This window comes from Camelus bactrianus, chromosome 1 (genome assembly GCF_048773025.1).
Source record: "Camelus bactrianus isolate YW-2024 breed Bactrian camel chromosome 1, ASM4877302v1, whole genome shotgun sequence".
Taxonomy (NCBI): domain Eukaryota; kingdom Metazoa; phylum Chordata; class Mammalia; order Artiodactyla; family Camelidae; genus Camelus; species Camelus bactrianus.
This window is the reverse complement of record NC_133539.1, coordinates 3,752,906-3,805,015: the sequence shown is the minus strand read 5'-3', so window position 1 is coordinate 3,805,015 and position 52,110 is coordinate 3,752,906. Positions and strand designations below refer to the sequence as shown.

General features: G+C 52.5%; 1 protein-coding gene and 1 long non-coding RNA gene across 5 annotated transcripts; one reads left to right on the top strand and one right to left on the bottom strand.

Annotated features, from left to right (window-relative positions):
• Positions 1 to 2,642: 2,642 nt before the first annotated feature.
• On the bottom strand, positions 2,643 to 33,985 carry TMPRSS2 (transmembrane serine protease 2). 3 transcript variants are annotated; one of them, XM_074351541.1, is made up of 15 exons: positions 33,851 to 33,984; positions 25,915 to 25,993; positions 25,752 to 25,822; positions 23,566 to 23,788; positions 21,123 to 21,209; positions 20,292 to 20,411; positions 14,880 to 15,006; positions 13,574 to 13,684; positions 10,742 to 10,785; positions 9,429 to 9,600; positions 7,922 to 8,097; positions 7,114 to 7,209; positions 5,089 to 5,231; positions 4,143 to 4,295; positions 2,643 to 2,785 (listed from the first exon to the last, which is right to left on the bottom strand). In XM_074351541.1, exons 3-15 carry the CDS (start codon positions 25,764 to 25,766, stop codon positions 2,774 to 2,776), a joined length of 1,479 nt encoding a protein of 492 aa, XP_074207642.1. In that variant the 5' UTR covers positions 25,767 to 25,822; positions 25,915 to 25,993; positions 33,851 to 33,984; the 3' UTR covers positions 2,643 to 2,773. The 3 variants fall into 3 exon arrangements, with proteins under 3 accessions (XP_074207642.1, XP_074207693.1, XP_074207732.1); XM_074351592.1 differs by lacking the exon at positions 25,915 to 25,993 and having other exon boundaries at positions 33,851 to 33,985; XM_074351631.1 differs by lacking the exon at positions 4,143 to 4,295.
• A 332-nt stretch (positions 33,986 to 34,317) lies between these two features.
• On the top strand, positions 34,318 to 39,064 carry LOC105078047 (uncharacterized). 2 transcript variants are annotated; one of them, XR_012501831.1, is made up of 3 exons: positions 34,318 to 34,780; positions 35,456 to 36,710; positions 37,372 to 39,064. It is a non-coding gene; the product is annotated as an uncharacterized LOC105078047 (long non-coding RNA). The 2 variants fall into 2 exon arrangements; XR_012501828.1 differs by having other exon boundaries at positions 34,318 to 35,568; positions 36,571 to 36,710; positions 37,372 to 39,063.
• The last annotated feature ends 13,046 nt before the right edge of the window (positions 39,065 to 52,110 follow it).

The window sequence follows — 52,110 nt, the reverse complement described above, 5'->3', positions numbered from 1 at the left end:
GCTCCGGAGTGACATGCATCATGGAAACTCGGAAGGGCCAGCGCCTTGCCCACGTGGACAATTTTAGGTGAACGGTCGGTCTTCCTTATTCCCGGATCCCTTACTGGTGGATTCACCTACTCGCCACAATTTGCTTGTTACCCCACAGCATTACTAGCAGCGCTTCTGTGGATGCGGGCAGAGGGGAAAGAAACTGGGCTGCCCACTGAGGTGGCACAGGGGGACCTGCCTGTCGCTTCCACTCAGACTGCTCACAGGGACCCTTTCCACAGCCCGTGTAGTGCCGCGTTTTCTTCGCTTTTGCACTCTTCGCTGCCGATTTCCCTGTCAAAGCGGCCCCACGCACAGCGGGAGGAGCTGTCTAGGGGCGAGGGCAGGAAGGCTGGGCCGCGCCCCCTGGGGAAGCCACGTGGTTAGATGAGTGTCCCTCAGGAGTGAGCCCAGGGCTGCCGGCTGTGAGCTCAGTGTCAGTGAACCAACGACACACACCAGCGAGGTGTCTTTAAACGAACACACACTGAACAGGGTTGTATACCGATCGGTGACAAAGACCGGAGGCTGGCAGCCACCTGACCCTGTTTGTCCCTGAGCAGCACGGATTCAGGTTTCACCGACTGAATGCTCGCGAGGACTCTGTACAACGTAATTACCTCAAATAACAGAATCAGCTGCATTTAAGAATATTGCCTGACAAATGTGTGCTTTCTTTACCTTTTCCTCATAGCTTGTCTCATAACTTTAACCCAACTTGACCTAATGAAGACAGTCAGCAGTCATTGTTCTCTGATCACCTGCTGTGTGCTGGGAACTCCTGGATGTGGGGAACTGGGAGAGTAAGAATGGGCTTCTGTCTGAGGCAGGGAACACTCACCCCGTCTCTCTCTCTCACTCGTGTCACACCCTCCAGGGCCGGGGACACTCGCTATTGACGAAGCAGCTAACACACGAGCTCACAGGGGTTTGAGGAAGACAGCTCCTGGGACGAGATGCTGGACTCCAGCTTGGGCAGGCTGGGTCTGAGGACGCGTGGGACACTGGGCAGAGAGCTCGAGAAGAGTTTGGTCTCAGGGTCTGAATCTGGGAGAAGAGGGAGGCACAGGCGATGGCCATTCAGGAGCTGTCCTCAAGTCAGCTCGGACAGGACAGGCCGTGGGAACAGGGGGGACACCCAGAAGACCGGGGTCGCTGGCCCCACCTCGCCTCAACCCCGCCCCCACCACGCAGCAGCTGCCCCATGGTCACGGCCCGGTGAGTACATGCAGGCTGTTTCTGCTCGCCACGAAGATCACTCAAGGCTTGACACTTGTTTGGAAAAAAAAAAGCATAATTTATTTGTACAATCGTCCAGCATTGAATTTTATAGTTTAAAAAAGATACAAAACGGAAGGCAAACACACGTCATATAAATCACAGGAGGCACTAAAGAAGAAACGCGCCCCCACCGCGACGCTCGGGGAGCAGGCCTGCGTGCACCGCCGCTGCGGGGTGGGAGCCTCCTGCGCGTGGGCTGCACAGCCTTCCTTTCCGAGGCTGAGACCCAGCACAGCATCGCTCTTTTGCTCTTGGAAACCAGCGTGCCTGAGAGGAGGCAGGACCTTGGGAGAGTGGCACTCATTGCCCCTGAGTTTTTGAGTCACACCTGGCAACTCAAGGTGGCCCTTTCCCTCCAGGGGAAACCTCAGGGGCCGGAGGAGGCCACAGGAGTCCAACATCCACCTCTCGTCTTTGTCACAAGCATGGGGGCTGCGCCGCAGCACATCGCTTACAACACATTAAATCAGGAGCCACTTCGTAAAAGCAGCTCAAGCCGGCCACAGCTCTCCGGGGCTTCAAAGAGCCCAGTGTAGGGACTCAGAGGATCACGGCGGAGATGCCATGAGCGCTGAGGTAGTAACGTGTGGAAAATTTACAGGAAATAGTGTATCTTTAATCACACATCCCTGATTTCCCTTGATGACCTCAATTTCCAGGTGATTATCAGGCCTTAAGAGGATCAACAGGCACCCCACCCGGCCCCCCGTGAGGACCAGGGGGTGAGGGGGTCACAATCTCCAGGGGGGCTGGGGAGAGGACAGGGAGGAGCAGGGAGTAAGGCTGGTCCCCTGCCCTTGCAGCGCTTAGCGGGTGGGGGGCACATCTGCAATGACATCCCATGTTCCGGGCACTCCGTCCGCACCCTCACCCCTCCAAGGAAGGAGAAAGTTTTCTGTGCCCTGACAAGTGGCTCTCAAGTCATCCCCCATGAAGGGCTCGTCCCTTTATCTTCGGCCACCCTCAGGGGCTGCTGAGAAGGCACAAACACTGATCATCAAAATTCCTTCTGGGGCGACAGGCCCTGGGGGACACCCCAGGGGGCCCTCACTGGCCGCGGTCCCAGAGGGCAGGTGACCCCAGCACCTGGGGCTTTCTCGGTTCCAGCTCACGCTGTCCAGTAGCTGAGAAGTCACCAGCCCCATGTGCCTGCAAGGGTGGCCCCTCAAATGAGGTCAGAAAGGAGGTCCCAGGGGGCAGACCCCACCCCTCTGTTCTGCACTGGTCCTGCGTGTCCCCCATCCGAAAGGACCCCCTTTCGGATGGGCGTCCGGGAGCGGGCCCCTGGGGAAGAGCCACGTGGCCTGCACAGAACTGCGGAGAATGCCATCGACAGAGAAGTTTGCTGTTTAATCAAAATGAAAGGACCTGGGACTCATTTCTACAAAGCCATGATGCACGAGGTGAAGGCCTGCCCCTTCACTCCCTCGGGGAGCGGTGCCAGTGCCCAAGGCCGGACGGGTTAGCTGTTGGCCTGTTCAGAAAAGGAAAACGAAACGATGTCATCTTCTTAAAACAAACGAAGGTAGAAAACTATTTCCCCTTAGATTGACATGAGGCCCTTACACAGCAAATGAACAGATGCAACAAGACAGAGGGATATTTTTTTCCTACAGCGTGAAGGTCAAGGAGTTAGGCTGACCAGTGGAGTGAGACCAGCACGTGCAAAGGCTCGGAGGGAGGAGGGAGAGCGGGGTGTGTGGGAACCAGACCACTCAGCATGGCTGGAACCAGACCATTCAGCAAGGCTGGAACACAGGCCTCTCTCTGGGCAAATCAAGCTTGACCTTGGCCATTGAAAGACATCAAGTGTTTAATTAGCCCCACCTTCTACCCCGCCTTCTCTGCTGCCGCCCAGCCCTCTCACTCCCTGCTCTGAAGGTGCTCAGCCACTGGCAGTGCCTAAACCCATTGTGCTCGTTGCACTCTCATCCTGGAGGGACAGTCACCCCAAGGCCTGGCTCACCTCCGTCCAGGTGTTCGGGGCACCTGCCCCTCCCAGTGCCCCCCCGGGCCCCTCAACTTCCCTCCTCCATGCAGCCCCTGGCGGGACAGGAGGACAGCTGTCTAGTTTCAGCACTCGGCCCTTTGTCGGGTAGGGACTGGCTGGGCCCCATGGTCGCTTGAAAGTGTGAGCACCGATGGTCACATGGGGCAGAGGCAGGCACGGTCTCACTGGGCAGCACCTCTGGTCCTGCCTTTCCTGGCATCGGGGCACCTTTGGAGACTCGAGAGGGGACAAAATAAAACTTTTTCTTCCACTAGAGGCTTAGCCCTCGAGGGGGCTGAAATCTGTAAGCACTGCCAGTCCCGAGGCCCCTGTGATGGACAGGGGTCCGGTCCTCACCCAGGATCTGGGCAGAGGTCAACGACAGGGCTTCACTAAGCATCTCGGGCCAGGCCGGGAGTCAGGGGGGCAGGGTCGCTGGGGACCATCTCCCCTCCTCACCACCTCTCCCTGAACCAGAGAGTTCCAGCTGCTCCTCCACCCCAGCACGCACAGCACAGCCCAGAAAAGGACAGGGAGAGTCACTACCGGCTGATCGGCCTCCCTCTGCTCTCTGCCTGTCAGCAGAAATCTGATTTGATGACATCCAGGTGAGTCAACAAAGCCAGTGGAGCCAGAACTAAGCGTGGTCAGCAGAGCCCCACAAACCCATGACAGTCAGCTCTGGATCCCACAAAGCTGAGCCCCAGACGCGTTCACCCAAACACCAGCGGTGGGTCCTGGAGGGTGAGGGAGGGGACGCCAACTGCAGCCAACCACACTTCCTGGACATCTGGGCTTTGACACAGCGAGTCAGAGAACCCAGTCAGGACGGGAAAGTTACCCGCATTTGTCGATAAATCCAGTCTGTAAACACTGTCATGTTTCCGTACACTCCGGGTCTGTAAGCCTTGGCACAGCCAGACCCCCAGCTTGTGTCCCCAAGCAGCCACCAGACGCTGTTCTTCAGAGTGACCAGAGGACCTCCGCTGTCACCCTGGGGGACATAGCAAGTTACAAGAGCAGAAGTCACACCCCAAGCCTCACATCACAGAGGGCAGGGAGGTAGGGTAGGGGCTCGGCAGGGAGGTGGGGTGGGGCTCAGCAGGGGGGACGGGAGTGCCTGCGGGCTTCAAGCCACCTCCAGTGAGGTGACAGTAATACAGTCCCCCAGGGAGACTGTACCGGGCATTAATTTTTGCCTGCATCAGCTAACAGTTAACAAATAAATGACTGTCCATTTTTTTTTAATTGAAGTGTGGTTGACTCACATTGCTGTGTTAGTTTCAGGTGTACAACGATGTGATTCAGTTATACATGTACATATATATATATTCTTTTTCAGACTCTTTTTCATCATAGGGTATTACCAGGTTTGGAATATAGTTCCCTGTGCTGTACAATAGGTTCTTGTTTATTTTATACATAGTAGTATGTATATGTTAACCCCAAACCCCTAATTTATCCCCCCACCCCTTTTCCCTTCAGTAACCATAGTTTGTTTTCTATGTCTGTGAATCTATTTCTGATTTGTAAACAAGTTCATTTGTATCTTTTTTTTAAATCTTATTTTTAGAGTCAAAATACTTCCATTGCACTGACACTCTGACCCAATAGCGCCTTTCAGAGGAAGCAGTGGCTCGCCTTGTTGGGGATACAAGGCGCCTTGGTATGTCAGCAGCCATCACCTCCCACGGCCGCCACCAGGTCCCAGGTCAGGGAGGGGGCTCTCTCACGGGCTCGCTGGGAGCTAGGCCAGGCCCAAAAGCTAGACACGAACTGGTCATTACCTGGCAGGAGTCGACGCCTCCCTGCAGGTACCCCGCACAGATCATGGCCGATGTGATCAGGTTGTTGTACACATATTTGCTGTTGCATTTCCAGGGCTCAATGAGGTGGACCATGACGGCGTTCAGCACGTCTGAGGTTTTCCCTGAGACAGAGGATGGCATTGGGCTCTCCCAGGAAGCCTGGACTCCCTCCCGGACACGTGGACGGACTACCCTACCCCTCCCCTCTCTCCCTGCTCCTGTGCCGTCTCCTGGGGAACCAGGGCATCTTCCAGCTGCGGGAGCCTGTGTTTAAAGTGGCTTTAGATTCTGTTTCGGGGGGAAGACTGCCTGCCTCTGGGGCTGTGGGGCTCCACCTGTGACCTAGAGTCACCCTCTCATTACCCAGCCACTTGGTTTCCTGAGGTCACTTTTCCTCCTTCGTCACTTTGTCTTCTGTGGAATATTCCCAGGGGCACACAAGGAGCTCCTGTGTTTCCACCTCAAACAAACTGACCTTCCTCGATAGCACCCGACCCTCTGCACCATGACTGTGAAAGTGCCAGACACTCCCCGGTCCTTGCTGCCTCTGCTCCATCTCCCACCTTGCTTCCGCCACTAGGGTGTCTTTAGGTTCTGTGGGCTTAATGTGCCGAAGCTGAACCTCTCACGGAGCCCTCCTCCACCCCAGTCCACACCACCCAGTCCTCCCTGGCTCAGGAACCGGCTCCACCACCCGCGAGGGGCTCAGACCATAAGCTCGTAGCCGCCTTCCCTGACTCCTCACTCTCTCCCTGCTGACGCTCAGTCCATCAGCAGACCTAGTGGCTCTGACCCAAAGGTGCCTCCACACCCAACTCCCTGGTCTGAGCTGCTTTCTTATCTCAGAGGACGCAGCAGTGGTCCCCTCACTGCACCATTCTGTCTACCCTCGCCCCACCCTTTCCGAGACTCCCTACACAGCCATCAGATCATGTCACTCCCCTGCTTAAAACTTCCTGACAGCTCCCTGTCTCACACAGAATAGAAGCCAGTGTCTTCATCACAGCCTACGAGGCCCGACACAATCTGGCCCCAGCCTGCCCCCTCGCCCCTGCTCAATCATGCCCTAGCTGCACTGGCCCTTCTGTTCCTAAGATGTTCTTGTCATGCAGCTCTCAGTTCAAATGTCACCTCTTCCTAGAAGTATTCCCTGACCACCCCTCGCTGTCATAAAGCACCTAGTTTGGTTGTTTCCTTTCTGACCACATCCTGCCCCCAGACATGCACAGAGAAGGTGAAGTTCCCGCAGGCAGAGATTTTGTCTTATTTAGTTCACTGCTGCATTCCCAGCCCGAGGTAGGTGCCCTGCAAAACGTAGTTGATTTTCCCTTTCATCTTGGCTGCTGGGAATCCTTGCTCGCTACTGGAAGGCTCAACGCAGGTGCCCCAAACACTTTTTGGAAGGATGTCAACAGTATATAAAATGCTTTTTTGTACCACTAAGTACTTCCAACGCTTCATAAAAATGATACAGCCAGGATCGCCTCATTTGAAAAACATCTGAGATGAATGAAAGCACATTATAAAAGAAGGGAGCCAGGTCTGCCCGCAGCAGGACGGTCTAGCTCCTCTGTCTCGAGGGGGTCGAGGCAGGAAGACAAAGGCTTTGATGACCTGTAGCCGGACATCGCTGGTCCCGCAAGCCCGTCCTGACCGAGTCTGTGATCACACAGCGTCCATGGCAGGTGGACTTCTGGGGCGGCCCATTAGCAACAAAGGGGTGTGAACACAGGGGGCCGTGTGCCCCTCACGTTACGTGGCCTTTACACTTCGAAAAGCAATTTCTACACATTGTTCCGTTTATCGTAATAGAAACACTGTTAGGTAGGGCAGGTAGCATTGTCCCATCTAGCAGATGGGGACACTGAGGCACAAAGACTGGGTCAGTTGCCCAAAGTCACCCAATCATTTAGCGGTAGAACCAGGATTGAAACCTAGACCTCCCTCTCGGGAGCCCTGTGCTCTGCTCTGTGGGACCTGCTGACCCCGTCCCGTGAGCCTCACCTTTCTCGTAGGTGGCCCCCCACCCGGAAATCCAGCAGGACTGTGTCGCCTCCAGCATCATACCCGGGTTGGGCAGACACACCGGCTTCACTCTGTCTGTCTCAAGAGAGGAAAACACGGTGAGGGGGTCTGGTCTAACTAAAGACCTGGGGCCACGGTCTCCACCTGGGCCTTCGCCATGTGCACGCGTGGGCCCGGGACCGGGACCACCACCATCCTGCCTAAGGAGACGTCCGGATTCCAGTGTGTCCTAGCACGCCCCCTTCCTGTCCCTGCCTGGCCCCCTTCTAAGAGGCCAGACGTCCCCTTCTGGAAATTATGTTTTGGGAGATTGAAGGTCAACAGTCTTTGGATGCAAACAGTTGACACTGGACACGGCAGAGCTGCGTCAACAACAGACTAAATGGACAAGGACGGAGGTGGACGGTCAGCCTGCTGCAGTGAACCTCACAGCAGGGCAGCTACAGCCAGCAGCCAGTCAGAGCTGACTGGCCGGACACTGCCCACCAAATTCGCCTCTTCCAGACGTTCACGTGTGCTGACTTATTCCGTGATCTCATTCTGTGCGGCGGAGGAAGCATGCTGACCACATCCCTCAGTGGCCGCGGGCACATTTTTGGGTAACTTGTCTTCTGCTGAGCCCTCTTCTATCAGCCAAGCCCCTCCCCACCCCCTCCCTGCACACACCCTCACTCAGTGCAAATTCCGTCCTTCCTGCATCACAGCATGCTTTATTTCCAATCAATCTGTCCTTAAGATTTGGTCAAAACTGTTCACACACGCGGGACCACATGCACACAGGTATTACCGTTAAAAGTCAGAGGTGTCTGCAGCTTCATAAGAGCAATGTCATTGTTCTTGGTCTTGGAATCATAATTTGGATGGGAAATCACTTTTGCTATTTGATATCCATTTCCATAGATCATGAGAGATTGACTCAAAATTCCTGCAAAGGCTGTCCAAATCTTGGCATTGCTAAGAGGCCTAGAAGACAAAGATGAACACCCCTCAGCATCTCAGAACCACAAAGGAACCACAAGGATCTTGAAAAGTCATTGGCCAGGGCCAAGTGTCCCCAAGGTGACACAATTTGCCGAAAGCCACCCGACAAGACTGGCCTGGCGGTCTCAGGCCCTTCCCTGTTCCCCTCTCACGCAGCCTCGCCCTCCCACAGCTCCCCCTCACCTCACTAACGAATCCTGCTCATCCTGTGCTCCGGCACCAGCCTGCAAACCTTCGAATTTCCTGAGAACACGTATTCTGGAGCCTAAACGCCTCCCTGGGGTTTGAAGCCCCATTTCTGGCAGGACTGGGACTTATCTTTATAAGCTAGGGCATTTCCTGGCACACAGTAGGTGCTTGATAAATGTGTGCTGATTAATGGACTCTAGGTCTAATAGCCATCCGGGCATTACCTTCACCTAGCTGTTTCTCTTCTAAGAGAATCCCAAATCCTGGAGCCCACGGAATCCAGTGGATGGAAGGAAGGGACACTCTTGGGTAATAAACATCGCTTCCTTCAGCCTTCACAACAGCCCCGGGAGGAGCGGCGCACCTGGCTCACAGGTGCAGACGGTCCAGTCAGATGCCCCGAGTGAGCTGTCCAGGGCTACTCAGGCAGAGAACGGCTGGGCCAGGAGCCACGCTACGCTCACCCTCACTCTGATGAGTAGGGTTTTCTCAAAGTAAGCATGTGACCAAAAAACTCCATGTTTAAGAAAAAAGGAGTGGGGACAGGGACAACATCTTCTACAAAAGCTAAAGCTATAAATGATGGTTACCCTCACCCCTCCCCACACATCTGTCTGGGCAACGCTGTGGCCAAAGGTGTTTAAGGAACCACAGAGAATCTTCCGGCAGGACAGAGTGAGGTCTGAGTGTCCCTGAGCACACTCTCTTCAGAGGAGAACCCAGGGGAGACCAGGCTTCCCAAGAGGGCAGGGGCCTCAAGAAAGGTAGGCTGGAGCTGAGAAGACCACAGGCTGGAAGGAGTTCTGATCACAGCATCACCCCAGCCCCTCAGGGCATCCCTGCTCCGGAGCCCTACTGCGGTGGACATTTGTTGAAGGGATGGGCTTGGCCACGGGCTTCACATCACGACTTATGTAACCCTCCCAGAGACTCCACGAAGTGGGCTCCCTTAGAATCCCCACTTGTTCGGAAACCGGAGCCTGAACAGGTCAAAGACTTCCCTCAAGGCCACAGGGCACAGCGTTGCCTCCGCCCCCGGGCCCCACCTCCGCTCCAGGGCCCCTCCCCTGCCCCCAGGCCCCGCCCCTGCCCGCGGGCCCCGCCCCCTAGGACTGGGAACCTACTGCTCCACGCAGTGGGCGGCAGTCACGATCCACTCGGGGGTGATGATGGAGCCTCCGCAGACGTGGATGCCCTGCACGTGCAGGCTGACCTGCCAGGGCCAGTCCCCCAGGTTGGCGCTCGAGCCGCCCACGATCCGGCTCTGGCGGCTCGTCTTCTCGGAGACCCCGCACTCTGGGGGCGACAAACAGAGCGCAGCGGGCCGGTGAGCAGAAGCAGGGCCAACCCGCCGCTGCACCGGGCGCCCAGACGGCTCCCATCCCAGGGGTTCTGCCTGGCTCGAGGATGACCATTGTCACCTCTTGCTCCTGTTTGTTTGGGGTCTGAGTTTTAGAAAATGTGTCCTGGTCTCTCTCAGGTGGGGGAGAGGAGAGGACGTTCCTCTAGCCCCCAGCCCCACACCCGAGGAAGTGCCACTTTTTTTTTTAATTAAAAGGGATTTATTTGTGATTTCCTATATATATTTAGCTTGTAAATACAAGACTGTAAATGTATTAAGAGAATTTATGTTAAAGTTTTCATCGTGTTTCGCTTCAAGTCAGAAAGCACCACTTCTGCTGGCACTGGGTGCCGCCTTCTCCTGGCGCTAGTGTGATTCGTTAGCGTCCCCCACATACTCAGGTGGAGCAGAGGCATGGGTAACGAAGGCCCTGGGACCTCCTTGAATGCTCAGAGGCCTGAAGATTCCTGAACAAGCTAAGGAGGGCCTTCCTTGCGTGTGCTGCTCCCATGCCACCACAAGGGGACGGCTTGGGCAGGAGGGCAGGGGGCACGGGCAGGGGGTGCCACGCTCTCTGGGTACGTCAAGAAGTTTGAGCCAGCCTGGCTGGGAAATTACTGCTGGGACAACTGGGACATGCGTCCACTGGGGGTACCTGCTCGTTTTACCTCTTCAAACTCAAAAGTTGAGCTTCAGGCCCAAGATTCGTGTGGAAACAGGGTGGGGCCATCCCAGAGAAGGGATCCCAGTGTCCTCCACGCTGATGAAAGTTTGGAAACTAAGTAATCCGAACCCAGGGATGGGGATTCCCACAGGCCCCCAGCTCTGCCTTGGGGACACCACAGAGCGGGACCCGTCGGTGTCTTGAACGTGCCCGTTCTCGTGGGACAGCTGCTTCCTGGACCCGAGGCAGAAGGCACCGAAAGTGCATCAAAATTGAAGAAAGGCGCTCCCTGGGGCAGAGCACTGGGCATATCCCAACCCACGTCCCAGCCTTCTTCTCTCCACGCCCCCCAAAGACACGGGGACACGTTTCTGTAAGTACAGAAGGGTTCCTACTTAGAAGCACAGAAAGGAAAACCAAGGGTCACTTACCTATACAGCGCAAAGAAACCACTCTTTTTGAAGAACAGACATCACTACAAAAGAAGAGGGGACACTGTGGTCACTATAATAAATGAAACACTTGATTCTCAAAATACTTAGAAATAAATATTTTCTTCCAGTGTTCTCACTCCCTGCCTCCCCAGACATAGAAGAGGCCACAAATGAAGAAGGAAAGTGAAGAAGGAAAGTGAATCTACACCCACAGGGGGCAGTAGCAAAGAGCAGATGCCGAGTCAAAGTGCAGGATTCAAATTCAAGCTTTGTGACCTTGGGAAAGCACTCAACCTCCCTGCGCCTCAATTTCCCCATCTCCAGAATGGGCTAAATAGCACCAACTCATAAGGCGGTTGGGAAGGGCAGCACACAACAGAGCAGCTATTATTTGTTTTCTTGGAACTTAAATTCCATCCTTTAATTCTGTATGGAAGACATTTGTAAACTTCTGGGTTCCAATAACTGTTTTACATTTACTGCACAGGAAGTTGACAACCAATCATTTGCCTGGGAGCAAAAAGAAAGAAAAGTTACTCATTTGGGAGACAGACATTCAGAGTTACAGACAAGAAATAACCAATGCGTCTGTCACAGAGTGAGTTTCTCCCCAATATGCTGAAGAGAGAAGCAGCCCTGACAGCCAGGGGGTCACAGCTGGCTGTGTCTCCCGTTGAACATAGACTGCAGAGCATCAACATTGGGCCGGGGGTGGTAGGGGAGGGTAGAGCTCAGTGGTAGAGCTCGTGCTTAGCATTCACGAGGTCCTGGGTTCAATCCCCGGCACCCCCATCAAAAAAAAAAAAAAAAGGAAGAAAACCCCACAAAGCATCAGACCAGAGCACTGTCATGTGATGGAGCAGAACAGAGGCAAGCCCACCGCAATGTCCCCTCTAAGCAGACCGACCGTGATGAACCTGGTCCAAACCACACAGTGACCAACAGCCCCCTCTGCTGGCTGACATGAGTGACCATGCTTCTTTGCCCTTCTCAGCTGTAACCGGGTTTCCACCACCCACCTTCTAAAAAAAAGCATTAAGACACCAACTACAGAATCACCGTCACTTCCTGACAGCTTTCAATCCAGGGCAAAGCTCTGCTTCCTGGAACCTTCCCCAAAATGACCCAACACAAGCCTATGTCCTATAATAAGTTCTTTCCAGCACCGTCCCACTGAGACACCCTTGACTCCAGGACACAGCGTGTCCTGGTGGTCTCTGGCTGAGAGGTTTTGGGATGCCAAGAGAAGACACACTGCCATTAAGAGATGTTTTCTAAGGACCATTCTCCTCCACAAGGAGGCACACTGTCCAGCCACCAGCATCAGGGCACAAAGCAGCCATTTGGAGAAACCCCACCAAGAGCCCGAGACTCAGGTAATAATGAGCAACTTCTGAAAGCCAAGAGGAAGGAAGTCCTCCCACCCCTGCCCCGCACCCAGAACACCAGCTGCCAATGACTTTCTCTTCTTTCCTCCAAACCCTACAGCTACCCGGAGAGTTTCCAAGGCTCTTAACCGAGAGGTGGTAGATTTCCTGCCCCTGCTCAGCCCCGATTCCACGGAACCAGGAGGACAAAGAGACACTCGGCATTTAAAAAGAGCCCGGGCAGCTGTGTTTAGCTTCTTGGGTGGGCAAACCATGGGGCGCTGTTTTGATGGGCACACCTGGCTGTGCCCACCCCTCCTCCTGGGCTCGCCCTGTCCCATTCCGGCAGACGGCCAAGCTCAGGCGCCTCAGGCAGAAGTCAGTCCCCAGACACCTCAGCCTGGGCCGCCAGGAATGCAAACCTGCTTCCAGTCTCCCACTCACAGGGAAGGAGGGGACACATGACCAGTCCGTTCTCCCCTAAATGCAGTGACTGGCACCTGGCCAGCAGGGAGGTGATGGCCTGGCTGGCCACCTGGGGACGAGTGATAAGAGACCTGGGAGGCTTCTGCACAAAGGACACTGTGTATCTTCCACATTAAAGAACATTCAGATATAATACAACATTGTAAACAGAAGAAAAGTCAGAAGAAAAAAAAACCATTCAAATAAATAGTAATGATGCTAAGAAGACCGCAATCATTTTAAACATATGCAACGTAAAACGACTAGTTAAAGCCCAGCCCTCTTCCCCATCCTCCTAACCAGCTAAACCATCCCTCAGGGGACCAGCTTAGGTTCATTCCCACCCACTGGGCACACTGGGAACCGTCCAGCACTGCTAGTCAGCCTCCAGGCACAGGAAACAAAGATACAGGAAGAAGGATGTGTGGGCCGCTGCAGGGACCAGCTGCTCACTTCCAGCAGCCCCCGCACCCACACACACACAGCACCGTCGGACAGCTACGCCTTGAGGCTGAGGACCAACCGCCCCTGCTGCCTGGGGCTCGGGGCATGCCTCGGAAGTAGGATTTCCAGTGTGAAACCAGCAGAGTCCTGGGCAAACCAGGATGAGTAAGTAGGTCGCCTGGGTTGGGACCTCGAGACATTCTTTTGGATTCCTAGACCCACATCCAGACACATAGTAAGGTCCTCCTTTAATGTCTGGAGAGCCAAGAAAATCAGGGAAGAAGAATCTCAATTTTGCAGTGTTACCCAATGCCACAGAGGGCAGACGGCACAAACAAGATGGCAGATACACGTAGCCGCTTCCCAAGAACGAGCCCAGAGCTGCCAGAGCAATGGGTCCTGCGCAGAGTCCAGTATCCTCCCCTTGAGAATCCACGCCAAACCCACAACTGCAGCAGAGAAATCAAACTCCGACAGTGACCCCCCCGATGTCTCCCACTCATTCTACCTGTAAAACTTTTGGAAGGAAACGAGAAACCACCAAATGAAATACCTGTGGTACAGCTTTTTATAGAGATCGATGTTGTTGGCACTGATGTTCAGCTTCATAAAGCTTGTGGCCCCGCTGTCATCCACTACTCCTTGGCTAGAATAAAAACTATTCCTAAAAAAGACAGAAAATCTTGCTTAAAATAATGGTTCTGCTGTAAGCATTTGCAAATCCTACGCAGATCCTACGCTGTGTCATAATCCTTCTCTTGCATGACGTTCAGATTAAGAACACCTCAGCATTTCGAAAAACAAAACCACAAGTTCCAATCAAGTGACACTGCCTGATAACCATCCTTCCAGCTGATGACCCTGAAGTGTCAGGTAACAGTCGTCCAGCAGTCGTGCGTCCGGCCTAATCTGGATGAGGCTGAAGAAGCAGTGAAGGTAAGGGTGTGTGAGGCCTTGTGAATGAGCCAAGGTACACGTGTGAAAATGCTCTGTTACGGAACACAGATTCTGAACCGTGCTGGGGGCTCACTGTCAGCCATGGTGCCCTGTGCTACAGTTTGGGGGGGTGGCATTTTGAAGTATTTCACTAAGAAGCCAGCCTTCTTGTGGAGCGGTAATTCATTTTGAAAACTGGCATACAGGGAATACCCTAGAATTGCACAGAAGTCACACAGGGACACCCCCAAGGAAGAAAAGGAGGCAGTGAAATCACACAGCCTTCCTCTGGGAGGCCAGACGGCTGCCAGGCATCCGCAGGGACGCCCCGGTGAGCCACTAACTGGGACCCCAGGGAGGGGCCCTCCCACCTCCCTCTCCCACCTCCTCTGGTGGCTGCATGAGGAGTGAATTCTCTTATGCATCAGTCTGATGATCAGTTGTCTCTTGTTCAGAAGCCTTCAACGTCTCCTGCACGCATGCAGGGGAGGTCACGTGGGACCTGTTCCTTCTGACCTCCCCCGCAGCCCTCCCTGCTCGCCCTCCAGCCCCAGCCCCCATCAAGGAGACAAATGAAGTCAAGGTCTCAACTCTGCCCAGAGGCTTCTCAGGAAATGAGCCACCCAAGGCCCTCGGCCAGCACCCCGGACCCTGGTGATCACAGCACTAGACAGCCCTGAGTAACCGGGGCGGATGGAGGCCCAGGAGGAGGCAGAGCTGGGAGATGCCGTGGAGGGGGCTGGTGTGGTACACGCTTCCCTGCTGGCTTCCCGGAGCAGCTGTGGGATGGAGACAAGGGTCTGTGGTGTCCGCGGCCTGGCATTGCCAGCGAGGGGCAGAGGGAAGCACTGGTCCTTCTTCTGACGTTTCTATGCCTGTCACCGTCACGGCCCCACCTCTGAGGTGGGGGGCTGCAAACTCACCCGTAGCCCAGGTCCTGGCACATGGCCCTCCCGAAGCTCTCACTCCAGTCTTCCTGACACACGGGGTGCCAGGACTTCCTCTGAGGTGAGTAGACCTGAAGGATGAAGTTGGGTCCGTAGAGGCGCACTGCGGAAGGGAGATGCTCGTGAGCTCCAGACCATGGTCTTGCCACGGGCGAGCCCCTCCCACCCGGGGACACAGAGGCTCGGGAGGGGGCGTGCAGGGCTCCCTCTTCCCGAGGCTCTGACCACACTCATGAGGTGTGCTGAGAATCCAGCCTTTCCCGGCAAAAAAAAGTGCCCTTCACCCAACAACTGAAGACAAGTATTCAGACAAAACAAACATGGTACACAAATGTTCCTGGGCGCGTTATTCACAACAGCCACAGGCGGAAACAGCCCAGATGTCCGTCAACAGGTGTACGCACGAAGGATGGTGCCCACACAATGGAACATGAATTATTCGTCCATGAAAGGGGGTGAGCGCTGACACACACCACATGCAGGAACACGCACGAGACAGGAAGTAGACTCGTGGTTGCTCAGGGCCCAGGGGGACGCAGGAGGTGGGTCAGGGGGCGAGAGCTTGAGATTTCCTTACGAGATGAAGAGAATGTGCTAGAACGATTGTGCTGATGCTGCCAGTTTCTGTGAATAGATAAAAACCACTGGCCTGAGGGGGACAGCTCAGTGGTAGAGAATGTGCTTAGCGTGCACGAGGTCCTGGGTGCTCTCCCCAGTGCCTCTACTTAAAAAAAAAAAAAAACAAAAAACCACTGGACTGAGCCTTTTAAAAGATTGGCTTAAGAAGTTTCTTCTGTAGAGCACAGGGAACTATGTTCAGTATCTTATAATAACCTTTAATGAACAAGAACATGAAAACGAACGTATGTATGCACATGCACGACTGGGACCTTGTGCTGTGTGCCAGAAATTGACACGTTGTAACTGGTGGTACCTCACTTAAATTAATTAAGTAAAAGGTTGGCTTTGTGGCCTGCAAATTATGCGTGTATTATAAAACTGTTTCTTAAGAAAATAAATGAATAAGATGAAGAGGCTTTAAAAAGTGTTTTTTTGTTTGGTTTTATGGATTTTTCATTTGTCTTTGAAAAACACTTTTAGACAATCACTCTGAGCAGCAGGTTGACCCTTCGGCCCAACAGAGAGCTCCCGGGGATGTGCTGAGTCCTTTGGAAAGCTCTGCCTCTAACTTCATTAACATTTTGCCACAACAACCCCAACTCTTTTGTTTAAAGAAATAAAACATTATAAATATAGTTGAAGCCCCCTCCCTGCCCACCCCCCCCCTCCTCCTGCAGAATTCCGAGACTCTTCGTGCTGTGGGGGAAACACCTTGTGTCTTCTTCGCAGAGGGGAGTCCTGCGTTAACACTTGAGGGTTAACCAGCGTGCCCTGCGTTAACATGAACGATCCAGAAGACGGCACTGTGCACAAGACGGCGAGGTGCCGAATGACGTGCTCTGTGTGGCACGACCTCTGGGAAGTCGCAGCGTGAAAACGCCGCTTTGTGGCTGGGGGCGATGCATGTGGGCTTAAGTGTGAGGGGAGGACCGGGCTGCTCCCCGGGCTCACTCTCGCCTCCCCTCGGTGACCCCGACTCCCTGGACGGCCAGCCTGATGTCTGGGCTCACTCCTCCACGGGATGACCGGCCTTGGTGTGATCCTGTCCTAACACTTCCATGATGAGTGGGTCCATACACCACGTGAGTGGTAAACAGGCAGCGTACTATGAGTCAGTGCTAAAAAGAAATGAGCCCTCGAACCATGAAGACACATGGAGGCATTACATGCATGTGTCTAAGTAAAAGAAGCCAATCTGAAAAAGCTACCCTTTGTGTGATGCCAACTCTGTGACTCTGGAAAAGGCAAAAGCATGGAGACGGTAAAACGATCAGTGTTACTCAGGGCTGGGGGCTCGGTGGTGAATGGGCGGGGCTCAGAGGACTTTTAGGGCAGTGGACCTACTCTGTACGATACTGTAATGATGGATGCATGTCTTTATACATCTGTCCAAACCTACTGTCCAAGTTTAAGTACATTAGACATTTGTCCACAATATTAAGAATGAACCTCAATGTAAACTAAGGACTTTTGTCAGTAATAATGTATCAACATGCACCCCAATGTTCACAGCAGCACTATTTTCAATAGGCAAGACATGGAAACAACCTAAGTGTCCATTGACAGATGACTGGATAAAGATGCCGTGGTATATTTATACAATGGAATACTACCCAGCCATAAAAAGGGATGAAATAATGCCATTTGCAGCAACATGGATGGACCTAGAGATCCTCACTCTAAGTGAAGCAAGCCAGAAAGAGAAAGAAAAATACCATATGAAATCACTTATATGTGGAATCTAAAAAATAAGACACATATGAAATTGTTTACAAAACAGAAACAGACCTACAGACATAGAAAACAAGCTTGTTATTGGGGGGGAGGGGGTGGGAAGGGGTAAATTGGGAGTTCAAGATTTGCAGATACTAACTGCTATATATAAAATTAATGAACAACGAATTTCTACTATATAGCACAGGGATCTATAGTCAATAATTTGTAGTAACCTATAATGAAAAAGAATATGAAAACGAACATGTATGTATATGTATGACTGAAACATGATGCTGTGCACAAGAAACTGACACAACATTGTAAACTATACTTCAATTTAAAAAAAAGAAAAAAGGGAGGAGGGTATAGCTCAGTGGTAGAGCACATAGCTCAGTGGTAGAGCACATAGCTCAGTGGTAGAGCACATGCTTAGCATGCACAAGGTCCTGGGTTCAATCCCCAGTACCTCTTCTAAAAATAAATAAACCTAATTACCTCCTCCCCACAAAAAGATAATTAACACATTAATAAAATAAATAAAATATTAAAAAAATAAAAAGAAAAAAAGGATGTATTGATACTGATGTATCACTTACAACGCACAAACCACTCAATGCAAGATGTTAAAAATAGGGACAAGAGAGCTCTGTGCTGTCTGCTCGATTTTCTGTACACATGAAACTGCTCGGTGTTCCATGCAAAGGAACACGGAGAGGGCAGCGGAGGGCAGTGGAGGGAAACGGGAGGCTGGGGTCTGGGCGGAGAATGACTTTGAGGATGTGTGGCCAGTACTGTGGAATCAGCCGGATGGTAACAACCATTGGGAAATGAGCAGATCAAGAATGCAAACACGTATTTACTTCTGGTGCAAAAACTGCACAAACAAGATACTCTTTTAATTGCCCCCAAGGGAAAAACATGACTGGTTAGTGAACAGGCGTGTGTGCGTGCGTGTGAGCACACACGTGTGTGATGGTAAAACAACCCAGCTCTTCATTCTCCTGGAGTCCTTGTCTCCCGTGCGTCCCTTCACTGCTCATGCGGAACACTCTCCTCCTGACACTTCTGATCACCAAACGTGGGCGGCTTTTACCCCGTAACAAGCAATTCTCGGGGACACCAGTGGGTGTCCAACAATTTAACTCAATTCTGACACTCTTTACCTGGTGAGATCATCAGATCCCACAGGTTAAGGCCGATAGGACTGCTCCCCACTTCAGATGCCCGTCCCAAGTCCGGGTTGTCACCTGTGCCCCTGAATGATCAGCTGTAAGTCAGAGGGTCCCACGGCCCCCTCCTCAAGTTTCGATTAACTTGCTAGAGTGACTCACAGGACTCAGGAAAACCGTTCACTTTCTGTTCACCAGATTATTATAAAGGAACATGGGGAAGGACAGAGATGAACTTGCAGAGGAAGAGACGCGTGTGGCGGGCATGTGGGGAGGGGCAGGGGCTTCGCGCCCTCTTTGGGCGCGCCTGTCTCCCCAGGCCTTCACGCGGTCACCAACCCGGAAGCTCCCCACCCTGCACTTCTGGGATTTCGTGGTGGCTCCATCCCGTAGGCGCGGCCAATCATTAACTCCCTTTCCAGCCCTTGTCCCCTCTCGAGAACGGGGGGGCAGGACTGCAAGTTCTAAGCTTCTAACCACGGCTTGTTCTTTGTGGCGACCAGCTCCCATCCAGGAGCCACCCAGTCACCTCGTTAGAACAAAGGACACGCCTGTCACCCAGGGAGTGACAAGGGTTTCAGGAGTCCTGTGTCAGGAAGGGACCAGACGCTGGGACAAACGATGCTCCTGGTGCTCTTGTCACTTAGGAATTCCCAGGGTTCCAGGAGCTCCGGGCCGGGAAGTAGGGGTGGAGACCAGCATGTATTTTCTATTGTCTCATGGTATGTGAGTGCATTTGTGTGTGTGTGTGTGTGTGTTGTGTGTGAGTGTAAGGGAAGTGGGGAGATGAGATTTTTCACTGCACACCCTTAGGGACTTTCTGAATTTTGATCTATTTGAGCACATGGACTCAAAGTATTTAAACAAATACAACTTCAATACTAAGAAGAGAGCGAGAAAGTCTCTCCAAGGAACATTACATGTTTGTCTGGCTGGAGTTTACTGACACACGCGCGTGTGCAGGAAAACCGCCTGACATCTTAACCACATCTGCTCAATCTCAAAAGCTCCCTCCTTTACTTAAGAAAATGATGACAAATATATTATCACCAAAATAAAGGCAAGGCACTCCGCTGACAGTTTAGGGAGTGAGTGAGCCACTGACACGTGCAAACACTCCCGGGGCGGGAGCTGCAGGTTCCTGCAGGTCCCACGAGCACGGCCTTTCTCTGGCACCACCTGCATTAAATGCTAATGGCTCCCAGAGCACACAGCAGACTTCAGGCTCTGGTACGGCCATCGGTGGATATTAGCGCAGCCCTCGGACTAGAGAATCGATTTCCCCTTTGCAGGACTTTACCACCCCTGAAATAATTAATAGAAAATTATAGAAGCAGAAGAGGTGCCCACCTGTGACAACAGATCGCTTTAAGTTCAGCTTGTTTAGAAAACACATAGCGAGGCGTGGGAAGGGTGTGGCTCAGTGGTAGAGCGCGTGCTTAGCATGCATGAGGTCCTCGGTTCAATCCCCAGTGCCTCCATTAAATAATAAACAAACCTAGTTACCGTAAAAAATTTTTTTTTTAAAGAAAAAGGCACAGCGCACTCCCAACTTTATCTTTTAAACAGTTTGCTCGCTTTAGCTGCCAAGAGATGACATCCTGTGGCAGCTGGGTGCACACGCTGGCCTGGCCTTGGGCTGTCTTCTCCCTCCCCGGACCCCGGTTGTGCGATGTCAGGCAGCAGCTCACCCACTCTGAGCCTGTCTCCTCATCTGAAAACCTGGCTTAGATGCACGGCTCAGCCTCCAGATAGGAATGCAGTGATGGAGCGATCACAGTGCTGGACACGGGCCCTGCACCATCACTCCCAGCCTGGGGGCCGCTCCTCCAGTACACACCCAGAGCCCGGAGCCCAGGAGGAGCGGCCCTCTCCCACTCACCACACTGGTTCTCGTCCTCGCCGCCGGGGCAGTGCAGGACGCCGTCGCACCACTGAGAGGGGCTGATGCAGGTCCCCGACGAGCCACACTCCATCTCGGACGCCGAGCACCTGCTCTCCTCTTGCAGAGAAACGGGAGGGAGGTGCCCGTCAGGCTGAGAAACCAAGAAAACCTCCCAGCGCCCACGTGATGAGAGGAAGTCAGCTCCTCCCCTTTGTTTTGAAAGAAGAGGATGAGCCCTCGCCGACTGCATGGACTGCGTATATCAAAGGAACCGGGGCTGGCCGTCAGCAACGCCGAGCCCCTCGGGTCCGTTACTGCCGGGCGGAGGGAAGGACCCCTAGCCTTGAATCTGGACAGCGCGCCCCCGTCCTCTCTGCCACACAGGTGAGTCCTGCAGTCCACAAACGCTGCCCCGGGCTGATGGAGGAGACCTGCACTGGGTTACAGGAGGTGGCCCGGGGAGCCACCGCTGAACACTGAGATACAGGGACCAGGTGTGGCCCCAGGTGGGGCAGCCGTGCTCACGAATGCCAGGTGCCACCTAGTGCCCCAAAGCACAGGGTAAGTGCCACACGCTTCTCCCGTGTGTCCATGCCACACAAAGCACATGGGATCTTGACAAACCACAGATTACAATGAAGCACACAGACCAGACTGGCTGCTTTCAAGGAAGGTTATTCACGCATCACGTAACCAAACAGAAGGCAAGAGGTGGGAAACTTCAAGAGGGACTGTGGATGGTCCCCCAGCCCAGAGAGCAGGGGCGCGGAAGGGCCAGCCCCCCACGACCTGGCCCTCTCCGGCTCAGGGCAGCTCCTCAGCACTTACTGAACTTCCAGAGCAGGACGGCAGCCAGCACTGCTCCCACTAGGATGGCCCCCAGGCCAAGGGTGACGCACAGCACTTTCTTAGTCTCTGGAGGAAAAGAAGTGAGGACACAATTTAGTGGTCGAATTTCTTAGAAATCAGACTCTCAAATTTCATGTTCCTTGCAATCCTGATGGAGTTCCCTTGAATTTGTGTCACTTAAGTAACTTGCAAAATACTGTCAAGGCTCTGACAGGCTACAGGCTTCCCACTCTACATTCTGGAAAAGGCAACACGATGGGGACAGTAAGCCCAGCGGTTGCCAAGGGCTGGGGGGAGGGATGTGCAGGCAGCACACCAAGGACCTCCTGGGCAGGGAAACTGCTCTGTGTGAGACTGTAATCCTGGACACATTATTATACATTCATCAAAACCTAGAGAATATCCAGCAAAAAGAATGTAATCCTAATGTAAAGCTATGGACTTTAGTTAATAACAATGTTTCAATATCAGTTCATCAATTGTAACAAATGTGACACATTTAGGCAAGATGCAAAGGGAAACGTGGGGCGGACAGAAGAGGGTTCATGGGAACTCCCTCCTCAATTGTTCTATAAGCCTAAAACTACTCTAAAGAATAGTCTATTCATTAAAAAAAATACTTCCAAGATCAAACATCACACTTATAAAAGGTATGTGTTTCTATAGAAGTCAATGAAGTGTTTTAAAGTTTAAGTGTGGTCACTAAGCTAGCTTTTAAAGGACAGTTTTTTCATGCAAAGTCATCCATGTAGGCTCATAGTCTTTCCTTATGAAGCAACAGATGAGGGATTTATACATGCCTGTCCCACTCTCTGTCATCACTGCATTTTCCTCCAGAAAAGTTGAAATGTGCTTATTAGGCAAGTGGGACCCTCTTGTGCACCCGGATTGGACAGTCACTGGTCTGAGCACCCCCTTTTGAAAATGCTGACCTCAAGAGGACCCTTGGTTTTTCTGACCACCCTTGGTATTCTTTCTTGGGGAGGCAGATGCCCCTGTCAGGAGATCCTTAACCCTCCTCGGCCTGGCTTGCCTCCAACCTTCATGGTGGACCGAGGCCAGAAGTCCTCAGCTTTGGCAGCACTGGCGTCTTGGCTGGGTCCCTCTTGGTCAGGGGGCATCTTACACACTACGATGTTTAGCAGTGTCAGTGGTACCTACCCAGGAGATGCCAGTATCACTCCCCCAATTTATAACAGCAAATCTGTCTCCAGACATTGCCAAATGTCCCTAGGGGTCAAAATCGCCCCAATTAGGAGTCACTAGTCTCAACCTACCCAGCCACTGCCAGAAGGACATAAGTGCAGAGACGAGCATTTCCTTGATTTGAAAGAAACTGATGGAGGGAAAGAGAGCCACAGAGGAAAGGAGCAGGGGTGATTAAGGAGGAAGGACCCTCAAGGGGTAGAAAATGCAAGGATGGAAGAGAGTAGCAGTGGGGAGAAGGAAGGATGGAAGGGCCACCTGTGAAGCATCGGGGGGCAGAGGCCAGGCTGGAGGCAGAAATACAAGAGTGAAGGCGCTCAGGAAGTGTGGGAGAGGTCTGGGGGGGCCTGGGGCTTCAGAGAGCGCGAGTATGACCCACTGCCGCTATGGTGGCGTGGAAATCCACCTGCCATTCATCTTTAACTGCATGAGCTGTGTGTGTCTGATTGCATATCTCACAAAATAAAAACCCTATCAATGCAAGTGTTCACTGAGTGAGCCCCGGCACTAGCCCTGTGCTAGAACCAGTGTGCTGTGCAGGTCTACCGCTCTGCCAGTCCTGCCTGGGTGGCTCCTGCCATGTAAATGAGCCTGCACTAAAAGAGGGGCGTGGCAACAGGGTCAGAGGGAAAGGAGACAGACGAATGAGATAAGAAAGATGTGGAATTAAGGTGATGGGTGAGGACACGCGACCTCTGATCCCTCAGCCCTCCTCCTCGGCCGCTCAGGTCTGTCCTCAAGATCCTCATAGCCAAGAGAAATGTCGTGGCTGCTTCTGTGCAACAGCCCCACCAGCCACTTCATTCACCGAACACGAAATACTCATTGAGCACGTGTCCAGGGATCAGTACCATGAAGGAAGGTTGGCTCGCTTATTCCTGTGCTGGGGGCTTACCATCTGCTCAAGATGAACTGGCAAAAAGCAGTTCAGGGAAACCTGGCTGGAAAGACCCCCCCTGGGTGGTACTGGCCAAGCTGGCACACGAGCAATAACGGGAGATGAAGGTCTCTGCAGCCGGGCGTCCCCCAGGCCGGAGGCGAGACCGGGGCTGCAGCTTTGATGCAGCGGGGGAGAGGTGAGAGGATCCTGGGACAGACCTGCCCGGTAGGCAGAGGAGAGCCGGCAGCAGAGCCAGGGGGAGCAGAGGGCCCCCCGGGGAAGGCAGACCCAAGGCCCGGGTTCCGTTAGAGGAAATACATGCAGAAGGGGACCTACTTGAGGTGCACACTGTCTCCGACGGGGGTTTGGGCTGCATGCGGATGACGGGTGTCGAAGTGTGCGTCTGAACCCTCGGGGTATACTGGGGCACCGCAGGCGGGTAATACTGAGCCGGATACACCATGTAGGCACTGGAGGCCGCAGAGGGCTTCAGAGGATAGAAGCTTTCGGGTTGGTACCCATGGTTTTCATAGTAAGGTCCGACTCCTGGTGGTGATCCCTGAACAACGAGAAAGATGAACGATGTAAACCCTGATTATCCTAGCAGGCGACTGCACAGCCCGTCGCACTCAGACAAGGCCCTGGAACAGAGCCACAGATTCCCCGGGGGCATCTTCCATTATGCCAAATACTGACCTCACCTAAAATAAACTAACCAGCACGTTTTAAACTAATTGGCAATAGTTTTTGCTTTGTGTTTGTCTACTATTTTTTTAAATTGACATTGAGACTTTGTAACAAACTCAAGAAAAAATGCATAGAAGTCTGAGAGTGAGTCAATGTCCTACGCCCTGAGAATGGGCTGCAAAGTTACGAACTAGCAAGACCAGAATTGTAATGAGAACAGTGATCGCTGACCTTTGAGAGCTTGCTGCTGCGGGGCGTCTGCATTCATGATCTCCTTGAAACCTGACCAGAGCCCCTAGGATGACACCGTGACCCCCTAAGGGGTGATCAATATGCCCATTTTGCAGACAGGAATGTGAGTGACAGAGGTTAAGAAATCTACCTGAACGGTTTACAATTCTGTGTGTGTTGGTGGGGCTGCTAGCAGCTCCACTGCTGTGAGCAACCTTACAGCAGTTGCGACTGTGTGGAGAGTGTGCTCAGCAACTCTGCCCCTGGGAGTGGAATTTCTGGGGTGCAGTGTGTCCATCCAGAAGTGTGGAGGGAGCCAGCCAGCCTCACTCTCAGCTCCATTCTCGACTGGCTTCTGTCTTCTTAGAAAGCCCTCTCCTCCCACTCTGCTTGCTTAAAACTTGCCCTCTCCAGACCTACCCCTCAAGACCCCGCCCCCCAGAGGCCCCTCCGGACCCCAGCAGCCTGTGACCTTGCCCTCCCCAGGTCCCCTGGATTGCCCACTGGCTGGGACACTCTGGGAGGCCACGGTTGCCCCCTGATCTGAGTGTCCCTGTGCAAGACAACTTCTCACCCATTAATTTTGCCCCTTGTCTCTTGTTGACTAAAAGCAATGGAGTGCTTAGAATTTTAAAGGGGCCTCCAGGGAGTGCGGTTATAAACCACTGAGCCAAACAGGAGCTTAATAACTCACCAACGGGCTCCTTCAAAAGTCCAAAGATTACACTCTAAACCAGAGCAGCAACAGAAAAGGAAAATGAAATGTAATCTCTAATCTAAATGATGGTGCCAGAGGCAAAAAACACACCAACAGCCACCACCGCACAGGCGCTGGCCTCTAAGAACACACTGTCCTTCCCGGGAAGGTCGCAGCAAGCCCCGTGCTTTGTCCCTGTGAACGCCTCTGCCCTGGACTTGACATTTTAAAAGGATCCAGTGAAAAGAAATCCCACCAGGTGCAGGGGTGAGGAAATCAAAGATCTGTTTTCCAGACAGAAGATACGGAAAACTTTTGTTATTAACCGCAGATTTCTGTTATTAATGCTTTATTTAATGTGCTCACTCGCAGGTACAAGGTGAGTCGGTGATGTGTGTATGATGGAGAATAAAGGCAGTGCGCTTGTCGCCGAAGTGTGTGTTGCGGGAGGGTCTCAGGGAGGGCTGAGGGGCGGTCAGCGCAGTGTCCGACTCAACCGTGGCCTGTCCCAGCCCACCTGGAAGCAAGGCCACACTGTGGTCTGCTGGCCGGGGGATCCCGCACACTTTCCTCCAGGGGACTCACTCCCTCTGCCTCTCTCTGTCCCCTGCCCCACCCCTGACCCCTGCCCCACCCTCACTCAGAGTGGAAGAGAAGAGGCCCTGGGAGATCACATCACCCACCCCACCCAGCAGCTCCAAGACCCCCATCTGTCCAACTGCCACATGGCTTCCCCTCCCACCCCTTCCTGCTCAGCCCCAACCCCAAGAATGCCTTCAGAGCATCCTTGGAGCACAGGCATTCCCTGCAAGCAGCTCTTAAAATGCTGACCCCCACACATCGCTGGAAGCAACAGAAGGAACAGGGAGCAGAGGAAAGGCCAGGAAGCTAATAATTAAACACTTACTGAGTTTAGAGCCATCCTGACTTTATCAGCAGCATCAGGGGAAGGCAGGTATTTGGAACGTTCAAGGTGACCTAGAAGATGGAAGGGCAAGACTATTACTTCCATGCCGGCGAGTGTGCGGAAGATGAATCAGGAAAGGACTGGACGTCTGGGCGAGGGTTACCTCTCTCCAGAACCACGGCGGCCTCGTGCGGTCACCTTAACCTTCACCTCACCACCTCTTCCTGCCGCAGCTGCTCCGCCTGAAAAAGACGGGGACCCAGTTGCTTGGTCCTTAAGTCAAGAGCCTGCTGCACTGAGCCGGCCTCACCGGGAAGCCCAGACTTCCCCAACGTCACCTCCACCCAAAGGAGCATCCGGGGAAGGCATACACGCACAAGGACTGAGAGGACATTGAGTCTGGCAGCAGGGAGGGGAGGGCAAAGCCCCAGGGTCAACTCCCGGCAGTGCTACGTCCGAGGAGTCATTGGGCAGGTGAGCTCTTGGAAGCTTGGACAGAGGTGGATGTAACATCACACTGGCTTGCCCAGGTGGAGATTTAGCGCGAGGGTGCAGGCAGATGCCTCGCACGCCGGGGCTGTGGCTCGTCCCCACGGAGCATCCTTGGGCCCAGGGAGCAGCCGCCACCCCACCGTGGGGCGGGCGGTGTAGGGCTTAGTCCCAGGTGGAGGGCACGCCTGACTTTTCAGAGAAGCCGTATGGAATCCCCTCGATGTTAATAAACACGTTATGTTAAAAAAAAGTTTTCTTAAAACACATTCACATCCACTGGCTACTCCACTTCCTACCCCAAACCCAGAAAAGAAAGAAATTCAGAACTAAGCATTTTGGTGGTTTCTAAGGTTATCGGTAGTGACAAGAAAGCTCCGGTCACCTCGTTTGCCGACGTCTGTGAACAGCTAACAGCAGTAGCTAGGAAGACCTCGGCATGAGGGGCCTCATAGTAAAGCCCGTCCGACGTCACTCTCCCGTCACGAGCGAGGGACAGCTTTTGTCCTCTGCTCCCGGCTGCCTTGAAATGACCAAGCAGGCTCCAGGAAACGGCCTTTGCCATCACGTGCCCCCAGGGCCGCGTCCCCAGAGAGAAGAAAGCTCTGAGCTTCGAGGCTTCGAGGCCTCAAGGCCGGCCAGATCAGGCGTGAAGGTTCTCCCCGCAAGGTGCCCGGCACACAGCAGGTGCTCAAACAGCCGGGGGCAGCGCGGCAGCCTCGACCTCGGGGACCAGACCCCGGGTCCAGACCCCGCTCAGGCACTGGCTGGCTGCGACCTGGGCAGGTCAGATGGGGCTTCCGAGCCTCGGTGTCCTCCCGTGCAAAGGAGGCTGACACTGGCAGCCGCTCTAGGGTCATCAGGGAAGCAAAACGAGCTGACAGTGAAGTTCTGAGTGCCTGGGACACAATCAGGGCTCCATATGTTTTCGCTAAATAAAAGTGATTGCAAAGCTGGTACATGTTGAAGAGCCCACAGAGGCAGGGTGGGCCTCATTTGGAGCATTTGCAGATTCTAAGATTTGCATCTGGAAAGTGATCCTGAGATGTCGACACAAAATCCGCCAGCTCTGAAAACCCAGTGGAGCCCAAACGCTGCAGAGCCGGTGCCAGCCGGCTCTGCCCCTCTGCCTCCCAAGCAAAGTTATTATTTGACTCATTGCACTTTAAAAAAAAACAAACCAACATCAACTTGCTATAAATAAAAATATTGAGTATGGCTGTTTAATCTTGGGAGACCTTGTTGAACAAGTCACAAGAAAAATGCACCAGCTCATTTATTAACTCTTCAAATAAAGATAAAAAGACCAGTTCGTACTGATAGCTTTGAGATTTTTTTTAAGACTAGAAAAAAGAGTCAACACCTTCTGGGTATGAGGAAAGAAACCTGACCTGTGTACAGGAGGAAGAGATCACAATTTAGAACATACATGACATTTCAGCCTGTAAGTGGACGTGATTATCGCATATTAATAACCTTTCCCACGTCTGCTCTGTAAAAAGAGAGGGTCCTGAGACTTGACAGCAGCGCAATCCTCTAGTCTAAGCAGAAAAGTCCCACCTTCCTCAGATCAGTTTCAAGGGAGACCCGCCCTGGTGGGCACTCTCACCCGCTGCTTTCTCTGCCCTCAGGCGGTAGCTCCCTGTGCCCCTGAGCTATCTCACCAGTTATAGGTTTGGTTGAAGTTTCAGGAAATGAAAATTCGATACCACTGGCTGCTTTCCCAGTTTAAGAGCCCTCTGAAGGGAGGAATGAATCAGTGCTTGAAATCCACGCTTTCTGTTCATTCAAGATCCCTAACAGCGAGAGACCAGGAAGCCAGGAGAGGAAGGGGCACCAGGGGGCCATGGCCATGAATGGCCCAGTATAAGCCCAGGAGCCAGCAATAATCGCAGCACAATCCTATCTCATCCAGCGACCCCACAGCCCATAGAGCCTTTGAACCAGAGCACCAGCCACGCCCAGACCCGCCACCACGGACTTTGGGAGAGAAGGTGAGAGTCGTGCTGCCTCTGATTCCCAGTGGCCAAAGAGGAAAGAAGGGAGAAGCGTCTCCCTTGGGAACTGGATCCGACGGGAGACGCCCCGCTGTCCAAGGAGACCAGGAGAGCACGTTCTGTGCCGCTCATCTTCAAAACCAGCCATTCCAGGCCCACAAAAGGCAGCACGTCTCTTTAACTGGTCCCTGAAAGGGGCAAGACAACCTGGATGGTGAGAGACAACACTGTTTCTCGAATGTTCTGTCCCATCTGTTAAAGGATACAGGTGATTGCCCTTGATTCATGAAAGCCAGTCTTAATGGCGCACCTCTCCTTGAAGTGACAGAGAGAACACGAGCCGAAGCCCCGCCCCCTCCCTGTTCGGGGGGAGGCCCTGCTCCAACGCCGTCCACTCGAGTCACACAACGGAACACGGCTGTCTTGTCCACTCTGGCTTTCCTTCGGGGGAGCTGACTCATGCCTCGAGTCACCTGCCGGCCATCCCTCCTTCCTGCACCCCTTGATGTAATGAAACTATTTCCAAATCAGAGGAGTCTCTTCTTGCGCTATCGCTCCTCTGATCTCAGAACACACTGGAGGCTTATTTTGAAAACTACTAAACCAACACAAATGAGGTCAATCTCATAGACACTGACTCACATCAGGGGTAGGAATTTCCCCTATAATGAAGGCTCCACTGACTTCTCCACACACCGCCATTCATGCACATGCTCCTGAGTTGAGCCCTCCAGGTGCCTTGAGATGCTGGCAGTATGATGAGGTGTGATGGGCTGTAAGCCCCTCCACCGCACTTCCTTGACCTCAGATTCGGTACCCCTTCTTCAAACTCCACAGCAAGCAGGAGCAACAGACACTCCCTACCCAATGAGCAGATGGATGATCAGCAGATCACTGATGCCTTAACCACTGCATAAAATCACATTATACGTAAAGATGCTCTCGACTGTTGGGGATAAAATGCACTGCTAGAGGAAAGCTAACAGACAGTGGTGGGTTTAAGGAAGAGTTCAATATAAACAAGGCTAAGGCGATCAGACAAATGGCATGCGCAGCGACCGGCACAGGGTAGTGGGGCGGGCACGCCAGCTCAGGAGAGGCCCTGCCTGCCTCATCCAGGTCTCTTTTTCTATGAATGCCTCATTGTCCAAACGAGATTGCAAACTTTTTAGGGCAGGAATTGGGTCTGGTCCTTTGTTTTTTTTAAAATCTAGCTTTGTACCATACAAAGAAAGTCTTCCTTTTTTTTTTTTTTTTTAGGTATCCCAAAGGCCAAATGAGTAAGATGAAATTTAAGAGAGAGAGAGCTGGAAAGCCTGCACCTGAAAAAAAAAAAAAAAACACCAAAAAAAAAAACAGCCTCCAAATTGAGGATGTGGGTAACCTCACAGGTCTGGTGCACAAAACTGACTGCATGCTGCCATGACAGGTGGGCTGGAGAGGGGCCCGGTCCCTCCAGGAGGGACAATGTGCAAAGGCCACTGTCTAAGGTTGGAAGAACCTGCCCAGGTCAGTCTGTGAAATAGACGTAACAGATAAGTGTGTGAGTGTCCTAGCACCGACCCCAACACACGGCAGCCCTCAGTAATGAGATACTGATGGCAGCTAAGGGACTGTCATGTGGAAAGCAGACTCTGAATCCAGCATCAAAATGGTCAGCGATATCAGAAAGGCAGGTTTAGCTCAATCCAGGGAAACCAAGTTTCCAACAATGAGAATGTTTCAATATTGACTGGGTTGCTTTGGAAGAAACAGAGTTCCTCAAACCAAGAAAAGTTTGCTCCAGGCCTGGAAGATCGTTTCTCAAGCACATTCTAGAACCAAACTGGGCTTGAGCTGCGAGGCCAGACATGATGTTCCTTTATTCCCTGTGATTTAGAACTTGAAGAATGAACTCCACACGTCCGGGGTTCAGATCCAGTCTCAAATGAGGCCAGGTGTGCGCGCTGCCGGGAAGGCCCTCAGAAAGCAAGGGCCTTAAAGGGATTCTGACGCCGGGCCACGCACCAGCAAGCGATCATTAACACCGGGCCTTAGTTTCATCTGCCAATTCAGAGTCACTAGAAAATATTTTCCTAACAAATGTCCACTGGCTCGCCACAGCCCCTCTTCCCAGTCCTCCTTGACTGAGCTCCCCATCCAGCCTGACCCTGCCTCAGCTTCCAGGCTTCACCTGGTGCCTTCAAACATTTCGTGCTTTCTTATCGCATTTCTGCATCCTCACCCCCTCCTGCACCTCCAACTCCCCACACCAATGCCTGATGGCTTAACTCTGTACACACAAACGAAATGCCTGGAGTTTCCACCTATACAGCAAGTCCTTCCTTCCTTCCTCACCTCTAACAAGAGAAAAAGCATGCTTAAGTCACCTTCCTTCTTCAAATTCCACAGTGTTTACAGTCCAAGGAACTGCCCACACCTCCATCAGAAAATCAGGGTTTGCCATTCTCCCTCGGTGCCTCTTAGGCTGCCCACGACATTTCCACACTCCCAATCCTCTTCGCCTGACCTCTGTCCAGTGGCCGGGGCAAACCAAGTCTCAGGTCATATACCCTTCCTTCCTGACCTCAAGCTCTGCCTCTAGTGTGTCCCCCAGAACTGCCTGCATGATCAGCTGAGCCATTGGCTACTCCCCAGGACTCCACGTGGATCTGGAACCAGGATGGTCAAGGGCACGGGGGCACCAGGAGTCCCCTCCCCTACACCCAGGCCTGCAGCCCTGGGGACTTGCGAGCCAATGCTCCCCAACACCCAGCTAGCAAGGGACTCACTAAGGCCGGCTGGCCCGACTCAGACCTCAGCACTCAGGCATGTGACACCCGTGCGTGCACCCCATCCCCAGAGGCCACTCAACTCATCCTGGGGCAGACCCAACGGCAGGGCCCCTGAAAAGTAAAGGAGGGGCCAGGAAGAGCAGCTGTGGGAAGCAGGACCACCCCAGGAGACCCAGAGCTGTGAAAACAGCAGAGGCGGAAGAGCACCTGGGGCCTGGCGTGCCCCTCCTCCACCCTCCGCACCAGCAGGGCCAGCGTCCACACCTTAAGTAAGCAAAGCTGACCAGGCTCTAAGTTGACCCAGTCGCCTTTCCTCTCTACGTCCATGCCCAAGGCTCAGACTTGACCCCTGGTTCCCAAACCTGGAATTCTCTGGAAGGCTCAGAAAATGAGATTTCCTATTCCATCAGAGGCTGATGCAGGGCCATGACCCCAAATGCTAGCAAAGCCCCTGGGACTCCCACCACAGGTTTAGGTGGAAAAGGCTGAGAGCCACCGCTCTCACTTTTGTACTTCCTGGTTGACCCCCACCCCCGGCTGGGCCCAGAGCAGTGGTCAGCCACTTACAGAATGATGACCATCACTACCCACTTAGCGTTCGTGTCTCTGCGCTTCCTCGCCTAAAGGACATTTTCACCTGCAGCCCCACCACCTGGGAGGTTAGCTCTCTGCACTGCCCCAGTGAAGCATCCCCTGCTCTCCCGCCCAGGTCTCACCGGAAGGGGGCAGATCGGAGCCCAAGGGGGCCCCTGCTCTTGGATGATGGGGAAACCAGCCCTGTCTGGGAACAAGCCCCGACCACATGAGGAGTCCAGGCCTCACTCAGCTTCCCTGGAACCAGATGACCAGCCTTCATCCCCAGTTCTCCCTACAGGCCTCGGGACATAGGGCAAGTTATTTCAGCTCTCTGCCTCAATTTCCACACAACTGAGTTAAATCCATTCTACAGAGCTTGGAATGATGCCTGCCTGGAAGAAAGTGCCGATCCACTGGTATCATGATGGTACCAGTGTGGCCAAAGTGTCTCCTACAAGTAAGGTGACTGAGCCAGGGTGGAGCAGCCCAGGGCACCAAGGGGCCAAGCTCCAAGCACTCCCCTAGGCCCTAGAAATGGCGCCGGGACCTTTCATTCTGACCTCACTGGTCCAGTAAAGGTCGGTGGGGTTGGGGGACACAGGCAGGCGCCACATGATAAAGCTGAGGAAGCTAAGAGTGCCCCTCCAGTGACTCCCTGGGGGCTCCCCCCCACCTGGCCTACCAGACCCCCCTCTCCTGCAGCAGCGCTGGTTCCCCCAGGCTCCTTGTCCTTGGTAAGCACTGCCCACGCGTCCAGTCGCCACCCCTTCTCCGGGAGACGTTGGCGCCAGCCTCACTTCCTGGAGAACCTTCCGCGACCTCCCAGGCTAAGTCAACAACCCTCCTCTCAATTCAGGTTTTCTAAACACCTTGGAACTCTCCTTAGCAGCCTTTGTAATTTTCCATTATTCGGGTGGCTCACTACAGGAGTGCAGGGAATCAGCGCTTCACCTGTGTGCCTCCTTCCTTCCTGAGCCCCGAGGCTACCGCGCCTGTTTGAATGGAGGTTGGGGATTCGAAGCCTGGAGGCCGAGCCCTGGGTGACCCCTGCCCACCAGGCGGACCTCGGGTCGCTATCATTTCCCTCTCAAGCGATCCACTAGGATTCCACCTGACCAGGCTCGCCAGCGCGGCCTGTGCCTCAGAGGCAGTAATCTTGATTCAGAATCACCGTTCTGTGCCCTCCAGCGAGGCGGGCCCTTGGCCGCATGGGCTCAAGGCTCCATGCACGAAAATGCCAGGGCTCCAGCCAATGTCGTTTGCCACCAGCAACCAGGCCCCCTGGGGAGTGGAAGCACGAAATTTGGGGCCATAAGGCAATTCTTCAGCAAGGCCCGTGCAGCCGCGGGCAGGGCGCCCACTGACAGGCTGGTGCGCTCGGCTGCCAGTCCACCATCCCGCGTCCTGCCGGACGGCTTGCGGTGGACCGCAGCGCCCGGGTGCCCGGCCTCGTCCCTGGCAGGAAGTGCGCGCCTTGGGATCAAGACCACCCCTCCAGGCCGGGGAGGCACCCGCAGGTGCCCGCTGCCCAGGTGGCCCAGCTCTGATCATCGCCTCCGGGTCGCGGCAACGGGGCCCGGGCCGTGGGCAGTCCCTCCCCGGGGCCGCTGAGCGGTTCGCACCTCGCCCCGAGTCCCTCGGGCCTGTCCCCGCCGTCCCCGCCGCGCCGCCCGTATCGCTCCCAGCATCTCAGCGAGTTTCCAGTTTCTCCCCACTTCGGGAGGGAACCAAGAAGCAGAAGGAGTTCAGGTAGCACTCCGGGACTGCAGAGATTTTCCCGAAACAAAGAAGCGAATCGACAATTCCCCCTCTAACTCGTCCCCAGGGGAAAAGGCGCATCCCCGATTCCGCAGAAGCAGGTGGAGCTAAGTCGGGTCCCGCCGAGGGGACCCACCCTGAGGGACCCGGAGGCACTCTCTTCTCCGACCAGTTGGCTAAGGACCCGCTGGGCAGCCTGCCCGAGGCAAGCGATGCCAACGTGTCAGCCAGAGGCCACTGACCGACGCGCCAAGGGGTTCCCAGGCGCGCGGAACCCTCCAGGCCCCACGGACGTCTTCTTGCCCGGCTCGGCCCCGCGCGCCGGCTGGTGGGAGGACGCGCCTGCAGGGCCGGAGCTGCTCACACCTGGCTTCACCTGCTGCTACTCCCACCCAGCGCGGGGCGGCGGCTAGGTCGCTCCCTGGCGCCCAGGTTCTCCCTTGCTCCCGGGACCCCCTCCCTGCCCCCAGCCCTGCGCAGGGAACCCACCGCGAGTGCCGCTTACCTGCGGAGCTCCGGGGCGCGGCGCTCCCTGCCCCTCACCCTTCCTCCTCCTCCGCCTCCCCCCGGGTTCGCGTCTTCCTCTGCCCAGCGCCGAGTCCCCGATCCTCCCCGGCTCTCGCTTTAATCCCGGGAGGCGGTGTCCGAGTATACCCAGGGAGACACCCCCAAGCGCCGGTCCCGGGTCACCTCGGGCAGGGGGAGGGGACGGACGGGAACGGCTGTCCCAGGCGGGGCGGATCGGGGCGGGGGAGGGGGCTGCGGGAGGAGGAGTTTCCCCCAGGGAAAGCCCGGGCCGGGACCTTGGCCAGACCCAGAGGGAGTTCCGAGGACGCTTCAGTCCCCGGCAGGCAGTTTTGGGTTGGGGAGGAGGGCATTTCCCGCCGTACTCCTCCCTGGCCGAGCAGGTCGCGGCGCTTCGCGGCCCGAGGAGTCGAGTTTGGATTCAGGAGAGGGATCCTGGGGGCGCTGATCAAGTCTTGTATGGGCCGGCGGGGTCTTGGCTCCGGCATGGCCTCTGTGCCCAAGGCGAGGACCCAGGAGTCTGCGCCCAGGGACCGCTGGCCCGGGCAGTAGAGCCCAAGGACGGAGCCCTTCGCGCCAAGGACCCTCCGCAGTCCGTTGGGGCGGCATCTCTCTGCCCTCAGGTCCCAAGCCCCTCCCCCTCCCTGGGAACAACCCCAAGAGTGGCTGAAGTCTTCCCGCCCACCTAAGAGGAGAAACAGGGGGTGAGGAAAGAGGGTGAGAGAAATCTTAGTTCAGAAGGCATGGCTTTTCCATCATCCTTACGAGGCTCTTTCCAATGCTGTTTGCAATATGTAAATTAAGGCGGATTGCTTTAGAAGAGAAAGGAAGCTGAATTCATTCCAAATCACCTGCTGCATCGGCTCAGCGCTCCTTCCTGAGCAGGTGTCCTGGGAGCTGGACTTACCTAGTAAGTTCTTCGCATCCTTTCCTTTGGCTCCCACCCTTTGATCCACCACAGGGGACATTCCGGCACATGCCCCAGTCCTTCTCATCTCTCATCCTTCACTGGTGTCAAGTTTGTCCAAGCAGAAGACCCTTGAGGACTGTCTCCTGCAGATAGGTCAGGTCAGGGGGTCTTTGGTAGTGACTCATTTATGTTTTGAGTAGCATGTTTGGAGCCCTCCAAATGACACCATTGCTCCACAGAACACCAGTGTCCACCTGTCCACCAGGCTGTATATGTGTCCGCACCTTCATCCCTCTTGTGGCCGTTCTCTCACTATTCACATCCCCTTCTCTTTGCAACTTTCTGGAACTTTTTGGAGGTATACACGTCTCCCAGGAGTAGATCACCGACTTGGGGAGCCAGCTCCATCCCGGTGCTAGCAGCAGGCCTGTGGCCAGTGTCTGGTTCAGCAGCTTAAGCCCATTGCCTACCAGGATTCTTGCTTCAGGGATAAACACACAACCCGCTTTTGGCCAGTGAGACCTGGAAGAGAGGTTTCCTGGCGTGGGGTCGGGGTGGGGAGGATGGTGTATTTTCACTCTTCTATGGGAGCTTCCAGAGACCCTCCTCCTTGTGCTGGGAGAAAGAAGCAGCCAGTCATCTCAGAAATGTTGCTAGCCATCTTCCCATCACCAGGCAGCGAGTACCGGGATAAAGATGGCTCCTCCGTCAAAACCTGTAGCATAGTGATGACAGGGAACCCAGCTCTTGATGACATCATCCAACCACTGACTCAAACCAACTCTGAAGTAAGCCCCCTTTCCCACTTCTTTCATGAATACAAGTGGAAATCAGAATTATTGACCAAGGGGAGTAGCTGTAATACAGTGAAAACAGAACAGTATTATTAGATATTAAAAAAAAAACAACAAGCAACAGAGTTCTTCTCATAGCCATAGGGCAGACTAGACATCCTGAGATACTGTCCACACTAGGAAACAGCCAACAGGACTTGATAGAATATATACTGTTGAAAATCTTTTAAAGTTACAGATGATTTTGCAAGAAAACTTGGCAAATCCTCAGACACAAAAGTGAAGCGGGAGCTCCCGTGTGGGGAAGTCAGGGTGGCTGTGAGATCCTGAAATCATCCAGCCACCTCTGTCTTGCAGAGGGTGAGGGTGAATGACGACGTCACAGTCCTCAGCGGGGCGGGGGGAGGGGGGACTTGTTCTGGCACCACAGCACCAAGTCAGCACCAAAAAGCCCTGCCCTCAAAAAGAAGACGATTTTTTAAGAATGTATCTATCCCACTGATGGGTGATGACCAGTAAACACTTCCATTTCTTAGTCTCAGCTCTCAGTGGAGCAGCACTAACACTCTCCTGAGAATTTATAACTACCACAAGCCCTCTTATGAGAATTTAAGTTTTGCACCTGAATCCCCACTATCTCTGTAGTCAGAGGAACATCAAGTCAAGAGTTTAATCTAAAGTGGTCCCAGACTGGTGATGTCCCAGGCACACGGCAGAAGCAAACTCTTAGACTGTGTAGTGGAATGTAATTCATAACACATGTAAATACTCCACACTGTCCAGATAATATGAATAGATTTTTTGAAAGATATAGATTATCAGATTGTCTAATATTTAAAGACTGAAATATACAATTTATGAGACCCATGTAGAATGGACGTATGTAAAAGGAAGCTGGTTTGGCTAAATTAATAAACTGTCCCACTTGGAAGACCGAATGAAGGAGACTGAGCCTCCCGACTTTATGGCAGAAAGCTGATCGGGGTATTAATGTAGGGAGAAGAGGAAACAGTGAATGGGAAGAGACAGAGAGCCTGGACACAGAGCCATCTCCGTACGGAAGCACGAAATGTTTCAGGGGCATACAGGCCCGCGGAGACGTCTAATGGGAAATCTCATTACCCAGAAGGAAAAAGGTGACGTTAGAATCCTGTATCATGTGAAATACGCAAATCAGTTTGGGTAAATTAAAGATCACATGTGAAAATAAAGGACTAGAATGTTTAGATGACGGAGTGGCTTTGTAAAGGGACAGTCTCACTAGAATTCCTTTCATGTGTGTTTCTGGTTAGGTTGGGCCATGAGCCCTTGGGAGGCTTGGCGGACAGAAGTGAATCAGGGCCAGTGTTTGCTCCATACTCGTTACTGCTCAGCTGGCTCACCACTCAAGGCACTCACTGCTCAAGGCAGTGGCCAGGTCCTTTCCCCTGATCCTCCGGCTTCTGTGACTCAAGGCTGTGTGTGTTTTGCTCTGTGATGAACCCCACCCCAGCCTCTGCAGGACAACTTGGTCAAGGTTAGGGCAACAGTCCGACCTTGTGGGCTCCAGCTCACCTGTAAGGGCTCCAGCTTGTCCTTGCCCCCCCCAGTTACTCCGCTTGTGGACTGAACCATGCACCCCAAATTCATTTGATGAAGCCCTAACCCCAATGTGACTGTATTTGGAGACAGGACTTAATCAGGGTTTAATGAGATCAAGGGTAGATTGGTGATTGACAGGACTGCTGGCCTTACAGAAAGAAGATTCGATCTCTCTGTCTGTATGTGTCTATGTCTGTCTGTTTCTCTCTCTCTCAGCGTGCATGCATTGAGGACAGGCCACGTGAGGACTTGTCTGCAAGCCAGGAAGAGAGCCCTCACCAGGACCCCAACAGCCAGGCATCCTGATCTTGGGCCTCCAGCCTCCAGAACTGTGAGAAAATAAATGTCTCCTGTCTAACCAGCCCAGACTGTGGGGTTTTGTTGCAGCATCCTGAGCAGAGTAACATGCCATCATCCCCTGTGGTCTGCAAGCTTCAGCACCAGATGAGTGCACAAGAGCCACACAGAGACAGGTTGCACAGCTCCTGTGGGGCAGGTCCTCTAACCAACCCCTTCTGAAAACGCACAGACACACATCGCTGTAGGACGTGGAGCCCAAATTAAAACTGAGTGCTTCGGCATGGAGGGAGCTTGAGGACATGATGCTGAGTGAAATAAGCCAGATACAGAAAGACAAACACTGTCTGATCCACTCACATGAGGTCCCTGGAGGGGTCAAGGTCACAGAGGCAGAAAGCAGAGCGGAGTGTGGCAGGGGCTGCGGTTGGCAAATGGGGAGTTACTGTTTACTGGGGACTGAGTTTCAGTTGGGGAAGATGGAAAGTTCTGGAGATGATGGCGGTGATGGCTGCACAACAGTGTGAATGTGCTTACTGCCGGTGAACTGTGCACCTAAAAATGGTTAAGATGGTGAATTTTTACTTTTTTTCAAAGGTAGAAGTCATCATGAAAAATGGTAAATTTTATGTAATGTATATTTTACTACACACAAAAAAAACAAACACCAAACCAGACTGATTAAAAATTAAAGCTGCTCAGTACCATGTATGACCAAAATTGAGTCAGCTGGAGGGAAAGGGGGGAGGTAAAGGAGGAGGCAGGCAATTAGTACAACCACATTGAAAAACGGTTTGGTGTTCTGCGGTGATGTTGAAGATGTGTAAAACTTTCACCCTGGAATTTCACTCCCAAGGATGTACCTAGAATTCTTGCAAGGTGCCCAGAAACTTCTACAGGAATGTTTACAGAAGCACTGTTTATATTGCAAAATCATGGAAACAACCTAGGTACTAACAGGAAACCCCTGTCGGTTCCTCCAAATGGGAAAAGAAATAAATATGTATTGGTCTGTTCATATGATGGAACATTACCCAGCAATAAGAATGGGCAAACCACAGCTGTTCGCAGTACTGTGGATGAATCTCCCAAAATGTGAGGCAAAAAAAGCAAGTTGCAGGGAGACAACATACTGGGGGCTCCTTTTATATAAAGTCCTAAACATCCAACATCGAATAACAGTTTTGGAGGTACACTGATACATGGCAAACCTGTAGGAAAGAGAAGGAAATGGATAAACACCCAGTTCAGTACTGTGGTTTTTCCCCCAGTGGGAGTGGATGGGGTTCAGTGGGCTGAGATGCAAACTGGGGGGACTGGACATAATGCATCATGGCATTGGTGACAATCCTTCTCAGTCTGGACGGTGACTACACAGGTGTTCACTTTGTGATTTCTTTATACCTTTCTGCATTATATATAATCCTGTTGTATGTATGGAATATTTCATAATTTTACACGTGATGTATGTATCATTAAACTAACTGGTTTTTAAATGTGTGTCCCTGAAAACACGTCCCTTAATGGGAATGAGGGAGCTATATATCTGTCAGCAATAAACTCATCTCTGAGAACTTGGGCAAAGCATTCTCTGACATAAATCCTACCAGTGTTTTCCTAGGTTAGTCTCCCAATAAAAAATAAATAGAATAAATAGAAATGAAAGCAAAAATAAACAAATGGGACCTAATCAAATTTATAAGCTTTTGCACAGCAAAGGAAACCATAAACAAAATGAAAAGACAACCTACAGAATGGGACAAAATATTTGCAAAGGATGAAACCAACAAGGGCTTAATTTCCAAAATATACAAACAGCTCATACATCTCAATAACAAAAAAACAAATAACAAATCAAAAAAATGGACTGAAGACCTAAATAGATATTTCTCCAAAAAACACATACAAATGGCCGATAAGCAGGCACATAAAGAGATGTTCAACATTGCTAATTATTAGAGAAATGCAAATCAAAACTATGGTGAGGCACCACCTCATACTGTTCAGAATAACCATCATTAAAAAGTCTACAAATAACAAATGCTGGAGAAGGTGCATAGAAAAAAGAACCCTCCTACACTGTTGATGGGAATGTAAATTGGTGCAGCCACTATGGAGAACAGTATGAAGGTTCCTTAAAAAACTGAAAATATGCTTACCCTATGATCCAGCAATCCCACTTCTGGGCATACATCCAGATAAAAGTCTAATTTGAAAAGACACATGCAGCCTAATGTTCATAGCAGCACTATTTACAACAGCCAAGACATGGAAACAATCTAAATGTCCAACAACTGACAACTGGATAAAGTTGTGGTATAGTTGTGGCACGTGCGCGTGCACGCACACACACACACACACACACACACACACACACACACACACACACACACACACACACAGTGGAATACTACTCAGCCATAAAAAGAATGAAATAATGCAATTTGCAGCAACATGGATAGACCTAGAGATGATCATACTGAGTTAGGCAGACAGAGAAAGACAAATCCTATACAGTATCACTGGGGGGTAGAAGCTTAAATATGACACAGATGAACTTATTTATGAAACAGAAACAGACTCACAGACGTAGAAAACAGACTTCGGGTTACCAAAAGGGGAAGGGGGTGGGGGAGGGATAAATTAGGAGTTTGGGATTAGCAGATACAAACTACTATATATGAAATAGATAAATAACAAGGTCCTACTGTAAAGCACAAGGAACTAACTGTATTCAATATTCTGTAATAAACTATAGTGAAAAAGAATATGTAAAAGAATGTAATCTACATATGGCTGAATCACTTTGCTGTACACCAGAGACTAATACAACATTGTATATCAACTATACTTCAATTTAAAAAAAAAAACCCAGAAATATGCAAATACAAAAAATGCATAACTTAATAAAGACAAAACTCTTCATTAAAAAAAAAAAGAAATCCATCTCTGGCCCCACACTTGGTGAGAGGGAGAGGATAACTGGGCTGTGGTTTGATGCTCACCAGCCCTAAGATTCCCATGGGTACCCAGAGCCTGGAGGCACTAAAAAGAGTCAAACCCCTTGGAATACAGACATGCAGGACACAGAGGATTTATTCTGAGTCAAAAGGAGGCAAGGAGTGTTCAGAAGCCACACGAAACCACCCCGGGTGATCTCAGGACCTTCGGCCTGTCCCTCCAAGGGTTTTGAGGCCCCTTATCCAAGCACCACTGCTGGGAAGATAAGCTCGCCTGTGGGCTCCTTTGTACAGTCACCACACTTGCAGCAAGTTCTTTGGGTGAATTCAAATCCCACTTGTTCAAACAAGGAAAGAGTTTTCAGTATTTGCTGGGTTTTTTTGTGGCTGAAACAAGTTTTAAGACTTTGCTCTGAGGCTCAGTATGTACTGGCTCTCGGCCCTGTAAAAATAGCAATTACCTCTCATTAAACATTTACGACGCCGGGCCCCACACTGGAGTTTGCGCTGCCTCACTGGGAGACAGGCACGCTGATCTCCCCGTTCACAGCTGAGGACCCTGGGGCCCAGGGCGGTGGCACCTGACCTGCCTTTGGCACACAGGCGGGGCTGAGACCGGAGCTGGGTCTCTGGGCACAGCCGTCTGGTGGGCTGAATCAGACAGAGGGGCTGTGGCTCCCAGACTTGGGAGGGGCCCCAGTCTGTGTGCCAAGTCTTCCAGGCCCCCTTTGCTCAGAGCCCAGAGGGAGACAATTACAGGGGAAAGGGTGTGCGGGGTGGGGAGGGAGCGTCACCAGCACTGGCGGTGGCGGTGAAGGTGACGGAGGAACAGCCAGCCCTGCCTCCGCCTCCCTCTGTCCGCCTTCTGGGCCCTGAGTCCCCTGCATCTGATCTGGGTCCTCCCCACTCGGCTGCTCTCAACTCCATGGGGAGACCATCCCCCGCCCCCATCGAGGCACCTGGGACAAGGAACGCTGGTGAATGGGTGCTCACTGAGGTCAGCAGGCCTCCTTGAACCTGACCCTGGGGGCTAACTTCTAACTCTGTCCCCTACACACCGAATTCATAATAATGGAGAGAAAACAGGGCAATGGCAATAAAAAACCCTACTTGGAAAAGAGGAGGAGAAGCAGCAGCAGTCAGTGATCCCCTGGAGGTCCCCCACTCCTGCCCAGCACGGAGGGCTGGGACCCCCGGCCTGCTGTCCCGACAGGAGCTGCTGGCTCCCCGCTCTACCCTCAGGGGACTTCCTTTTGCAGTCAGGGGCGGAGGGATTGCAGGCTTTCTGTGTGAGATGATGCATCTCAGGAGATGCCACCGCCAGGTCCAGCGCATGTCCAGAGAGAAGGTCTTCAGGTCCACAGCCAGACTCAGGCTTGGCCCTCGGTCCCCACCAGCCAAAGTCCTGGTTCAGAGAGAGAAGGATGCTGGCCAGGCCAGGTGACTGCACCTCTCTGGCTTTTTCCATGATTCAGTGCCTGTTTTCTTGCTTGATGTTTTTTCTCCTCTAGAGAGTATGAATCCCTGAGCTGACAAGTTTCTTCATCTGTGACTCTCCGCTCTCACAGCAGTGAAGGGACAGCCCTGTAACCAGATAGCTGCGGTGCATCGGAGAGCATTGGCTCTTCCGTGACGTCCGAAGTGGCTACGTGTTCCCCCAAAGCCCACCTCTAGCTCCGAGGCACCGGACCCCTAGTCCTCTGACCCTTCTCCACCAGGACGGAGTCTGCACCAGTGACGGGTGGGTTGGGGTGGGCTGAGCTCCCAGTTCCCCGGGGCTGGCCGAGGCCTCCATGGTGACTGCACCACAGCTCAGCACTTCCTTCCATCCACATCTGCTTCCTTCAGCCCCCGAAGTGTTGACCCCAATAACACTCCTTGAGAAACTTCTCGCTTCCCAGGGAAACTGACACAGGGCAGCAGTCACTTAGCCTCCCCGAGCCCCAGTTTCCTCCTGTGGAAAGGTGGTGACTCAGTTTAAATGAGTGAAAGCATGGAAAATGTTTAGAGAAGTGTCACTATTGCACAGTGATTATTACAACTACTGCTAGCAGTGCCTAGACACACAACCTTTTCCTGAAACAGTCTGCTACGGCTCTCGCGACACACCTACCCTGACTCAGAGCCACGGCATCAAGCAGACGCATTCTAGCCTCTCAGGATGGTACCCCTGGGTCTGGGAACCGTAAATTAAGGGTGTGCACTTCCTACGTATGTGCACCGATTTGTTTATAATTAATCCACTCTGGAATCAACCTCTTGTTGGATGAACCGCCAACCTCAGCCTGGTGAATTTCAAGCTGTCTCCTGTCAAACTACATTTCTTTTTTGCTTTGTTTTGTTTTTAATTGAAGGATTGCGATGATTTACGCTATTGTGCTAGTTGCCGGTGCACAGCAAAGTGAGCCAGTTATACACATGTATATTCCTTTTCAGATTCTTTTCTATTACAGGTTGTTACAAGATATTGAATACAGTTCCCTGTACTTACAGGAGGACCTTCCTTGTTGTTTGCCTGTTTTATATACAGTGGTGTGTATCTGCAAATCCCAAACTCCTGACTTATCCCTCCCCGCCCCCTCTCCCCTTCGGTAACCATAAATTTGTTTTCTATGTCTGGGAGTCTATTTCTGGTCAAACTACAATTCTACCTCAAAGCACTAAAAACTCTGTTCTCACCAGAGCCCCCACATACCTAGCCTCTGTCAGGAACCCAGTGGACTGAGTTCTCTCTGCCTTAGTGAGTGAAAGACTTTTTTTCATCAGGTCAAGACTAATGTTTTCATTACATTGCTGAATGCCAACACTTTCAGATAATAAATGGCAGTGTAGCTGCAGGGGAAATACAAGCAGGAGTGTACTGGGTGCCCGCCATGCCCTCAGAGCGTTTTAGTAGATGCAGCACTGCTCCAATGACAACGGTTTATTGTTAAACAAACTTGACTGCAGGTCCACCTCCTGAATTACATTTCAAGCCCACATCCTGGGCTTTGAGAAAAGCACCGAGTTGAATGAAAGGTTATATAAGTCAAGGGTGTGAGGCATAAAGGGGCCACTCTTTGGGTCATGTCACGTCACAGATCCTTTCCTTTCAAGCTCCATGCTTCCCAGGAGAGTGAGGCAGGCAGAAGTGCTGGCCAGCTTGTCCCTCGGGGACTGTCCAGGTGCTGGGGGTTCCCCAGCCAGGGCCAGGTTGAAGACCAGGCTGGTGGCCTTGGCAAGGTGGGGGAGGCAGGGGCAGTGAGTGGCGCCACTGCGGGACAGAGAGCATAAAGGAGCTGCGTTGCCCCACTTCCTGGGCAGGAAGGCCTGTAACCACCGCGCATGCTCCGAGAGGGCCAGCTCCCATGGGGCGTGGAGGCCAAGCTAGGGCGGCCCCTGGTACATCTGAGCCCTCTCCTTTGTCCACCTCTGCTTGGGTCCATTTTGCAGACTGTGGCCAATATTTCATTAGAAAGGTGCTGCTGCTTGAGAACATTTGAAAGCGGGCTGGGTCAGACCACGGAGATCTCGCCTGCCCATTCAAAGAGCTTGGTTCGACCTCAGTGCAAGGACACCCTCGAAGGGTTTAGGAAGAGAGAGGAGATGAATTTGCACCTCTGGTTTCTGCCTCCTCCCCTCCCCGACCAGGTACACAGCAGGTAGGGGGAGGTGCTTGTGGCTGGAGAGGGGCTCAGTGTGGTCAGCCCAGGGACCTAGTGACAAGCTTCATTTGCATTGCAAATAATATTACACCCCTCTTATTTTTCTTACCATTTTATTAAAATTTGTTTCTAAATGAGCAATACAGTTTTTATTATTCTTTGTAGAACGCATATTACCCGGGGTCTGGCAAGAGAAATTAACACGTTAATTACCAAATGCAATGTGTTTGCAGAAGGGTTGCTCTAATGAAACAGGCCCCACTCAATCCCTATGTGAGCCCTGAACCTTCACCCTCCTGCCGCCCTCACCCTACAAAGTCAAGTCTTTTCAAGAGTATCAATGATCTGAGTAACTTTTTTCTCTGAAAAAGAGAAAAATTATAAATATTATTTTATTCATAGTTAACTTCTTAAAAACCGAAATTTCAGAGGTTTTTTTCCCCACAAGTATTTTATTATAAAACATGCTTAAGTTTTTCACGCTTACACACGATTTCTCTTTTATGGCTAAAATCCACGCAAACAACTGCCACCTTGAAATTGGCACTGCCATCTACCTCTGCTTGGATTAACCCATGGGCCGCTGCAGCCGCGGACCTCCAACACCCACTGCAAGGAGCTCAGGGTGGGGTCAGGAATGAGGCGCTCTATGTTCTGGGAAAACTTGCAGAACAGGCCTTCAGACGGATATTTTCAGGAGAAGATTTTATGAGCCCAGATTCTTGTGTCTCCTCATATCTAGAAAAGCACTAAAATTACCGGTGACATCTGTTCCTCGTGACGGGCAGCAAGCCTCTGCCTGAGCGTGTGCTGACTGCACGTCCCCCCTGCACTGAGATCATGTATGACACTTTCAGACCTTGACACTGATGCTGAATTTACTGCCCCCAGTCTCCTTCCACACCCCCAAAACCCCTCAGCTCTGGGTCAGGAAGGCAACTTAGGGCGGTGCGCATGTTTCTGGGGGTTTTTTCCTGGCAATGGCTGGCCCAAAGTTTCATAAAACCCTTGAATCTCCTTCTCCCCTGAGAAACACAATGTCCAGCCGTAAGTCTAAGTGTGAGACAGGCAGCCGAGCTGTTAGGATGGGGGCAACACGATGCGAAGCAGACTAGGAGCGACTCCTCCAAGGAGGCTGGCAGCTTGAGTGGCGGCCCGGCCCGCCCGTGTCTTCAGGCGCGAAGATGCTCCACCTTGCAGCTGCATCCATCCGCTCGGGAGATGAACCGAGGCTGATGAATAAATGGCATCGTTCTTCTGGGCTCGAGTGCCTCTCGTTTGTTTATCTGAGATTGTGACATGCTGAGCACTCTCTCGATATCTGTGCACTTACGTGTACATAAGTGTGTGCACATGCACGTACGTGTGTGTAAACACTGTGTATATGTAATGTGTGTGTGTGTATATACACTTAAGATCTAAGTACACAGCTATTCCTTTTCTCATTGGTGTTTAGAAGCTATAGCTGCTTCAGTGAATCTGTCCTTTAAAATATCAAAACTGAAACCACCAACGCCCCACGCCCCACACAGCTCACTGTCCACATTAACAAGGCTTTACTTCCTCTGCCTTCATTAGCATGACTCTGCTACTCCAGAAGGCCCAGGCAAAAGACTCCATCATTTATTACAGAAATCCCCCGAAGGCCCACCAGCTCTTCAATGGAAAGTACCAACCATTCGTGCCCTAAGGCTCTTTGAAGCCGTGCCTCAAACTCCTGGCCTGGCTCTTCTCGCCGGTCCGGCTCTGGTCCTGTGACCCACAACCAACCCTAATCTCACCCGTCTCCACCCCCAGCCCCCACCCCCTAAAAGCCCCGCCTTAACCCAGCCTTCCAGGCCTCTGCAGACCCCACCTTTGCCGTGACTAGTGAGCTAGGCTTTGTCCTGCTGGGTGAGCAGTGTTGGGGGAGCCTGCACCTGACAACAATGGGCCGATTTTGTGTAGATGGTGACAAATTACTCAGTACAGCTAATAAAGAAAATTAAACAGCAGTCATGTTGCCCGTTGTAAAAGTCTTTCAGCTCTGGGTACGAAAAAATCTGCTGTAAAACAGTGAATTACTCTGACTTAAAAAAGGAAGACGGCAGCAATCTCCTTTCTCTTTTACCAACTGCTTCCTTGAAAAAGTACGGCTCCCAGTCCCCCTCAGTAACCCTGGGGCAGTGCCCTGAGAGGGACTGCGGGTGACCCCCCAGTGACCTAGGGTGCGGGGGTGGGAGTGGGAGCACGAGCCTGCGCTGAGGATGAGGACTAGGGAGTCCGGGGCCGCCCAGGGGTTGGGGGAGCACCCCAGGCCTCCAGGAAGCCCTGCAGGCAGGGCTCTGGGGTCAGCACTCCTGCCTCTAACGGCTTCCGTAACCTCAGAGGCAAACTGCTCAGCTAGTCCCTTTATCCATAAAACAGGCACAATAACACATTTCTAGGTCGTGGAGAATCAGGCTAACCAATGAATAAGGAGAGACTTTGCCAACTGGGGAGAGCCAGGCAAATACAAGTTTTCATTTTTTCCAGAGTGGAGAGTTCAGACAACTCTCAAACCCGAGTAGGTCTGGGATGGGCTGGACAGAGACATCCAGGCCTAGGCTGTCCTGTGCGGCTGTGCAGGTTGTGGACTGCACAACTCCTGGGGGTGCCTTTCACATCTGTAGTCATGAGGGATGTGGGTCTTTCACGTGGGAGTTTCCAGCAGGTGCCAAGAAGTGCCTTGTGGAAAGGGGCACTTATCCTATTTCCCCTGAAAGTGCTGAACAAGCTCGAGGTGAGACTGCCTATCTGTGTCCATCTTGTGAGATGGGAGGAAGGACCTCTACAGCGGTGCTCTCCTCTGTATGGCTTTCAAGGTTAAATTACAGGTTTGTGTCCTAATTGTTCTTTGACTTTATGACTCGAGACCAGAAGGAAAGCCACTTTAGCTTGCTCTAGGACAAGGCTCTCAATTGGTTGTAGTGGCCAAACGAGGTCTGTATGACATGTCTTAGCAGAAACATGGAATTCTAAAAGCATTTTGAACCAACATTTTTAAAACGGGAGATGTCACATAAAATCCAGCTTTCCAGCTCCTCTTTAAGACTTGGAAGACCTGGCTGACTGGACTCACACCTTTCAGATGGAGCCGGGGCAGCCCCAGCAGCCCTGTAGCTGCAGACTTACGGGAAACGCACAGCACGTAAGAGCTGTGAGTTTAAGTTGTATTCGGGGACTTACTGAAGACTATAGCCCGGGAGACAGCCTCTCAGTGACACTGAGATGACTACTCTGAAGATGTGGGGGAGAAGCCAGTTTATACAGGATTTTTTTTTCTTTTTTTCTTTTTTTTGGCTAGGAATTCATGCAGTCAAGCATACATCTGGGTAAAAGATTACTGCTGGTTCCAAAAAACAGGTATCTTGAGTTAATGATGTGAGTGCTTTTTGATGTGTGGGAGAAGCAGGGAACCGGGTCATTGAGAGGCTTCCTGAGATATGCATCTAATGATGTCGGGGACCCGCTTGTCCACAGCACAGAGGGCCCCTTCTGTTAGTGCCTTGATTTTCCCTCAGTGCCCATTTGGCAGGTACCGCGGTGGGTCGCGCCTCAGTCCCGGTAGAACTGGGTGCTGAGCGACACTCTTTGGTCTCCTTTGTTGATGTGGGCATCTGCGTGGCCAGCCCTGGCATGGGACACGCTTGGAACCACTGTGTGAGCTTTCCCAGAAGGTGCTGGATCTGGTCCATGCCGCGTGCCCTGCAGCCTGTTCCCGAGACCCTGTCTCACTGGAGGCTGAGGTCAGACGCTTCTGCCAAGCAAACAAAACCTCCCCACCTTCCTCTGTGCTCCCTCCTGGCTCCTGCCTGTGCTCTGTGGGGCGCTGCCAAGTTTACTGAACCACCGCCAGGCCCGTGCTGGGGGCTCAGGGACTGCGACTGCAAGTCCTTGTGCAGCTTCTGGTCCAACAGAAAAGCAGAAACAAACAATAAACACACAGGGTCAGATGGGGCTAACTGCTCCAAGGCAGGGGGTGGGGACAGAGTGATGATACGAGGGAGTCCTCCTCATACAGGAGTGGGGGGCGGCCCCCAAAAGAGGCGGGAGAGGAAACAGGCGCACCTGAGTGGAGGAAGGACCTTCCCGGAGCGCGTGGGGAAGGAACCAGAGGCTGGCAGAGACCAGATGAGAGATGGAAATGAAGGCAGTGGGACTGGGGCAGACTGTCGGAGGCCTCGGGGCAACCCAGAGAATCTTGGCTTGTTTTTGAGTAGTTGGAAGGCAGCAGAGAGATCACAGGGCCGTCGGAAGGAAGGCGCACTCTGCTCCCCGCTGCGACTGGAGCCTGCAGCTGGCACACCACGCGGATGAGGAGGGTCCACAGAGAGGGTGCGTTCCACGGTGTCCCGGCAGCTGGGACGTTGCGGGACTGACAGCAGCGGCATTAATGAACTGGATGGGGGCTGAGAGACAGCAGGCAGCCAGAGAGGACCCCGAGGGTTTAGTCCAAGCAGCTGGGGGACGGGAAGTGCCAGTTACGGAGATGGGGAAGCAGACGTGGGAGTGATGAAGAACATGGTCTGGGGCAGGCCGACTGTGAGCAGCTGTGTTGGGTGAACGTCCCTCCCCAGTTCATCTGGTTAGCCCTAACCCCCAGGATCTCAGGATGTCCCACATTTGGGGGTGGAGCCTTAAAAGAGATGATTCAGCTAAAATGAGGCATTTAGGGTGGACCCTAATTCTATCTGACTGGCGTCCTTACGAGAAGGAGAGCTTGGACACCGAGAGACAAAAAGCATGTGTGCCAACAGAGGGAGGACCGTGGAAGGGCATATCGAGAAGATGGTCATCTGAAAGCCAAGGAGGGGGCCTCAGGAGAAACCAAACAGGCCAACACCTTGACCCTGGGCTTCTGGCCTCCAGAACTATGAGGGGGGAAAATGTGTTGTTTAAGGCCCTTGCCTGTCTTGGCATTTAGTCAAAGCAGCCCCAGGAAACAGACACGGTTGCCAGTCGAGCCTCTCAGTGGAGATGATGCGTTTGTGTTGGAGCTGAAGGAAGGGAGATACAAAGTCGGGCCACGAGCAGAAGGTGCTGTTGAGAGAGAGCCAGGGATCTAGGCAGGCCCCCAGGAAGGGAGTGTCCCCTGTGGATGGAGCTGGGGCAGGGCTGGGGGAGCCCAGAAGGAGGGAGAGAGGGCACAGCCTGGGATGTGGGCAGGAGCGACCAAGGGGCGAGAGGGCCTGGGAGGATGAATGAAGATGGGATCCAAGCAGAAGCGGCAGCTGACCTGTGATGTGAGGGAGGACCAGGCTGCACCCTGGCTCCATCCAGGGACCATGGCCAGGGCAATTCCTGCGGACCGAGGGGGACACAAACCCCAGTGCTGGGGAGTCGAGAGAGAGTGAAAGGGGAGGCGGTGACACTTCATGCCTTTTGGAGGCGAAATATTAAAGCCCATCTAAGAGTGGGAGATTTTCTTCTACATTATTTACAGAAGGAAACCCAGCCGAGGACTGGCTCTCCCTGCGGGCGTCACCCTGCATCACACACAGCCCTGTCTGTGCCTGTGGGGAGGTTTCCCTGGGGAATCTGGTCCTTCTGGAAAAGACTGTCTGCTCCCTCAGGGAACTGCCGTGTGTCCCTTGATGCCCTCAGTTACCAGGAAGCTTGGAAACGAATTTTCTGTGCTCCCCTCTGTGGTCAGCGTGCTTTGTCTTGTTCCTTGTTCATCCTTCTTGTTTGTTTACTTTAGTCACCTGATTGCTTATGTCTTTTGGGGATTTTTTTGCAATCTTGCACCCAAATTTTGAGACAGCGCTTATAAATGAATCCGAGCGAATAAAACACCCGTGCAGTCTTCCGAGGCCTCCTTGCAGGGATGCCCAGTCTTGGTTTTTTTTTTTTTCAAGGTATGTTTCAAAATCATAATGGTGACATTAAATTCTCAACTTTTCCAACCAAATGAATCCACTCACGTCAAACTAAAATTTTAAAAATAGATACCATGCAGCCCCGTAGAAAGAGAGGCACAAATCTGAAGACTAGCTGGGGACAAGGACTCCCTGCTGGTGGCTGCCTCCGTGGCCCCGCGTGCTGGGAACAGGGTCCCATGCAGGGAAAGGGCAAAACTGGCGAAACCTGCAAAACCACGGCACTTGCTACTTAGGGTGCCGGAGGGTAAACGGTCCGCACCAGGAGCCTCAGACCCCATCCGGAGAAAGTGATCAGCAGTGTCTACAGCAGGAAGTTGAGGGGAGAGGGTGTAGCTCATGCTCAGCATGCAGCAGGTCCTGGGTTCAATCCCCAGTACCTCCATTTAAAAAATAATAGATAGATAGATAGATAGATAGATAGATAGATAGATAGATAGACCAACCTAATTACCTCCCCCACAAAAAAGGTGAAAGAAAAAGACAAGAAAAGATGAAGCTGAAACAATCCCCACTTAGACAAGGGCACAGCATATACAGCAGTACCTACAGCCCAGCCCTCCTCCCTCCCCCCCGCCGCCCCCCCCCCCCCGCCTCCCCTGCAGAGGGAAGTTCCTCTCTTTCTCAGCAAATTCTCTCCTCTCTTCATTTTATAGCCTTTCAAAAGTGTGCTCTCCAAATAGTTCTCCTAAGGATTTGGGCTTTTGGACTAAAAGAGCCAGAAAGACCCACTCCTGGTCCCTTCTGCTAGACCCTCCATCTGCCACCCCAATCTCCAGAGAAATAAAGTCCGGAGCCAGCTGGGGTGGGAATGAGCGGGCAGAGGGGAAGTGTAAGAAAAGCTGTTAGCAACTGGTTTTGAAAGCTCTCCCGCCACCTAGGAAACCACGGCTAAAACCCCTGCAAAGGACAAGGTGACTTTGCAGACTTGTTTGTAATGGTGAGATTTCATGAGCACAACAGGATTTTAAAAGCATTTGTTGTCCCTACATAGATGACAAGGAGGTGACCCAAGAACTTGAATATTATAAAACAATTGCTTGCTGACAGTTAACACCGTAGCAGGCAGTTCACAGCAGATCCGAGCATAGGTGTTCAGCGCCCCCATTTAAGAGAGAAAATAGCTCGAAACCAGTGAGACTTTATCTTACTCCAATTAAAGTACAAAAACGGCTAAAACAAGCAAACAGACAAACAAAACAGAAGAACATGTCACTCAGAAGAAGGGTGGGTCAGCCTGGAAGGTTGGAAGAACGCCATCACAGAGGTCCTATGTGTGTAGGTGTAACAGCTCCAGAATTCTCAAGTTTCATTCTAATATAAGACTCACCCCAAAACCCTGAATTTAAAAGAATGCAAATTTCTGGGCTGCGCCTCCAAGAGCCCACTTTGGTGGTTCTGGGGTGGAGCTGACACTGGTGGTCTGGACCACACTCTGTACCCTCTTTCGGTCGCCCCTGCTTTTGTGGGCTGTAACGGTTCTCCGAGGGGTTCTCCTCTAGAGGGGTCTCAGCCTGGAAGGGTGAGGGGCAGCTGCACCTGTGCCTTCACTGGGGGCGTCCTCCTGTCTTCCGTGGAGATCACCTGGACCATCCGTGCCCCAGAGCCCACTCTCCTGCTGCCTTTCTTAACTTAAAAGTTAAAATCTCCAGAAAAGAAGGGACACCTTCAAGGTGACTCATAGGTGCTATAGACTAGATGCTTGTGGCCCCCTAGACTCGTGTGCTGAGATCCTACCCCCAGTGTGATGGTGTATGGAGATGGAGGCTTTAGGGGCTGATTTGGTCATGTGGGTGGAGCCCCCATGAACAGGATTAGTGTCTTCTCGGAAGAGACCCCAGGGAGCTCCCTGGTCCCTCGAGCCACATGAGGACGCAGCGAGAAGACAGCCAGCTACACACTGAACACAAGGCAACTTGATCCTGGTCTCCCAGCCTCCAGAGCTGAGACAGGTGTTTGCTGTCTGAGCCGGGCTGTGCTATTCAGGTTATAGCAGCCTGAATGGATGAAGAAAATAGGTTTAGTTTTGGGTTTTTTGTTTTTTTTTTTTAATTTCTTGGATCTACCATATGCTCTGCTCTTCGATGGTGCTTCCTGAATGTGATCTGCTCGGATTCCAGGAACAAGGCTGGAGTTAAGTGTCACGAGCCCTGC

Bases quoted from the DNA above. Each gene is read 5' to 3' on its own strand.
- TMPRSS2 (XM_074351592.1), bottom strand. The intron at 13,685-14,879 runs GTGAGTTTGCAG...TGTCTTTTTTAG, and splicing joins TGCCAGGACCTGGGCTACGG to GAATAGTTTTTATTCTAGCC. The intron at 8,098-9,428 runs GTAGGTTCCCAG...TTTGTCTTCTAG, and splicing joins GCCGCCCACTGCGTGGAGCA to GCCTCTTAGCAATGCCAAGA.